Source organism: Amblyomma mixtum, chromosome 3, assembly GCF_055824585.1.
Source record: "Amblyomma mixtum isolate Tamu chromosome 3, ASM5582458v1, whole genome shotgun sequence".
Lineage (NCBI taxonomy): Eukaryota > Metazoa > Arthropoda > Arachnida > Ixodida > Ixodidae > Amblyomma > Amblyomma mixtum.
This window is the reverse complement of record NC_143014.1, coordinates 120,705,641-120,770,975: the sequence shown is the minus strand read 5'-3', so window position 1 is coordinate 120,770,975 and position 65,335 is coordinate 120,705,641. Positions and strand designations below refer to the sequence as shown.

Genomic DNA, 65,335 nt, shown 5'->3' with positions numbered 1-65,335 from the left:
TGGTTGTGGCGCTCAGCTGCTGGCCCGAAAGACGCGGGTTCGATCCCGGCCGCGGCGGACGCATTTCGATGGAGGCGAAATGCTAGAGGCCCATGTACTGTACAATGTCAGTGCACTTTGAAGAAACCCAGGTGACCGAAATTTCCGGAGCCCTTCACTACGGTGTCCCTCATAGCCTGAGTCGCTTCGGAACGTTAAACCCAGATATAAAAATATACATACATCATTGCGGTATAACCATAGAGGAATAAGATAGCACCCCATGTAGCACAGAAAATAGCTTTTATATATATATATATATATATATATATATATATATATATATATATATATATATATATATATATATATATATATATATATATATATAGCGCCTCGGTTCTGGCAGCCTTGATGCCATAGGAAGCATGCTTCCACCCTCGCCGTTCGATGACGGTGCACGTCACACCAGCGGTAACTCAGGACGTCCGCCGCTGATGAACGTGGGTGGCGCTGATGAACACTCTCAAGTTAGGTTAATTGTAAACATAAATACTCCAGAAAGCAGCAGATCTGACAGCCGTCGCCGTAGCTCAGTTGGTAGAGCACCGGACGCGTAAATCGGAGGTCGTGGGTTCGGTTCCCACCGGCGGCATGTGGTTGCTTTTTCTTCTGCTTTATTCAGTAATGTTCTTCCGGTATTCAGTGATATTCTTCATTGATCAACAGCACAAAGTAAATAAATATAAAAAATTCTCCCGTGTTCTTTGGTTTCTGTGGCTTTTGGCTTCCCTAATACCGCTATATATATATACATATATATATTGTTTATGATAGAGCTAAATGATGGATAGTCACTATTTGGGAAAACAAATGGGGTTATTTAACAGGTCTAATTTCACATATTTTTCAAATATCGTATGATGAAAGTCAACTTTGCTGGTTATGTTGTTTAACAATGCGGTATCTTATCTGGAAATTTAAGCTCCGTCGGCCGTAACTGGTCCTTCCGATGGGATAGTCGACCGCACAGTCAAGAGTAGCAGCACTATGGAAATCTTCATACCGCGTTACTTCATATACAAAATACGCTATACACGGCTTGGACGTTTGTAAACAAACATGGGTGATGTGATACTAGCCTCAAAGAGCTTCCGGTATCGATCACACGGTGTTTGAAAAGGTTCGCGCCAGTGCGGACTACGAGTGTCGCTCTGGTTTTGGTAACCCGGCGGCAAGGGAAACACTTCGCGCAGTGTTTGATAAGACACCGGTGCAGGTGACGCGCCAGCTTCCGTTCAAACAGGAAGCGTTCAGGGCCTAAATCGCACTCTTGCCAGAACAACAACAAAAAAAGGTCGTCAAAACCGTGTATAGGCAGTGCTATTTGTTTTCGGGTTATATTTTTTAGTCCGAAATTTTGAGGGTAAAATTAAGGCGCTATTTTTTAAGCTCAAATTTGGGTACAAAATTAGAGGAAAAAGTTCCTTAATGCGGACTTTTTCGGGTTACTCTCCCCACCAAAAATTATTGGTGTTTAGCGCACATTTTTGTGCAAGACATTAAGTGCGACAATTTTTTTTTCATAAACAATCTAGGGATGCCAGGTTGCACTAAGAAACTGGTACCAGATAAGGTGTTCCTTTCAGTTATGTAGACAGGTATGCATTGCTATCTCTACTTGAAGCCCTTCCGCGTCTGTTCTAGATCTGCCTACCTTCATATTCTGCAGAAACATTCACTGAATATCGCAGTGGCTATATTAAACGCATAACAGGCTTGAAGCAATTAAGGAGTCGCAAACGATGGTAGCGCTTGACGAAGTGATGCCCGTCTATACTGTGTTCTGGCCCCTTGCTTCCAAAACGCAATTTCGAAGTTATCGTCATATTAAGCCGATAGTTAACAAGCCATGTACAGGGTCGTCCAAAAGTTCCCAGGCCACAGGGTCGGCTTTAGAGCGCTATAGTTGGGCAGATACGACACCCCTGGAGCCAAAAATCTCTGTAGAGGATAGTAGAAGTACTATTCTCACCTCTGAGAACCTTGATGTCTTTGATGCTACCGTAAGTGGCAGTATACGCCGCTTGAAAGCAGACCCTGTGGCCTTGGAACTTTTGACGGACCCTGTACATATAAAGATATTATATAGATTTAAATATAATGTTATGGGCGCAAAACCTTTACTCATGGTCGGTTCACGCCATGCGTACCAGGCGTATCAATCCAGCTCCCGGTAGCGTCCAGCCGACCACACTTTCACCTCTTCCCTTCTACTCCTTCGTCTTCTCTCGTCCCTGACATGTGCCCCCTGCGCAGACGAAACCCGCCGGGCGAGTTATGTTGTGTCCCGAGAATGGCATGACTTCATACGAGCGACATGTGAGAGTTCAGTTTTCGCGGAACGCGACCAGTTGCGGTGAGGCGTGCAATCTGATACGTGATGTCACTAATTCTGGTCAGAACCACGTAGGGCCATCGTAGTAGGTTAGTAGCTTTTGATGCAAACCGCGGCGCCTGACTGGGCGCCAAAGCCAGACAACATTGCCCGGAGCGTAGACAATATGCGGGCGGTGGCTATCATAGCGGTCCTTGAAGCGCTCTTGTGATGCAGTGGCTCGCAGGCGTGCAATCAAACCGACGAGCTTCTTCAGCTAAAGACGGCATCTCGGCGATACAAAGGTTGTCACTGGTAGAAAATGGGAGGATGGTCTCCAGGGTGTAGCGCAGCGGGCGAGCGTAGAAGTTAGAATGAACTGTTTCCGGTTGTTTCATGAGTGACGGCATTGAAGGCGTATGTGATGAAGGACAGTATTGTGTCCCAGTTCTCATGGTCAGAGTCGACATGCATGGCAATCATGTTGGTGAGTGTTCTGTTTATACCTTCCGTCAAACCGTTTGTCTGTGGGTGACATGGCGTTGAGTGCCTGTAGGTAACCGCGCACAAACGTAGCAGCTCTTCAATGATATCGGCCGTGAAGTGGCGGCCGCGGCCACTGATTACCACTCGCGGTGGTCCATGCCGTAAGAGGACAGAGTTCAGAAGAAATAGCGACACTTGATGACCGGTTGCCGACGGTAGAGCAGCCGGTTCACAATAATGTGTGAGGTAGTCTGAACATACCACGATACAGCGATTGCCATTTGGAGATTTGGGAAAAGATCCAAGCAGATCAATCCCAACCTGCTCGAACGGACTGCTGGGAGGGGTCACATGGTGAAGTAGGCCAGGTGGAGCGGAGGTAGGGCGTTTGCGGCGCTGACACTGCGTGCAACTATAGTCACATAGCCATGGCGTTCGGTCGTGAAACGCGTTTTCGGCCAGTAAAACCGCTCTTGAGCTCAATGGAGCATGCCAGCCTATCGCAGGTGTCCGGAGGCGGGGTCGTCGTGCATGACGCGCAAAATGGCGGAGCACATACTCGTTGGAACAACGAGCAAGTATCGTGGGCCCACAGGGGAGTGTTTTTTTTTCCATAACAGACCATCGCGGATACATAAACGGCCCGTAACTCCCTGGTTGCGCGCAGTGGCAAAGAAGGGTTGTAGCGTCGGATATTCCCGCTGCTCAGTTTTAAACACCTCAACGTCAGAAAACTCTGGAACGATGGCTGAGATGTAATAGTAAACCTGTCACTGTCACACTTGACTGAGGGAAGCGGCATTCGCGAAAGACCATCGGCATCGGCTTGCCGCTCGCTCCTGTATACAACATTGAAATCATACTCCTGTAGACGGAGGGCCCAGCGCGCGAGGCGACCACATGGATCTCGAAGTTGACGAGCCAGCAGAGGGAGTGGTGATCAATCCCAGTGGTGAATGAGCAGCCATACAGGCACGATCGGATCCTCTGTGCGGCGATGATCACAGCAAGGTATTCTGCAGTCGGCTCTGGCTTGCTGAGCGAGCGGCTTGCGTATGCAATAACGTGCTCCCAATCATCGTGGTGTTGAAACAGAACAGAGCCGGTGCCAGCACCACTAGCATCAGTGCGAACTTGTGTTGGTGCGGAAGGCTCTAAATGCCGGAGGGCGGGATGTGAGGTCAAGAGAAACTTCAGCTGGCGGAAGGAGGCATCGCACTCGCGAGTCCGTTCAAACGAAGCTCCTTCATGAAGAAGGATAGGCAATGTCGGCAAAGCAGTGAATAAAACGCCGGAAATGGGAACATAGCCCCAAGAAACTGCGGACCCCTTTGACTGTCCATGGTGCTTGAAATAACTCCACATCCGCCGTTTTCTGAGGATCTGGCCTCACACCCTGTTCATCGACGAGATGGCCGAGCACCAACGCTTGACGCTCGCGAAGGCGGCACTTCTTCGAATTGAGGACCAGGTCGGCGTTATGCAAGCAGTCTAACACACGAGCTAAGCGGTCGTTATGCTCGTCGAACGTTTTACCAAAAATGACGACGTCATCGAGATAGTATAGACAAATGTCCCATTTCATGCCACGCAATACCATGTCCATAAATCTTTAAAAAGTCGCAGGTGCATTGCAAAGTCCAGTCGGCATCGCATTAAATTCAAAGAGACCATCCCGCGTTATAAACGAAGTTTTTTCTTTGTCTGCCGGATGCACTGGAATCTGCTAGTAACCTGATCTCAGATCTACGCAGGAAAGTAAGAATAGCCAGAGACAGTCAATGGCGTCATCAATGCGAGGCAAAATGTATGCATCCTTTTTGGTGACGGCGGTTAAATTTACGTAGTCCACACAAAATCGCCATGGGCAGTCTTTTTTGCGGACAAGGATTACGGGGCAGCCTAAGGGCTCGACGACTCCTGAATGACCTACTCCTAATGCGTCTCTTTCACTTGCTCGTGAATTACTTTGCGCTCCGATGGCGACACACGATAAGGCTTTTGAGTGATCGGGCGAGACGAACAGGTGTCGATAGTATGACGGGTGCGAGATGTGGGAATAGAGGGTGTTCCGATGGGCTGAGAGAAGTCGTAGACAGCCGAGTACTGCAGCAGAATGTCTACTAGCAAGCGGCGTTGAGTGGCGCGGAGCGTTTCGTTGATCATGCCAAAAATTTTGTGTTCAGCGCTGAACTCTTGGTCAGGCACAGCCGGGACAGCTGCGACCGACGCCACAGCTGGAGGAGCATCGGATTCACACACAGCGAATTTTAAGCCGCTCGGCAAAGCGACGGGTTGAGATGATGAATTAATTGTCTACAACCACGCACTGCCGTTAACAACGAATATCAGACAGTGTGGCACTATAACATTGCGCTTTAAGCAGGTCGAATGTACGGATTCCACTAGCGCTTCGAACTATTCCCGGCTGGCAGGTGCAACGAACACCGGGACGCGCATTGCAGTCCGCGATGGCACGACAGTATCTTGGGATTAACAAAACACCGTTGCTGGGTCACACGAAATTTCCATGAGGCTGGGCACAATCATGCGCTCGAAATAAACCTCGCCATACCACAGTCTACTGCTGCTCCGTACTGCTTCAGAAAGTGCATTCCTAAAATGACATCATAGGTAGAGCTAGTGATAACGACGAATTACGCTTGCAAAATGGCTCCACCCAATTCAACTTTCAGATTAAAAATTATCAGAGAACGCAACGGCTCTCCACTCACACCACAAAACGCTGAGGTTTTATCGCATTTAAACATAACTTTGCGTCCCAGCAAGCACTTAAACCTCCTACTGATCACAGAAACACTTGCACCTGTATCAACGAGAGCTAATGCAGACACGCCATTAACGACCACAAAAACTTTGTTCTTAAGCATTGAAACAGGAGGAGGGATATTGGAACAGAGCGGAAGTCCAGCGACCGCACCTCCATCGGTCGCGCTGGTTACTTTTCCGGACGAGGTGACAGGGACTAGCGACGAGGTGACGGAGACCACCGCGTGCGAAGCGCGGGAGGAGTAAGGAGTCACACTCCGATCCGATGCCGAAGAATTATTCCGCAGGGTGGTGTGCCGATCGAAATTATGTTGAAGGGAGTACGCAGTCAGTCGTGGTCGACGCGTTCTGGTAGGCCGTTCGGGCTGTGAAGGTTGACGGCCCGTATCGAGAAGGTCGACGGCGGGGGCAAAATCTCGAAAGGTGTCCAGGATTCTGGCAGCGAAAACAAACCAGATGCAGGCGTTCAAAGGTTCGCGCTTGGCAGTATTCTTCGTGCCGGGACCCATTGAGAAGGACCGTGGCTACTCATCGTGGACGGTGGGTGGCCGCTCGCAGTAGCGTTGGTCCCGGCGTGACCTCGGAACTTTGCGCGGTCAAGAATACTCGGGCGCTAAAAATGTGTAGCGCTTCACGATTTTGCGTGTCATCTTTGTGCAGGGGCCATACTAATCATCTCTGTATCATTCTGATTTTAGTATATGTACTTTGGAAGTACATGTACTAAAATATATAGTCATACGTATACAAATAATAAGGCATAGATAACAAGCGTTATAGGTTTGGTTTCTTAGGGTTTAACGTCCCGAAGCAACTTAGGCTATGAGGGACGCCGTAGTGAAGGGCTCCGGAATTATAAATTATTGAATTATTCAAGTATTAATTGAAAACAGCATTCTAAAAATAATCTCTCCTAGCCTTACGTTGGCACCTTGAAGTGGAAGAAATATATATTATTGTGCCATATAACATCATACTTACAATCCGCAGCCCAGATGAACAAGACAAGAATACGATCCATTGGTAACATCAGCCGAGCACATGGTAGCACCGAGAGACGTGCTGGTTGAGTTAGTTTCCAGATCGCTTCCCACTGCCGCAACAGCCGCACTGTTCGATGCAAAGTTTCGTACCGCACAGAGCCCCATTAGCTACTCAACTGGGTCGCAGTTATCCGAACCGAACCAGCCAGATGCGCATTTAAGCGCGATAGTTTGCATGTTGATCTGGATCTCGCTTTTAAAATGCGCTCGTCGTTGTCGAAATGGCGCACAGCGCGCATCCTCTAACGTTAGGCAAGCATTGCGTCTGTGACGCAGAGCAGGTGGGGAAAAAAATGGTGTAAAATTTTTGAACAGTTAAACCGAGGAAAACGTGCGGACCCAGTAGAGCCAGAGCTCGTTACAACGGACTCTCATGACTCCGAAAAAAAAACAACTTTTGTATACGGACCGTGCTTTATTCGAAACAAGGGGGACATAAAAATAGAAAAAGCCTTTTGCACTGCAACTCCAGGAAACTTTGTTATTTTGAGAAGAACTGAGCGGTGATGGAGTGCCTAGTTGTTTAAACAAACCTGCAATAACTTTGAACATAATTTCTAGTACGTAGTTGTATAATTTATGCAGAGAATTTGTCTCGCTGCTATAGGAATTCCTTGATTATATCTATGTGCTAACGAAGCCGTGAAGTGAAGCTCACTTTCACGAAAACGAGTCTGTTGCAACGCAACTTCTTGACGCTTCAGTTATCATTTAAAAAAAGAACTTGAGGCGATCAGTTGAACTGATAAGGAGGAAATGCGAGAGCATTTTTTTTTCACTCTACAATATATTCCAATTCTGATGTATTGTCTTTCACTTTGCCAACTATTCCAATTCAGATTTCTGATTAGTTGCGATTATATTTAAATTCTAATTATATTCCAGTTTTTACTCAATTCCAATTAAGCCCTATTCCAATTCCGACTCTTTTCTTATTGCATTTATATTCGTAATCGCTTTCTTTGTGATTGTTTGCTGAGTCATTCTTAGTCGAACCTCTCTCTTCTCTCCCCTACAAGTGAAGAGGGGCTTCGCAGAGACGCCGACGCCGCACAGCTTTCGCCTTCATGTCCCTCCTAATGCGGCATTAAAAACCTGAGTGATGAATAGAGACCGGATTTTAGGCGAATGCCTATTTTTTTCAACGCTTCGTAGGCACACCATTTTTGCATATGAGCACGAATTAGGTGTTTACAATATGTTTAATGCTCTTTTTATAGTGCCTATAAATGCCTATTTTGGGTGTCAGTGCCTATAAATGCCTATTTCCGAAGTCGGTGCCTAAAAATGCCCTATTTTACAGAAAAGGGGCCTGAAATACGCTGTGGTTTTGCTTTCAGATTCTGTTTGCTTTCGAATTCATTTGTGTTTTGAGTAGAACACACACATGGCAACATTAGATGACCTCGTCAGTTGCCTGTGGTGAACCCTGCACCTACGCCGGCTGCGTACACAATACCAACCACGTCAGCCAAAAATATCGAAGCAACCTTTCTCCTATTTTCTGCCATTTTATCGTGGCAGCTTGTGCGCTAACTTCACTTTTCTTTCGAGCACTATAAAAAAATGGAATGTGGGGGTGTAATGCTCACTACCAGCATTGGACTAATTGAGAATGTGCAGCAACGAATCGCTGCTCTTCCTCACGGAGAAGTTGCTGAGAAAATCCGCGCTAAGTTGCAGTCCGTCCTGAAGAAAAACGAGGGGTTATGAGACCTCAAGCAAATTTCAGGAGTACTTACCGGTGAACATTCTCTGATACCGAACAGTGTAAAGCCATCAAATGTTCCTAAGTACAAGCACGCTCCTGTAACAACCGTTGATGTTGAGCGTTCCTTTTCAGCATACAAGCTTGTTCTTACTGATAAGAGGCATAAATTTGAGCCCATCAACCTGGAGGTGGTGCTTGTCTGCTACTGCTTCCATAGCTTTAACAGTGATTTCTAGATGGATGATGTTTATTTTACCATCCTCGCGGATGTACGTAGGCCCGTGCAGAAATATAATTATTTTCGGCATATTCCGCATCAAGCAGCACTGTGTGTAACATTTTCTGGCATCTCGTTTTTATGGTTTCCACACCCTTCTAATGGCAAGCACCATTTTATAGTCGCGTGGCTCCAGACACGTGAAGCCACGAACTGTAAAACACTGTTTATACAAGTGACACCATATTTATTAATGTTGAAGCATCGAGTATGCCTGCAATAAATAAGTTCAATTCCTGTGTGAGCGAAGACTGAACTCAATTGTCAGATGCTTTGAATTGACAATGTTTCTATCAATTTCTAAATACATGGCCTCCTGTTAAGGTGTTCATTGTTTCTACTTTTGTACACGACAAGCGAATTGTTTGTTTCGAGGTATACCAAAGTGTATACCCTAGGTATAAAATGGTTGGTAACCGTCCATTTTGCTCTGCTGAAGCATGTGTATTGTACGAAAAGTTGCACGACAGCCCCCCCCCCCCCAAAAAAAAAAAAAAAAACGGTTTCTAATGTTCGCACCTTGTTTAAGGTCCCAAATCGTTCCTGCTGTGTGTTTGTTTTATTTTACGCCAGATATTGCGCGCTGAAGTTCGGAACAGTGTGCAATTTTGATACAGTTTATAGTGCCTATTTTCCCCCGTTAGGTGCCTAAAATGCAATTTTAGCCGCCTATTTATGGCGCCTAAAACGTGCTTTTTAGTGCCTAAAAATCCGGCCTCTAGTGATGAAGGTCGGATGGAAGACAGCGGGCCCCGGAAAGGCTGTGGTCGCGCGGCACGCACACTTCGACGCGCCCTAAACCAGCTACAATTGGATGTTGCAATCCACCGGCGCATCGGAGAGGGAGCAGGCGGCTTCCAAGTATCGATGGCGGAGTTCACACTTCTGCTGGGGTTCCACGCCTGACAGGGAAACGGGCTTCGCTGTGGCTACTTGCTTGGCAACGAGTTGTAACTAGAGATGTTGAATTTTGAACTTCGGAAAAAACGAAGGAAAGAAACAAGTTCTTTTTCTTTCTCTCTGGTAATACTGAAATCTTTAGAAACGTACTGAAAGAAGAATGTATGCATAATTTATTGCCAAGTACGCCCGGAGTTTGGAACGAAAATATATATTTACGAATTCTTTTCACGTGCTTTCAATAATCCCCGGTGCTTGCCTGCACTCACAGCTACGGTCTGTCAAGAAACGAGCATGCGGAGCAGCACGGCAAAGTGCGAGCAGTGCATGGGGTCATCTCGTCAATTTGAACAAGACGGCACTTTAACGATTTCATGCTATTGCAATCTCTCCTGGAGCCAATCTAATGCAGTTGTGTAATCCGGGAGTACGAGGTCGAAAGCTGACATTCATTAGGTGGTGGGAAGCCCGAGAAGAAATAAAAATAAAAAATGCCCTGTCCGCAACGCCCATGACACAACGGGCTGAAAAGAAATTTAAAAGAAATAATGGGGCACGAGGCAGCGATACAATTTCGCATAGCAGAAATAAAGCGAAAAAAGAAAGTAAATGGCGATATAGTAAAGCGTTAGCTGCCAAGGGAGAGCCAAGCTCGGGGGCGTGTACTGAATTCTTGCACTTACACCCGTGGTTTAGTTTTTACAAAACCAAAGTAATGTATGACTGTATTAATGATGACAATAATAAAAAGAAAATTCTGAGAAATATTGGCAATGTAAGGACTGTGCCTATCTGATCACAAAATAGTTATGTTGTCGCGATAAATTATCCTTATTTATGGGGTTTTTGTTGAATTCTATACAATAGCTGTTGAAGGAAAATGATCAGATCTAGCTGACAGCACCAAAGATAAAAAGGAAGCTGGCAAACAAGCCAATCAGTTTACTTTTATGGAAATGCCTATTGAAAAAATAGCACGATAGCCAGAACACCTTCGATGAGGCGCTGCTACAAACCATACAGGGTATTTCACGCAGCTTGAACCAAGGATTTAAACAAAAGCGGTAAACCGCAGCCCGCTGAACCCAACGACATATTGTTCGCCATCATGTGGCGCTCCTCAGCATATTTTTTAAATTGCGCTTAATTAGTTAATTAACTAAGATGAATTATGCAATTTTTCAAATATTCATTTTAGTGCCAGAACCATTACGTTAGGTTGTAGAGCAGGTTTATAAACAACCGATCCAGTTTATTGCAGCATCGTGTCTCCTACGGGGTCCTTTTGTCCGGCATTTAAAGAAAGCCCGCGAATTATGGAAAAGTACCACGTGACTACGCTCGTGCGCTTTCAAATTGCAGCGCTCTCAACGGCGCTTCGAGCAAACCGAGCGTGCCCGCTGACCGTGGCGAAGTGAACGGCCGCCGCGCCGCTGCGGAAAGTGCTGACGCACTATCAAGCCGCTGCTGAGAGTGCGTGATGATGATAATAGAGTTGGGCGGGTGGGAGGCGCTTGTGGAGGGTGTTGATGGGGTGGGGAGGTGGGTAGAGAATGGCGGTGCGCGGGTGGGCAACCAGGGTGGCTAAGTTTGTGGGATAGGGAGGTGGGTGGTGCTTCTGGAGGGGTGACGGCGTCCCGAGGCTTCAGACAGATGACGCGGGCATCTTCTTCAAGTGCCATTGGTACTGCTATCCAGTAAAACAGTGCTTTTCGGAAGTTCTTCGCTTTTTTTTCGATCCCTCCCATCACTAGTAGTAACACGCCGCGAACGACCGCTCTAAAAGTTGCTCTCGACAAAGTATTACCCAATATGTAGTCAGCTGTAGCCAATAGTCGATAATAACCGGGTGCGTTAAAGCCGAAACTTACTGGATTTAAAGTGTATGCGGAACACACAAAATTAACGAGACTGTCCTCTATATCTGGATGTATGTTCCATCCGGATTCATTGTAATGAGCGCTGACTGTGGTTATTTTCCTAGAAGAAAACACATTTACTTTTCGTTTTTGCTCTGCACCCTCCGTTATTAAGTGAAGGTGGAAAGTGACCCCGGTAAACGAAAGACTGTCTGTGCTCCCCCGAGGAAACGTGAAATTACCGTAAGGCATATGGGACAGGAGCATTGTTCTTTTTGAACGTTGCAGCGTCCACGAAAAAGCAAATAGTCATTTTTCATTCAGATTTTTTCTTTCCTAATCAACGGGTTACGCAGTATGATACGCTCTTACCTGTATATTATAGAATAAGCCTTGGTGATAGGTCGCGTTTTAAAACCCTACGATATTGTTTCACGGTGTGACTGCGCCTTAGGCAGTGTGTATGCTGCTAGGTAACGGTCGCCGCACTGGACACATGGGCTTGCTTCTCTGGTGCGTGAACAAATGCTTGAAAATGCACATTTTGTTACGTAGTTTATGCTCTTGATATATTGGCGCTTGGTATAAGAAGTACAAAACAAAAACGTCATTTACTTACAGTTACTAGCTGCCACTCTGACGCTAGAATACGTGCAAAGGCCTCGTCAGGAGACATATTAGCCATCAGCCTCTGCCCGCGGACGCCATGCAATGTTGTCCGATAAAACAAACTAAGTTAAAACTTACAACACTCTGGCAGACGCCACGCAAGAGTAATCGCGGTAAAACGCGCTGTATACCGTGATCAATATTGAACAGCCGTCGCAGATAGTGGTATCGAAGGAAGCTCCGTACACGATCACCGTAGCCACTGCTTTAGTGCTCCAAGGCAGAGGCGTGCACCGCACGCGCGTACCACATCGCAAGTCTCGCTTTTTCCGGGAAGGGGATTTTTGTCTCCCTTTGGTTCCCACCGCGCGGCGTGTCCTAGTTTCCTGTACCTGTACCTCGAGGTGCGGCCGGAGCCGTGTGAGCAGCTGCATCGGCGCTCCGTGAGGCGGAGCGATTATCGGCCAGCAGCGACGGCCGCCCACGAGGCGATCGTTAGCCCGGTCGCCGTCGCGTGGTCAACGAAGCGCGCTTGCTCCCCGTCACCTACGTGGCTGTGCATGTTTTAATAAGCACCGGTGGGAAGTTGAGCAAATGAGTGGGTGACGAAAACTTCTACGCGAAGTCGCTGGCTCCAATACGTGATCCAATGTCGTACGCCGACGGCATGTCAGGTCTGGCGACGACATAGCCTCGCTTGATGTACTACAGAGGGCAAAATGCTTGTCTAGAACACGTTCTTGGCTTGTTTCGGGCTGAACACGCGATATCTAGCTATAACATTTGGTTAAAAATGGTCTGGATGTAAGCATGGGCAGTTAAACTCATAGGATTTCATCGTCATTTTCTGCCTTCCTGATCGCAGCGGCTTTGGGAGCTGCGGAACACACAGCTGGGCAGTTCTAGACATGTGTTTTCCCCTCTGTACGTGCACACGAACATATGGATTTCAGTGCTATCGCGACGAGATGCTGCAGACGATCAACGAGGGTATAGTCATACGTAAGCGCTCCGGGTGTAGCCATCGCGAAGACGTCGCGATATTGAGGTTCGGGAGAATGGCCAGTTTTTTTTTAAGACGCCTGGAGTGTGTGTATTCTAAAGAAAAAAAAAGAGGGAAGGGGGTAGGGGCTTTCAAAAATTATTGGTATTTACTAGGTACCAAACCAAGACAAAGAAATGTATTTCAGAGAGTCTAAACTGAAGTATATAACTTCAACCCTGTCGCCTGCACTGCGTGGTGCGTCATATGTGCTGATGCTGAAATGTTTTTTTTTTTCCATTGTTATTAGCAACAACTCTGTGGGCGTTTGGCCTGGCGTTGACCTGCGTTTGGTCCTCTACGATGCAGTATTTGCTGCGTCTGTTTTGGCAGCCAGTCATCCTTAACTTGCAAATGTACAGGAACTACAACCTCGGTTCTCAAATTTGTGTCCTTTTCTGTTTTCACTATTTTACCGACAAGGTGAACGAGGTTTCGAGCTTAGCTCTCACAGATTTTCATAGAGCCCCGAATCATCTGTCACCAATCACGCAGATAAGTTCTCCAGCGTCTCAGAGTAATTCACCGGAACGTTAACCTGTCTTCAGGTATCAACGAAACCCACCACACCTTGGTATCAAACTGCTGACGCTGCACGCCTACCGGTGGAGGAGCGCTGGCGTACAACGTGCGGTGCCTGTCGCGACAAAAGATTACAGGAAACCGCTAAGAGAAGGACCCCGACAATGATGGCGGTGAATGTGCGTTGCGTGACCACGATGAATGTAAATCCGCCGTAGTGGGATCGGCTTGAATTAGCCGATCACCAATGCGGCGAAAGCAAGCGGCGCGAAACATGATACGACCGACGAGAAGTACAGTGCCGGGACCTGTCTTTTCCGTGTGTTGCGCCGTGTTTCGCGCTTTTAGCCTTCAGCGAGCTTAGGCGGCAGTCACCGTCCTCGGCTCGATATCTTTCAGTGCTCGTTGTCTTTGTTTCGCGGAAAACTGGAAAAGGTGTCAGCCAGTAGCTCGTTGCTTCATTGTTTTTCCTTTATTCTCGTATTATTTTTCATGTTTTGGTATTGTTATGCCAGATGCACTCCTGATTTTGCACGTTTCTTGGGTCATGTTTATCGCTAAACTTCTGTGGTCGTTTTGCATGACCTCCCCGTGAAGTTCTCTTGTGAAACTCGCTACGTTTATTTACTTTTTTTCTGCCGTCGAACCACTTAATGGGCTCCGCAAGGTCCTCGCTTACCGCCGTTATTTGTTTTGCATCTTTGGTTTCCTGATTTTCCTATCGCTTCCGTGTTCCAGATCTCAGATCGCAATTTTACTATACGCCAGAATGAATAAAACCCCTTCTACTATGGTTATGATTATTCCATGCACTCCGTACCCTTTGCAGCAGTGATTATTGGTTCATGCTTAAACTTCTGAACGCGTTCAACTTGCGCCCTAAGAAACATGTACAGTCTTTGTCAAAAGTAACCAGGCTGCATGGTTTTGCTTCTAAGTCGTTTATGTAAACTATTATGGCAGCCGTCAAGCTCTAAATCTCTGTATGATAAAGAGAACCCCTGTCCTCACCTTCAAAGAACTTTTCGACCTTAGGGGAAGCTGTAAAGGCTCTACTATACAAATGAGAAGCAAACCATGCAGCCTGGTTACTTTTGACAAAGACTACGTATTTCATCATTCGCGCCCATCCTGTTATCGCAGTTTATTTCACCTTGCATAAAGCATTCGACTGTATGAAGATTCTAGGTAAAGCATGCTAATTAGTTTTGCGCTAGCATTTAAAATGGTGGCGTAATCGCCAATTAAAACCTGGACGATGTTCGGGCTTCTCCTCATTACGTTTAAGAAGTGCGGAGAAACTCATGACGACGTCACTGTTGCCGAAATTTCAGATGTGCGGTGCTTTCGCCCACATGCTGCCGTGCGTCGTGCGATGACGCCAAACAATGCATTGTGGACTTCACCTTCTGTGGCGCTGGTTTTCTTTCTTGAAGCACTCATTTCTTCGCTGGAAGCATAGCACCACCGTACGGGACGCCATCATTGTAGCCCCTGCCCGTCGCGGTGCATTACAGCGAAGCCTGAACAGCAATGTGGCTTTATTCGGCCATAACTTCATCATTTAAAATGCTAGCACAAAAATACTTTGCATGTTTTATCTTTAAGCTTCACACATTCGACTGCTTTAAACTCGTCTAATTCTAAAACTTATTCAGTTACCCTTGAAGTATCTTGTAGAGTTTACCTTATTTTCCAGTTGCCGGTACATATCGGTGTTGGCCGTAGCTCGGGCTTCCTCATTCATCGACTCAGGATGGAAGTAGTGTATACCAGCAGCTTCATTTGCTGCATGTGTAGTGCTTCGTTGTGCGTGTGTTTCATTGAAAGGTGTTGAACATTTACTGTACGTAGAGCAAAATGTTATACAAAAATAGAGCTTTTTATTCCCTTCGAAAATTCTGCAAAATATAGAATTATGGAATCTTTTGCTGCATAACCCAATTTATACCCGAATTTGAGCTAAAAAAACATCGCCTGATTTTTACCCCGCAAATATAGAAAAAAAAAAATAGAACTCGAGAACGAAAGGCCCTGCTTATATGCTGCTCTATGAGACCCGCCCGTCTGTTCTAAGGTCAGTGACTGCCTGGACAAGCGCCTGATTGCCACAGAACTACTTAAGCCGTGGAATGACCGACAATTCAACGGTGTGGAGAGGCCGGCAACTTTTTTTGCCAACACTTCCAACCTAGGTCAAATAAAATATTTTTATTGTCATTGTTATTGCCATCATTTTCTCGTTGTTGGTGGTGCTGCTGCTGTCGTTGGTTGCGATAATTGTTGAATGCGCTTACACGTTGCACCAATGTTTTCTCGACGCGTGCTGACGTTATCTGTCTACATTAATGCATTACGAGGCCGACTTAGCACGAGAATTGGCACTTCTCAGCTACACAGCTCTAGAGAGCTTTAAATTTTTCCGGTAAAGTAAAAGCTTTTAGCGCGAAACGACTAAGAAAGGACAGGGACAGAACACAGACACAAAGGAGCGCTAAAGGAGCGAAAAAGCGCTCCTTTGTGTCTGTGTTCTGTCCCCGTTCTTTCTTAGTCGTTTTGCGCTAAACGCTTTTACTTTACCTTTAAATTTTTCGGCCAAGCCCAGGCGAGAACCGTGCCAGATTCCGTGCCTATGCGGTCGAGAGTAAAGGACAAATGAAAAACAAAAAGTTCAGAACCAACAACAAAACAGAAAAGCAACATCAGAGCATGCAGTGAAGAACAGTTTCATTCGATGAAAGTATCATTTTTTTGACGACTGGCTCATGTTGTAGAAGCAGTTAAAAAAAAAAAACCTACGTTTCTCATCAAAGGAGGTGATTCGTTGCCACCCCTGCAGAATTCTGCCATGGATGCCACAATACTGCTGGCTACACCGACAGGAAGCAGAGACAGACACAGTCAGGTTGTACGAATGCATGTTGGTTTTACTTTGTTCCAAACTAAAAAAAGAGAAAATAAAGTAGAAGATACAGAACATATCGCACTTTGCGATCCTCAGAACATCATACAAATAAATACACAACGTAGAACACAATCACTAGGTCCGTGCACCTAAACAAGACTAGCCTTTTTTTTCTGTTTCAAGGTCGCAACAAGATGCATAGAGAGAAGAACTGATAATGAAAGTAGGTCTGCTTGAAAAGCAGCTTCATGAGTAACTATTCCGTATTTAGCAGTTGTGGAAGGAGCAATTCACTATTATCATGCAGTCGTTTGCAATATACCGCGGTATGAAAGAATACAAAGAACCTGAGATGAAGAAGCGACATTTTCTCCGGGTCTAATACACCCGCGAATAGTTCGTTGCCAGCAGCCTACACTTCGCTGCGCTAAAAGTTCAAGGATAGAAAATACAAATTTTGTACGACTCATGAGTAAAGTAAACAAATGTGTTTTTTTTTTGTGACGTGGGGAGCCTGATAACCTTTTGTTCTTAATGTGTGTTGTTGAAATAGCTCACTGTGGCTTAGGTTGGCCTGGTCTCTGAATTTGTACATAACTCAACAGAGATACTATGATTACTAAAAACGAGAAAGCCGTGCTAACCGTACAACTACCGGAAGAGCATTGACTTGGGCATTACTATATTTATTGTATTGTCTCCGGTTTACATTCCATTGTCTGGTACTTATTTTTATTTTTGCTTTGACCGTTCTATGCTGTAGTTTATTTTTCAATCATTGTTTGGTAAAACAACGCGAATTTAGTTATTCATTATAATTCTGATTTAGTAGTTTCTTCTTAGCGTGTGCCATCAACTCGGAAAAGCGAATTTCATTGGTTTTTTACTGTTCGAAATAATCTCGCAGACAATGTGAAATTACCATTTGGGAGTATGTGACTTTAAATAAAAAAAATGATTTGTAACAGTGATTTTTCCCCAGTTTCACTTTAAAAAATAAACGTTTACAATAGCCCCTAACAATGTAGCCACCCCCGCAGGCCTTTGCGTTGGGCCTTCGGGCTTTTTGCGGTATCTCTTCTGATGCTTTTCCTGTAGAGTTTACATACACTTGACAGTTCCAAGCATTCCTGGGTAAGCGGGCTGGGCACCCGGCTCCCATTTTTGCTGTCTTGGTCGCTGTTTTTAGCAAAAGCAGTGCGCTTAAAATAATGTTTCATTACCTTCTCATAAATAAAAAGACAATACAGACACGGTTCAGTAACTAAAAGGAACATGTAGGAAGGGCAGTCCCTATGGAGAAGGCGCTTTTTAGCTATTATATATACTAAGTTTATTGTACCTAAAGCGCGAATTCTAGTCATACTTAGTAACTAGAGGAGCCATTGAAAAGCTGCTATATTTAGTGAAAAAGGCACTGCATACTTCGTAAAATTAAGATTGGCTGGGTGGAATAAAATTAGGAAAGACAAAAGTAACGATCGTAACAAGACAAACGCAAAAAAAAAAACAGGCAAATCGTTAGATTCGCTCGTTTTCTACGCGACCGGCAATCCAAGCAACACATGTTTTTTTTTTTTTTTTCAGAACAGAAGAGAGAATAATAATTGCAAAAAAAAAAAAATCTACTCAATTTCTCTTGCCCTGTTCTCATATGCGCGCACATTAAAATTGCTAGCCGCTCACGTCAACACTCACCCCCCCCCCCCATATAGGTACTCGACTTTCGTCACTCTGGAATACACTCATCTTTGGTGAACGCACCCCCTTTGCACCGTACCCGAAGGCCGAACAACGTCTCTCCGTCATGCGAAGGCCAACGCTAGGAAGAAAGCGCCGCGAGTGAGATTCACTCTCCTCTTTCATTTCGACAACCACGGACACGTTTTCATGCGCACACACGTACAACACACACACACAAGAAAAAAAGAAGGCGTCGGCGGAGCACCCTCGGGTTAGACCCGGGCAGCGTTGCTTACAGCTACGCGCCATGCGCGTTCATGTAGGCACTTGCTTGTTGGGCTCCGACGTCAGTCTCAAAGCGCGGGCCTCATGCCCACGATCAAAAACAAGGCACTTGTGGATTATATATAGAAATCAGTCAGTAAAGAAACAAGGCACTTGAAGTGATTGCTCTCCAACGGGAAGAGCTATTCGAAAACACGGCCGTTCACACGCGCTGTACAAATAAACAATGAAAGGCGCACGCCTTCCTTTGGTCTGAGATGTTTTGGCCGTAAATATATGTCCACGTCGCGTATTACTGGCTTCAAAGGATCCAGCACAATTTTTATTTCTCGTCCGCCACTCTGCTACAGCGGACGGGTTTGCCGTGTGTCGGCGTGTAAGGCACTTGCGGTGATGCTGATCTGAAATAAATCAGGTGGACACTGCGCAGAGTATGTAACGACGTTCCCACAAACACTTGTGCAGAAAGGGCTGAAATTGGAACCCATCTTTCTGAAACTCGCTAGGCTGGCACGACGGACCCAAAGACAAAAACAACACTATTATCTAAACATGCAAAGGGCGTGGGATGCGATGTTGTCACCTTGTCGTAGGTGTCGCGGCATGAACATTCCGACTGCAAGAACTCGCCTTATGCCGCTAGGACCGTTAGCCGCACAAACATGCAGCGCACCTAAGCACCTAAGTATTTATAGCCCCAGTGTCGGACGAGGCATTCAGGCAAGGGAGCTTCGCTTGCTGAGAAGTTCTCGCGTACCCTGCTGACACTTTTCGACACCATGGGCGGTGTCCGTACGGAAGCAGACTCACCCTGCAGTCAGTTACGTCTCAAGGAGTTTTTCGCAACTGACCGATCTTATGTTGAAAATAAAATAAAGGATGCCAGCGACGTCACATAAATATTGCACATGCCGGCCTAACATATTAGTGGCTTGCCAAATAGGGGTTCGATCAGATGAGCCTCCTTTTCGCTTGGCTGGCCAACAAAATCTAGGCCACATTCAAGCAGATGCGCGACTAAAGCGCCTGCAGAAAGAACTGTCCCCACGTGACCGAAGCTACGCGCCCTAAACACAGAGGTAAATGGAGAGAACAAGGGTCAGCTTGGGTCTTCCGCAACAGTGAAAAAAGGTCGTCACGTCTAAAAATAGCTCACATCTGGTTCGATGAAACTGATGTAGATAAGGCACACAGTGAATGAATGTTCAAATGGATTTGCTGCTAAGCTGCAGGAATGCTCGTAATAACATGTGCGATGAGACCTAGAGAGAGAGAGATAGAGAGGAGTTGTGAATTGCACTGCTTTGCTTTAGTGCAAGCATGCATAAAGTTATTATCCAGTTTATGTACAACCGTGAACTGTGTGATGTTAGAGCCGCATGAAACTTGATATTTGGGCTTACAGCCAAGAGTCAGCTGTTCGACGCAGTTTTATATCGGGATGCCAAAGGCGCCAACGCATGGTAGCAATAAATTTTAGTGCCCTATCTGTGCTGTGGGTCGCATAGTTCTTTGCTGATCTTTACGCCGAGTGCAATGGCCTGAATCGCCCCCTCCCTCACCCTCACTTCTCGTCACAAATAGAATATATAACTACACAAATTTAATTGAATTCGTAGCATCGCTGCTTCTACCCCCGTTCCTATATACCTTGAAGTGACGTACATGCAATGATGATTTATTTCAGCACCCAGCTGCGTATTATAAGTCAGAAATATTGACATGTTTCTGTGGCGGCCACATGCTGATAAGATATACGAAGAAAAAAGTGGCCTATGATGCAACGGCTTCCAACGCCGCTATCCTCTAGACGCTCGAGTTTGTGAAATACAGACGGTGACGGTCGCTATGTAATGACTCACCACATTTCAGCCTGATAAGTTTACAGAGAAGTCAGTAGCACATTTTATATTTTATGTTAACTCTGCCTGCGCTTTACAGAGCCTGAAATTTGCTTTAGCACTGTTGAATTGATGCAACCATAGGTAACCATTAGTCTTTCTTATGGTTGGCAACTATTTTGCCAAGGATCTCAAAACGAAATTCGCGCTGCAGAGTAAAAGGTAAACATTTTTTTTCTCGTAAAGAAAGCATTATAACTCAGGTAAAAAAAAAAGGAAATAGTAGAGAATATAGGCTAGGGTTCTACCTTCTACCGACTGATATTACTATAGAACGCTGCTTGCTGTTCGCTGAAGCTGCTGCAATATTTTTTGCAGTGGACCGAACTACATTCGGTTCGAAAAAAACTAACGCAACATTAAGAAGCCATGTCGCTTGAATGTGTAGATATATAAGAGAAGATAGGGAGCGTTCAACGTATCGCTTACTTTAGAAACAATAAGAAAAGCAATTGTTTGATGTAAAAGAAGATTATTAAGTGTGACGGCAAGCTGCCAGAATTTAAGATCTAACTACATAGGTATTATATAAGCACCCTCCATGAGCCCAGGCAAGTCGAGATGTTACTTTACGTACCTCGTTGAAATAAAAGAGGCCGAAAATCATGCTGGCATGCTGGGCCCATGGCGCAGACTAGCGCTACACTCTTTCTGTCAGCTGAGAAACTCGGCCTCATTTGCATAGTGGATCGTGCAAAAGCACACATTGCAATTCATAGTCAAAAATGGAACGGAATAGGATCTGTCGCTGTCAGCGAATGCATTCGTAATAAAGTACGCTGCCAAAAGACGCTTTCTGGGAGGGCTATTGCGTCCCTATAGTTCTGGGAGATGACTACACAGAGCCCCTTATGCTCTTTCCGTTGTGCTCGTGGGCACTCAATGTGATCTCTCACTTCTATGGCATGCGCATAAAAATGGACGGACGTTGATAAGGGGTGAAGGCCTTCGCCGGCCTAATGAGGTGTCGTCACTGCTGGAGTGGCTACAGAGAGAACCGGTGTCAAGAAAACGCACAGGGCTCTGGTCCGGCAAAAAAAAAAAAAGAGAACAGTCTGCGCTCTTGCCAGGCGTAGTGCGGACTGGCTGCCAAGAAGGGCGGGGCAGCTTCACTGGGAGCTCTTGCCAGAGGTGGCGCGCGCCGTCACCGGGGCCCGCTCAGGCGTCGTGTTCGGCGGTCGGGGCCGCGGCTCGCACTCTCATGCAGGATGACTCCTCGTGCTTGTAGAGGTAGCTCTTGAGCGCGAACGCCTTGCCGCATCGGCGGCACACGAACGGCTTGGTGGGCGAGTGGGTCTGGACGTGGGCGCGCAGGTTGGACTTGTCGGCGAACGCCTTGGAGCACTGGGAGCACTTGAACGGCTTCTCACCGGTGTGCGTGCGGATGTGGCCCTGCAGCAGCCAGGGCCGAGAGAAGCACTTGCCGCAGAAGGGACACTGGCAGCCCTGGCCATGCGTCCGCACGTGCATCGAGAAGGCCGGCATGGACACGTACACCTTGGAGCAGTGCGGGCACTGGCGCGCCTTCTTGTCTGTCACGCTGCGGTGCGTCTGTCGGTGCCGCGCCAGGTTGCTCGAGGTGCTGTACCGCTTCCCGCACTCGGGGCACGCGTAGTACGGCTCGCCGCCAGCGGTGCTCGGGAGCCGCGACGCGCCGCCCGGCTCCTGCGACCACAAATGAATGCTGGCGTCAACGCGCGCACCTGGCCATCTTGTCGCATGCAGACGACACTGACCAAACTAGCAAATGATTAAGTGTTTATGTGTAACGTGCATAGCTTATGGAACACATCGACACGTGTCAAATTAACGCCAGTTTAGGATGTGTACGCATGGAAGGCTATTTATCCATGCAGGAAGGCGTCTTACCTGAAGCGTTCGGACCTGCTGCAGCACGGCGGCGAGTATGCTGGCCGAAGCAGCGGCTGCTGCAGGCGACAGTTGCGGCTGTGCATCGTGCACTGTCAGGCTGAGCGGCTCTTCGGACACCGTGGGTGTGGCGGTGCGCGAGAGACTGGCGGGAGACCGGGGGCTCGCTGGTTTCCAGGCGGACCAGCAGCCGTGCGTCGTCGCCTCCGGTCCCCGCGACGATGGGTCCGCTTCATGTTCGGCCGGCGCCTCGGCAGTGCTCACCCGCCGCTCGGGGCTGTTCTCTGCGAACGCGAGCCGAGGTGACTAGTTAGTGGCAGGGCTCGTCATGATCCACTAAATGTTTTGTCGTCACTTCGCGACACCTTCGAGAAGACAACGGTCGTGAAGCAGTGAGGCTTCCTAGGTTTTTTGTTCCCTACTGTTGCTGTTCAACACATCTTTTGGTACGCTGCTCCCTTAAGGGCCAAACAAAGGATCGACGCTTCTAGGTCATCCTTGCTCTATACGTACAGTCGCTGATTCTCAGAACTGGGCGGGGATTATCGGACTGTCAGCAATGTGACGCAAACATTTTACGGCGTGTGACTGAGCTTATGATGGGAACTACCAATCGCTACACAGAAGCGTTAGAGAGCCCTGAAACCTGTCATCTACGTGAGAAAAAGGAAATTTCTCGCCAAGTGTTCAGGTCTTCTTCATTTCCGAAGGAGCTTTTGTTGTTTGTTTACTGCGTCAGGTGTGACTGTTGGCTGCAGGAGGAGGAGGAGGAGGAATAAGAGAAAAGGCAGGGAGATTAACCGAAGAATAATCGGTTTGCTACCCTACACGGAGGAAGGGGTTGAGAGGATAAAAAAAAAAGAAAGAGAAAGGAGAGTAACAGAAAATTGAAGTCACATGGAAAGTCAGCGTTCGTTAAAGTCACAGCCTATCACGCAGGCCAGAAGTTCGCAAGAAGCGGAGCAGAAGCGGAGCGCAAGCGGAAGCGGAGCCTTTTGGAGGCCTTCAACGCCGACGATCGTACATAGCTTAAGTTCGCTGAGATATGGGCGTAATGAGTGTGGCAAGACATCGCAGCACCTCCACGATGGATGAGAGTCCCTTTTACTAAAAAAATACACAACACGGAGCATCCCACTTGTGCGCTGCCTGCCAGATAGAGCAGACGTCGCACTTTTCAACGATTCTCTCTCTTTTTTTTTCTGATTCGTTCTTTTTGCCGTCCATTATGGTTGCTGTCGCATGTGACATCCGGTTAATAAGGGATGTCAGCGACGCTTCCTAACAGTTAGCAAGGGGTGTCAGTCAGCAGCTCCGGTACCGAGTGCGAGGCTGCCCAATGGCAACGTGCCAAAAGCATGAAGAGGCAAAAGAATCGCTGCAGAACAGGGGCCCAGAACCGCGCCGTACTTCAATGCACATTGTTCACTCGCGGCAGCTTTCTATCCCACCTTTCCTCGGCGGCCAACACATATTTACTCGACCTTTTCAACTTGTTATTCTTTAATATTGAGCGCTACCACCGACGCTCGCCGGTACACTATAGAAGTCCACATCTGAACCGACTGTATCAGCAGCCCGCTTCGGAAAAGCGTCATGCTCTGGACGAAGCGCGACTCTGTATATGCCCAAACTGGTCGCTCGGCATGTGGCGCAGAATAAGTCCTGGCGAGACGTGACCCAGATTACGGCCTCTTGAGCCACTCGGGCCCACACGAGGCCCCCGCCCGCACGCCAGCTCGCTAGAGGCAGGCGCGCGCAGGTGCCGATAAAAGGGGAGCCACCACTTGGCCTTGGAGCTGCTGCCCCGCGGCCCCGAGAAAAGGGTCCGAGTGAAGCGGAATGCTCCCCGATTATCCTCCAAAAGAAGGCCGCTGCTCGCGAACAAACGCGGCCGACGACGAGACGCAGGCGCCGCTACAACCGGGGTCCGCCAGGAGCGCCAGTGCGAGACCTCCCGCAGCCCCGCGACTACGCGCGCAGGCCCCTTCGGAGAGACCTCCTCGCCCGCCGCTCCCCTTTGTTTTCCTCCAGGTCTGAACCACCGCGCCGCTGCGTCGTCGTCGCCGCCGCCGCGTTTGTGTGTTTCGATTTCTTCGCGGGGTTTGCCTCGGCGTGCGACAAGTCGGGATGTCGTCTTCTGCTCGATTTAGCACAGCGCGGCGTTGTCTGCCGCCGCACGACGGCGCTGGCCTGGCGACGCGCCAGAGACCACCGGGCTGAACGTGAAATACCGCCGCTGAGTAAACCCGGGCCGGGACCACAGCTCAGCGGGAGGCGCAGCCTCCTGTTCCTCTCGGCGCCTGTCCGGTGTCTCTCCGCTCGATGCGCTACCCCCCTTATTTTTATTCCTTTGCTCACTGGTTTTCTTGCTCTGTTTGTCCCTGTGGCTAATTCCGGACATCGTTCTAACTGCCAAAGTACCTGTTGGTTTATGTCCGTGAAAGAATGCGCGGGGGCGTTTCAAATCACGCCTGTGCTGCGCTGTGACGAGGCGCTCTTTCATTCTCTTGCAGCGCTGGCGGCAAAAGCCTAAATACAAGCGGTAGAGCGAATAACTGCGCCACAACAAAGAAAAACAGAAACTTCTGGACCCGGAGCGTTTTTGGGATCATTCAGTTTTCGTTTCGCATGATGGCGCGTGCCGGATATTTCTGCGTGCGTTGTACATTTTCCGACGGGAAGGCAATTGTCGCTTGCTTTTATTTGGAGCTGCTATGAGTACATCCAGCAGAATGCAAGACGGGAGCTCAAAGCATGCCTTTTAGAGTTCAAGCTGCATCATGGCTGTTAATTTTTTTTTTTGTCATAATCTCTGTCCGTGTGCGCTTCATCACTGTACAAAACACGCTCAGAATTCTTTGGCGTAATTTTGTCGGCGAGAACAAGAACAGAAAAAGACGCTAGGTTGTATTTACGACCGAGAGAGAGACGGGTGGAAGAAGAAAAGCGGGATGGATAACCAGGAGACGATTTCCGTGGCCATATCACGTATTGGCGCCACATGAACAAAAGCATTTCACTACATTTTGGAAGAAGATTATTTACCGTTTTCAGCTGTCGTTAGGAACGAGAACCCACTAGAGCGCTGCTACTACAAAGCACCGTATTATAAAGTATAAAGTATGCACCAGAGGCCCGGCAAGGCTGCCTTCCTATACGCGTCATCTTGTGGTCGCCATGACATGCATCAATATGTCGTTCGCCCCTGCGAGTCTCCCGCGGCGCAAAAGCGGGGCGAACAGCTGAACATCGGGTCGAAGCGACCCTCCGTATTCGACGAGAAGAGACGATATTTTCCATTTCTGAGCGATCCGTGAGCGATTATTGCGCGGGATGAACTTTGACGCGCGTTGCTCGTTTCGTTACGAGGTGGCACATTCAAATTATGGCACCATAAGATAGTGCGGTATACCGACGTCCTCGGAATGGCTACAGAAAGGTGGCGCTAGTGAGTAGTTGGGAGAATGGGAGGCGAAAAGCGTTTTTTTTCTCCTAACGCTCCCTCTCTCAAGCGGAGCAGCTCTTGGCGAGGTGAAAGCTCCCAGCCCCTTAGCAGTGCGTGTGCAATCTGTTGAACTGTGCTGTAATTCAAGCACTTCCTTCCCGTAACAGCCTCCATCCAAGGGGCCCTGTACGCCCGCGCGTCCCGTATCCCCTCGCGGTCTCGTCTTTCGGAAGAGCTTCCGGTAGCGGGGCATTCAACATGTGGCCACTTCCGGCCCTTGCGACGACGACACTGTTTTCTTTCTTCTCGCTCGCGCCGACCTGCCTGGCAGAAGCACCCCAGTGACGCGGCGCCCGAGGCCACCTCCCCGCCCGCCCGCAAGGTTAATTTTGACTCGGTGTTTGAGAGCCGCGATCCCAGGCCGGCGCAGGACCGCGCTCCTGGCACGCGGATTTCCCGTCGGTTGCATCTTGCGCGCAAGTGTGCGTCGCCGCTGTGGAAGGGCAGGCGCAGGAATCGGCGGTAACTTTTATTTTTTTGCCTTTTCACTGGAACTATTCTTTTTTAAATATTTTTGTCCAGTTTTGATTCCCCGCCTTGAGGTGCACTGACACAGGATGTGACGTCACGGAAGCGCGACACCGCCGACGCAAATCCACACGCAAAATAAACTGACATCGAGAGACGGAAGTAGTGGCCTCCAGTCAGTTGGGGATCTCCTTCCTGGACTCAATATAAGTGCGCAAGGCCGCATGTAAGGGTCGTTATGCTCTCTGCGCCCCCGTACGTTGCACACCTTCTTTTTCGTTAGCTTTCTTCTTTTTTTTCTATAGTAATTACTTGAAGATTAAAAAAAAAACGAGCCAGTTCAAGGTATTTATGTTGTTTCGTTTCATTTTTTTTTCGCTCTGCTCTATCATTAGAAATGGAAACAGGAAACGCAAAGAAAAAAAATCAGACAGCAGCGTCCGCCAGAGAAAAAAAAAATCGCACGAGAACGATGCTCGCAGCAGTAGAAAAGATTTTTTTTTTATTAAGCCGTGTGGATGAATTCGATGCACGTAACACAAACTGCTTCGGCAGCAGCCTCGTGCGCATCCAGATTCGAAGACAAGCGGAAAGCGCGAAGCTGCCCTGCTCACTAAGGCAGAAAATCGGCATTCAACGACATGCATGCCAATGCTCCACTTCAATTGTCTTCGCTCAGTGCAGTGCCTAGATTCCGAGGTAAATCTTTCTTGTCTTTATCAGGAGGTAATCTTCCAAGTTTTTTAATGAGGGTCTAATTTTTTTACCGAAGTATGAAGGCCTAATCTTTCTAAAATCACTGTAAGCGCCTCATGAAGAGCGCAGATTTCAGCACGAGCTGAATTTTGAACATCGTACTTCTGTTAAAGCGCTTTGTCCGATCAGGGCAAGGCAAACAAAAGAGAAATGGAAGAAAAAATGCGGGAACATAAAGCGGGTATGCACACGAGACGGCCACTGATTCGCTGGGTGCAGCTGGTTACTTACTGCGCGCACACTCGCCGTTATCCATTTTTCGTCCCCGTGTGCTCTCGTTTTTCACGCTGCTGTGAATACATGAAGTTCAGAGCGAACGGTCCTTGGAGAACCGGCGTTCTCGTCTCTTAGTTTACCTTCAAGCTAGAGGAGGGGATAGAGCACACTTGGTCACCGAGCGGTGCCGACCTCCGAAGCGACTATTAATCGCGCTGCAGCCCGAGGAGTAGACTTGTGCGCAAACACCTGCATGTCTTTACGGTGGAAATTAAGACTGGAGAATTAAAATCAAGAAAAAGAAAACGCGGCTGACGCTTCGAGTGCTGGGAATTTCACAAAAGTTGTCGAGTGACCCCACAATGTTCTTTCTTTCTTTCTTTCTTTCTTTCTTTCTTTCTTTCTTTCTTTCTTTCTTTCTTCCTTTCTTTCTTTCTTTCTTTCTTTCTTTCTTTCTTTCTTTCTTTCTTTCTTTCTTTCTTTCTTTCTTTCTTTCTTTCTTTCTTTCTTTCTTTCTTTCTTTCTTTCTTTCTTTTATAGTATGTGGGCAGAGAAGTCGCCGAAATTATGCGCTCAAAACGCGACATGCTTTTACGACTTTTGACGACGCGTGGTCACCCGATACTTCTAGAGGGTGTACGGTGACTCCTGGAATCTGTCAAATGAGCTTCTACGCGGAGCCGTTGTGGTGTCCTAATCGTTAAAGAAATCTTAACCAAGAGAGAAAAACTTAAAAAAAAAATCACGGCTTCCTTGAGCAATGGTGCGTTGGCGTTCGAAGCGTACTGGTTTGACGGCGTGCCGCAGCTTGTGCTGCTGATCATTTTTGCCTGTAACCAAATCTCCGGGTCGCGAGTGAGCATCGCGAGGGGAGCGCTCAGTTTTATGGCCTTTGGGGGACGTCAGAGTTGTGTAAACAGTCCACTTTACGTGCGCAGGCCACTGACTGCTTTACACGGGTCTGCAAAAAATAAGGGAGAACAGGGACGATAGTTGCTATTCTCTGCTGTGGTGTTGTCCCGTATCTTCGTCGTCTCGTCTTATACTTCCCTTACTGCAAGGAGATGCCTCGAAAACTGTTCGCTGCGCCTTAAACTTTAAAATTGCGGTGCGCAAAGTTTTGGGCAGATATAACTGCTTCGCGTGCGACCTTTTGGCAAGCTGGTGACCCATGAAGGCCTGTGAGCCACGCGCGTAGCACGGCGGCTAGCGAAGCGGTGCCTAATACCCTGCGCCTCTTCGGCCAACGGAAGCGAGTGACCAGACGTGGTTGCAGCGCACGCACAAGAGGGACGTGCACGAACAAAGCGTGTATCAGCCTGTGCCGCTAAATGCATCTCTCAGTATCCCAACACAGCCGAAGGCGAACCTGGTTCCACCCCCTCGCGGGGTACCCGAGGACTGGACGCCCGCCATCTGTCCGCAAGTGCGGTCTGTAGTACACGCGGCCCACCGTGGAGCGAGGAAACGAAACGCGGCCTATGCGCAAGGATGGAATACAGGCCGCAGCTCACACAAGCCGCCCGCTTGTTTATTTGCGCCGAGGTGGTCGCGTACGGTGCTTCCCGCGGGTGTCAACGAATGGTTTCCAGCCGTGCACTTTATGCGTGTCGGGCCGCCCGCCCAGCGCGGCTGTCGTCCCCGTCGTTATTCGCGCGTTTTTACACGGCCGCGGTGCCGTTTGGCTCGGGCAGTGCTCGTTTACGCGAAGTCGTGCTTCCATCCCATCGCCAAAGCTGCTTCTCCGTTTCCGCGCGTTCTTTGTGCCAGGACTGCTGCGTTCAGGTGGTGAGCAGTTCCTGCGCCGTCTGGCTAGAACCGTTGGCCGTGTCGACAGACGTTGGTTGTATTGCGGAAACGCACGTGCGAAGATTAACTGCACGCAGAAGGACAAAAGAGACGCATCGTATATGCTAGTCTTTATTCTTTTTGGTTTCTTTGCGACGTAAACAGCTGGCAGGTTCTACATAAACAAGGCGTTCTAACACGGTCGTATGATCTTCGAAAGCTCTGCAGCAAGTAAAGAGTGTAGCTCCAACGATCCCTTGATAATCCGCACTTCGATTTCTAGATTGTACATGGTCTGCCTACGATCATCCGATTGCACCCTTGCTCCATAACCTGAATTTGCTAAGCGTTAATGATATACATAGATACCAGCTTTGTAAATGTTTGATTCGTGGCAAACTACAGCACAATAATTATCTTATTAACCTTGCTGAGTTGGAAATCAAAGAGCCATCGGGTTATAATACGCGAAATCCCTTATACTGGAAAGTACAACATTATCGAACTAATTATGCAACACAATCTCTAAAATATCTGATACCAACTCTTCTCAACAATTTCCTTCAAGAAAATATTGACATTCTTAACATTCACCTCAAACATTTAAAACAATTTTTTTCCTTCATGATATTTCACGGCACTAATTTTGTAATGTCCTTTTTTAGTTTTATATCTTAAGCAATGTGCAGCTGTACCATACTTTTGTGTCCTTATCGCTATTTTCAATGCTCAGCGAATAAGAATCTAACCGTTTTTTCCTTTGTTGTCAAATGATGTGCTAGACATTTTTTATGTGCCTTCATTGCTTTACGTCATAATATGCTGTGCTACTCATGCTCCTTCCATACCCATAATTTCTTCATTGTGTATATTGTCGACTTGGGCGTAACACTGCATTTTGTGTTTGCTCCTAACCGAAATTTGTTTTTCTTTTGCACAGATACTTGAATCTATTGTACATTTGTAACTATTGTTTTCATTATTCCTTTTCATTTTCATTATTGTTTTCATTATTGTTTTCATTAAAACAGTGTTCATGCGTATAACCCAGAAAAAGAAGCCTCTTTTGTTTAACTATACTGCTAAAAAAAATGTTCTCTCTCAAGTGAATACATACAAATACCTCGGTCTGCGGATCTGCAATAACCTCTCCTGGACAGAGCACGTTGACAACGTTGCAGCTAATTCCCTACGCAAACTATTTTTCCTCCGACGTGCTCTGAAGCTCGGCCCCCCACAGTGTGCGTTCACTTTCATATAACACTATTATTCACCTTATGTTAGAATATGCCGTCATAATCTGGGATCTTTTCACTAAATCTAACATTGCTAAATTAGACAGAGTTCGAAAGAAAGCAGCACGGTTTATTTACAATTCATATAACCGCACATCTATCACTGCACTTCTTAATCAAAGTGGTTTGCTTCCAGTCTCTCACAGAAATCGCATCTGTCGTCTAAAATACTTTTTTCAGTTAATCAAAGGTCAGTACAATATTGACACACCCAATATTATATCGTTCTCCTCAGGGTACAACACAAGACAACGCCATGATTTTACAGTAACACCATTAAATGCACGAATTAACACCTTTAAGTACTCCTTTTTCCCCAGAACGATTACAGACTGGAATAATCTAACTAATGATGCAGTAACCCAAACTTCACTAAAAAGGTTTGAAAGCCACCTTTAACTTTTTTATAATGTCGTACCGCTACATTTCTGTGTTTCGTTTGTACTTTTTGCAATTGTGTTCTTGATCTTAAATTGTTGATCAATTGTTTTTGAATTGTTTGCTTGTACCTGAGACCGTTTTGTTGTTTCCAGAATTTATGTATTTCTCTATTGTGTGCCCACCCTGCGAAGGTCTTGTAAAAGATCGCAGTATCAATAAATAAAATAAATAAATAAATAAATTCCTTATTACTTGGTTCTGATCGGTGTTCGGTCTGTGTTCACTGCTGTTTTGCCTTTGAGGGGATAGGGCCTTAGTCAAGCTGCGTACGCAGCTTTTTGCCTTATCTCCTCCATTATATTAGATGGAAAGACGAATAAACTTCAAAACTATTCGAAAAAAGAAAAGATAACGGCACCTATGCAAGCGAAAACGCTAGCGCTTCCTGCCGCCACGGCGCAGAACCCTGTTTCTAGGCGTTGCGGCGGCTCGAGTGGCCAGAGCGAAGAGATTCCAACAAGTTGGAGATTTTTCGTTGAGACGCGCCGCTCAATCGCTCAGTTCGCTTGCATGCGAACCAACCTTATTTCGAAATAAATCTATCGCAGACGAAGAGGGGAGGGAGATGGGAGGGGATGGATCGAATTTCATTTTCATGGAACTTAAAGTAACCATTTTTGTTGACTGCTTTTCTACTACGCTGACATTAAATCTTCAGCCTTGATGGCTGTGAGATAGATATTGAGCTTTTTGACGCTACTGCCTCCGGAGTCAGCCATCCAGAATCGAGTCTTGGGACCATTCAGTGAACATTACATTGAGGAGGCATTCCTTATAGAAAGGAGAGCAACCAGCCAAAATGTTTCCGCACTAAGTCTCTTTTTCCACCCCTCTCCTTAGACTTGCGTGATCATTGACAAGCTAACACGGAGAGCCAAAGCCGCAGGGGACAGCCAGTGCAGACGACGCCATCACCGAAACTACTGCCAGGGGCCGGGAGAGCTTTAAAGACACCTCCGTTCGACGATTTGATTTTAAAGGTGTACAGACACAACAATTCGAACGCAAACAAACGATATGACTTGTATCATGGGGGTAAGATATCTTCTAACAAGTTTCAATCCCGTGCAGATGTTCAATGGAGCGTAATTTAATATGATTTTGAACGTTGTCCGAGGAGTCGCTCGGAATTTACACTCGCATCGAGTGACGTCAGGGTGCACTTGTCCCAGGTATTTTGACGTCATCGAACCTAGCGGTTGTTCACAGGAGCAACCAGTACTTGCCTGCGAGGCCGACGTCGTTAGGAATGTAATCCAGCTTGGCCGGTCGAGCGTGACGTCAAGGTACACATCAGCGCTGGCACCGTCCGAGACAGCAGTGAAAGTACGAAGTCGTTTGTAATGAACTATTCACGTGGCACAATGATGTTTTGAGATCATAATTATGATTACTAGGTCGATAGCCCTGTTTCAAGGGGAAAAAAAAATCGGACACACAAAAATTTTGTGTCTGTACCCTGTTGAGGTAGTAATATTATGACCCACAGTATACAGGGTCTGTTCTGAAAGTAGTAGGACTGGTTTTTTCCTGGGCGAACGGGCGGACGAGAGGTGGTCTGCGCGTGCAGGATTGTTGAAGGGGGATATTGGGAATGCTGGGGAAAATCGGCAGTCGGCTCTCGGCCGTTGAAGAGAGGAGGTCGCTTGTACTGTGAACCCCTGTCGAAACGTCTCGTCACGCAGAATCGTCGAGCGTTTACTGGATCAGCGATACGCGATCAAATTTTGAGTAAATCTTGGTAAAACGGGCAAAGAGACTCTCAACATGATTAAGGAGGCCTACGGTGACGCTTCCATGGGTAGATCAGGTGTTTTTGAGTGGCACAAGCTTTTCCGAGAAGGTAAGGAAAGAGTGGAGGAAGACGACCGCTTCAGACGCCCTTCGACCAGCAAGACCCACGAAAATCTGTAGCGAGGGAAACATTATACTGAACAGTGATCGTGGAATGAGTATCAGAATGATTGCTCATGACTTGAGCATTCCTCAAACCCAAGTTTTTGGGATCGTGACTGAAAACTTATCCATGAGGAAAGCGTGCGCGAAGTTGGTGCCGGGAGTGTTGTCAGAGGAGGAAAAGGCCAACCGGTAGGATCTTCTTCATCATCTGAATGAGGACCCCGATTTTTTGTCCAGCACAAGGCGGCAACGCTGCCTCAGGCCCCCCTACAGCCTCTACTTGGCCCCGCCAGACTTTTTTCTATTCCCGAGAATAAAATCGACGCTCGAGGGGAAACATCACGGACCGGTAGAGGCGGTTCAACAGGCCGTGACGAGGGAGCTAAACAGCATTCCGGTCCAGGCGGTCCTGGAGGCGTACGAAAACTGCAAAACTCATTAGCAGCAGCGTGTAGGTACGGAAGGGTGCTACCTTGAAAAATTTTAATCGTTTGTACTATTCTCTTGTATAAATTTAGTTTAAAAAAACGAGTCCTACTACTTTCAGAACAGACCATATATATTAACCCACTGTAGTGGCTCAGTGACGATGATCCGGTGCTTACTGGGAGGACACAGGTTAATATATGGCTCGGCGACCGCATTTAGAACAAAGAACAAAGCGAAATGAAAAACTACTCGTGTACTAGGATTTCGGACGACATTAAACCATCCCAGATCTTAAACATTAACCAGAAGCCCTCCATTAGGAGACAAAGATAACTCGAGGGAGTAGAAATATGGCAAAATAAATTTCAGTAGTTATACTCCGACGTTTTTCTTTTACGCTGAGAGCCGTTATTGGGACTCCATCCCGAGTGGTCATGTGACTGAAGTCCGTTGTAGTAGTCGTAGAAAACCGCAGCCCAAGACAAGCAATGACAACAGCCAAGTCAAGCCAAGAGAGAGATGAAGAGAAAGAAAAACAGTCGAAAGAAAATGAAAAACAGAAATAAGAGAAGAAAAAAGAAGTGAAGAAGAAGACAGAAGTCAAACTAAGAGAGAAAGGAAGGAAGAAGAAAGAAGAAGCGATGGAGAAGACAGAAGCCAGGCCAAGAGAGGAAAGAATAAGAAGAGAAAGAAGAGGAGGCAAAGATAGAAAATAAGAATAAGATAAAGAAGAGAACAAGAAGGGGAATAAAATGGAGGGACGTCACGGCTCTCGTCGAAATGTTTTAAGTATGCAGTAGCTTAGTTTAGCCAGTCTATTCCTTTTTTGTAACGAACCCTACTGCCAGTAACTTGTGTCGCCCTGAAGACTAATATAAACTGCCATAGTTGGTGGCGTTCCTTTTTTAAATTTTATATCACTATAAATGGAGTAAATTGCTTGTGTATCGCTCTTTTTCGGGTACTTTGCAGTGACCAGAAAGTGTAGCTACCGTCGGTGTGCTAAGCTAAGTAAAGTGCCAGCCGACGGCTGCTGCTGAACAGCGAAACTGAAGCAAACCCCGAGATCCGAAAATTGAAACTGCCAGGTCCCTACTTCCTGGCAACCTGATTGGAGCAGCAGCTACGGGCTGCGCAGTATAGCTGCCAGCAAACGCCAAGTAGTTCTGCCAGCAGCTATAAGCACCACAGCTGTGAAGCGTAATGATGAAGATTTGTGTTCCAGAGAAGCGCGACGACTGACTCGCACCTGCATATCGGCACTTGTGAACTGTATATGCAGCTCCTGCTTAATCAAACAAATAATTATGATAAATGTACGTCGGTCGTGCGCTATAATTTACAGCATGTGAGTTCGTCTTCATTCACAGCACATTAGAAATCTCTCGGCAGTATTTTGAAGACCAGCTCGACTTTCTACGAGTGAAAATACTCGCACAAAATTTGATGACTCGGCCCCTTAGTGGTTTAAGTTTCTCGCGTATTCCTCTCTGAAGTCACGCTTCATCTGAACGATGCGCAGCCACTGCGTATCCATATGGCAGATGCGCGTTGCAAAGCTCACATGCGCAGCGCAAGAAGGTAGCCAGCCTAAGCAGACAAAACCTTCGAGCAGGCGCGGCCTATATCCTTGGTATGTGCACTGCGGTTCTCGCTACGGTTGCAATGCCACCCTCCAGGGGAGTTCGCAGCTCGAGCTAAATCGGTGCGCGTTGCGTGATGACACGAAACCTTGCAGATCCCTCGCAAGCGCAGAAATAACGTATTTGTTAGAAAACTGGTAAGCTTTCTGCATGAAGCATGGCTCAAGGTCTGCTTGTACAATATTCGTGAAAAGAACAGAGGGTACGCGTCTGCATCAAGACATTTATTTTGGCGGCGAATAAAGCACTGGAGCCGCGGTAGTGCTTCATGCAGCTTATTTCTAAAGCTACAGATAAGACTTCTGAGAGATATACTCAAGAAAAAGTGACTACGTTTCACTCATTGCTGGGGCCACTGGTCTTCCTATAAGAAGAGAGAAAAAATAATAAAATCCCCAGAAAGACTTGCAAACGTTGCTGAAAGAGGGTAAGTAATCCGATAGGCCCGTCGATCAAGTTCTCATGAACCTCATCTTGCCTTTCTCGTCATTTGCATACACCTATATTTCTGCAGGTACATAGCTAAGCGTTCTCCGCTGCTGTAAGGGGCGTATTAAATTATATTGTTGTACTGCTAAAAGCACGACACCTACTGATGCGTTTTCTGTAGGTGGGCGTTCGTGTTGCAGAACAGTGCCCCCTCTCTTTGCCGTGGGGTTCTCGGCACCATTGCGACGGCCCCCATCACTGCAGCTTTGTACTTATTTCTTTCCCTCTATACTCATGCACTGCTCGCTTTTTTTTCTGCTCTATCTGTACGATGTGGGTATGCGCAACGACACATCTTGTTCGTTTCACTTTTGCTGCATTTGTTCGGGTTCACTTGGAAGCTCTCTTTAAGAAAGTGTTAAGATAAGCTCTCCAATAATTTGACAAAGTCCGCATTTGCTGCCTTCATTCTCCGCCTATAGAATGTGACTTAGATCACATAAGCTGCAGAAATTCCACGCACATTATATCGGTGGACGTTAATACCTCAGGAAGGTATGCAGCAGACAACAACACCTCACGTATTTTGAAGACAGCGCAAAAAGAAACAAGGACGCACAAGGCACGTAAAAGCAACAGGACCGGAGCGTTTATGTGCTTACTGGTTCCTTGTTTCCTTTGCACCGTCTCTTAAAATACATTACTGTAAACCAACTAGTACAAGCCAAAGTTTGACTTGATCAGCACGTCGTCTATCAACCTGCGATTTTGTGAACCCCACCGTCGGAAGCGGAGACAAGCGCCTTGATTTTTCTACTGACTCACAAATCAGCTCCGTTTCGGCGTCATTTTAACGCGCAAATAAATTCGAACAAAGCGTCACATTCCAGTTCGGACAAAACACACGAAGTCAGGTTTCAAACGACATGTGAGTAGAGGATCGAATTCCTACGAGAAAAAAGAAGCGAAGGCCTGCCGTCATGTTCCAGCGCGCAGTCCATAGACGCGGCCGTGGAACGGAAATGCAGAGCCGGGCGCAGCGCGCTGTGTTCTTCGAACGTGTTGGCGGCTGCCAGTGCCCCGTTAACTCACCTGTCAGGTAGCGCATGAGAGCTATGCGGTAAAGTGCCATTGCCGTTGTCGTCCGAGATGCGCGCTTTGCGCAGCGATGCGGGGATTACCTAAGGACACGCCAACGATTTGGGGGAACTGGCGAGAGCGCAGTCTGGTCGCGAATTTGAAGCGAACGCCACGGGCCGGAATGACCGGCGCGCATTCCAACTGCGGCACATTTGTCACGAAGGAGCCATTGTTTCCTCAGCTGAGCGGCCAAAACAAATAGAAAAGGGAGAGAGGGAGAGAGCAGGGTACGAACGGGTATCATAAATGGACTTTCGAGCAGCGACACTCGGTCTGAAGAAATCCGAGCGCCAGTGGTACTTGTTTTAGAGCTTTCCGCGCGCCAGGTAGAACGAAATTGATGCGAGGAAAGAGCGAGAATAAACGCAATGAGCTGGCACTTCGGAGTCCTGACAGAGCGAACCCCGAACGCTGTCAGTTCCTCGAGCGTCGTTGACGTCACGTCATAAATCAAAGTGGTAAAGGTAGGCTCAGCCAGTCATGCGCTTTAGAGCGAAATTAAAACGAAAAAAAAAGAAGGGGAAAGATAAAGCAAACTTCATCCTAAGATGCTCGTGACAGGGTAGCGACGTCTTCATCCAGATTTATCGCGCGAAGAGGAAAGCGAAGAATTTGGGGAAATCACGGCGTCGCATCACCTGCATGGCCCGATATAATAAATTGTCTTCAGTGTTGTTTCACAGGCCGATTTCTTCAACGACATATGACTGAGACAGAGCTAAACGAAGCGCTGCACGATCGGAAGCGCTTGCGTGCTTGGGAGGACATTTTTCCAAAGCGCAAAATCTGGCAGCTGACGGCACGTCTTTTTCACGCTTTGGAGAAACGTTCGCCCTGCCTGTCGCGGACTGACACCTTGGTTGCCTCCTGAGAGGGCAAGAGCGTTCCAAGTCGGGAGATGAAACGGAAATGCAGCTCACCTCTGCCGCCAGCGGGCCGGTGCTGTTCGCTGTCGTCGTGGTCGACGGTCGAGTTGTAGCGCTTGTTGGTGATGAGGAACGCCCGAGGCATGGTGGCCGCTGCGCGTCACGTCGGGCCCCCCTGGACGGCGTCTTCGAGGCACGACGTGGACGGCGGCGTCTCGCTGCTCGCCAGGAGGGTTCGTCTGCCCCGCGGCGTGGGCTGCAACGGAATGACGTTTCGGGATGCCCGAGAGCTCCTCGGGAGGCTCCTCCTACGCCTCCTTTTCTACAGGCCGGGGGAGGAGATAGCGGCGGACGGGGGGGGGGGGGGGGGGTGCTGCCGGAGGAAATCACGTAGCAAAAACAAGAGCAGCGCGCGTAACACTGATCGTCAAAAGAAGACACGCGGAGGGGAAAGAGAAAGTCGCACCAGTGAAGGGAGGATCGTGTGACGTATCCGTCGGCTCTCATCCTCTCCACCTCCTCCCAACCTCCGTACACCGCCACCACCACTCCCACCCTCACGGAGGCCTTGCTAGCGTGTTGCTTTCTCTCTTCTTTTTTCTTCTTTCTTTCCCCTCCTCCGCTGGTACTAGGTTGTGGTTTTTGGCCCAGCGTGGCGCGCTCCGACCGGTAGCAGCTAGAAGAGGAGGGGGCCGCCGCCGCTGCACTGTTTTTCTTTTAGCAGCGAGTTGCCCGCGGCAGCCGTTGTCACCTTACTCTTCCCAAGCGTCGTTGCACTCGAGCATATTTTTCCCTTCCTTTACTTCTGCCTTCATTTATCGTACCCGGCAACTTTTGGGCTACGCTTCTTTACTTTCTTGCTAAACCCACATTTAAAGGAGAGGGACAGGAGGCATCACCGCACTAAGAAATGGCCGCCTGAGCTTCATTTCTGTTGCGCTTACACAGAGCTGCTGTTTATCTACGACTTTATCAATACTCTCCTCACGTAATGCTCCTTTGCAAGGTATTGTTTGGTTATAGTGGGAACAACCTTGCACAATGGGGTATCTCTAGGATCTGAGGCATTAAGTGCGTAGTTTGTTTTCTGTTCTAAGCGGAAAGAAAATTTTTGACGAAGAGAAAATCGCGACGGAGGAGGCAAATCAAGTGAGAAGTATGGAATCACGCAATCGAGATGGCACGAGTCTTACTTTTCGTGCGAATGCTTACGCCGACATGCTGGCACATTGTTCTCAATAAATTTTAGACGTTATTATTTCACTTCTAAATTTTTCATGGCAAGCAACAATATTAGTGCTTATCGCTGCCGTCAGGAATTTATGATCTGACTGTTTTTTGCGAGTGCTTTTTCTCACTGTCATGCAGATGCGTTTTCAATTGTTTTTTAAACTTTTTTAAATTTAAATTTTTAATTCTCCTTTAGGATTATTTTACTCCAAGAGTGTTCGCATTTCCAATGACCCTAATAGATAAATAATGGCTGTCTGAATTTGTTAGAGTACGCTTTCTCTGCCGAGGAAATTTGCCGACAGACCCTGCCGGGCAAAAAGGAGAAGCCGCGAACGTCCAGCCGACTCCGACTGAGGCCATGTGTTTGAAGTAACGTAGGGCCAGAAAATGAAAGGAAAAGAGAGCTTCGAAGCCTTAGCGGAACCGGTACAGCGGCAGGCCAGCTCATACTTCGCAAAGCGACGCGCGCATCCTGCAAGAGCTCTTTGAATAAAGACTTCGTGACCACGAGCAGCTCTATTGTAATCAATAATTCAAGACAGTCCAGTCGTCCTTCAGACATCTCACACCTCTCGAGCCATTTCGCTTCTTAAACGTTTCATGTTCTACAGCAACGCCATGCAAACGTTTCTCCGCTTGAAGTATGAACACTATCCGTGCGTGAACGTCCTCATATATGCTACAGCAAGCGTCAGACATGCTCCGCACTGACCCACCGCCAGACAGCACCAGATGTTCCTCTTTGAAAAAGAAGAGAAGGAGAGCAACGTGAGAGTCGTTGGCGCATGTGGGGACGCAACAAGTGTCTGAGCACTGCGTGGGGCCGGAAGCCACATGCGCGGTATCCTGTGTCGCCATGCGCACGCCCGCCAGTTCGCGTCGCGTTGCTTTCCTTCCCACATGTCGCTACGCGAACAGGCGCTTCGAATCCTGCGCGTGAAGCAAGAAAAATAAAATGAACAACCTGCCTTTCATGCCCGCCTTTGTTCTTCGTTGCTAAGAGAGACACGTTTAGCATATCCCTACGCACTCCGCTCTTGGATCGAAAAGAAAAGGAAGTTAGAAGTGAATGCTCGGAAGAGAGGAAATGAACAAAAAGTATAAATCTTGAAACAAGCGGAAAACCGGCAGGTCCTGCCGCTTCGAAGCAGAGACGCTACTTTTTTAGCCAACTGCCTCTCGCCGTTCTTGCTCTTGCTCTGCACGCTCTGTTTTCGTTTCCTCAGACGAGATCCCCCACATGTGCGTGTTCTAATGTGCTCTTCACACGTGCGCCCGCTCCTCTGCTTTCGATTCGGCCGCGAGGTCGTTGTTTCACTCGGCGGTTGTTTGCCTGTGTTTGCCTGTTTTAGCGCCCCCCACCCAGCTACGTGCACGAGTTGGCCGTTGCGCGAAGTGTGTGTCCCAGTGAGCGCCGAGGTGACATCCAGCTATGCGACCGCTGTCAGTGAATGCCGCAGTCTACGCTGGCCCAGAAGAGCTTTGTACAGATCCTTGGGCCCTTCACAGTTGGGGTTAATGTGGATACTTTCTCCCAGGCGATACTAATGGTAAAAAAACACCACTTCCTTCATTTTATGAACCTTTGGCTGACCGAACGACTGACCGATAGACTAGATCGACTGGCTGACTTTATTTGACATGACTTGACGAGATGTCTGATTTGGCAGACTTCGCTAACCGACCGGCCCACTGATAACAAATGACTGACTGACTGACTGACTGACTTCACTCACTTCACTCGACTCACTTGAATGACTGACCGACCTGACACAGCTTACTTACTCATTTGTCTGGCAAACTTGACTGACTAGCTGACCGAATGACTTGGCTCACTTGACTGACTGACTGACTTGATCTCATGACTGCCTCACGTGACTGACAACCTGAATGAGTGACTTGACCGACCGACCGACCGACCGACCGACCGACCGACCGACCGACCGACCGACCGACCGACCGACCGACCGACCGACCCACCGACCGACCGACCGACCGACCGACCGACCGACCGACCGACCGACCGACCGACCGACCGACCGACCGACCGACCGACCGACCGGCCGACCGACCGACCGACCGACCGACCGACCGACCGACCGACCGACCGACCGACCGACCGACTGACTGACTGACTGACTTGGATGAGCGACTGTCTCGGCATACCGACCGACCGACCGACCGACCGACCAACCGACAGGCCAACTGACTGACTGACTGAGCTGTTTAATTCGCTCCCGTTTCTTCGACCAATTCCTTCCTTCCTTCGAACTATTCTTGTTTCAGCGTTTCTTACTGAGCATTTCGTTTCATTTTGAGGACGGTGTTCTGGGATTGGATAGCCTAATGTTTATGTTCCAATTCCAGCTTTTTAATATTTTTGCCCTTCCACTGCCTTAACCGACACCACGCTTACGCTATCTCCAGGATATGTCATTTTGTTTGGTAGGAAGTTTGTGCACTGCTCAGGAAGTTAAATTCACAAAGCAACATAAAGGGAATTACAAGGTAGACACAACCACGCCTATTCGGGACGATAAGAGGAATATGCAGTCGAAATAAAAGATTAGGGATATTAGCCCCGGCCCGTTATAACTGGTGACGTATATGATGGCTTTAAACTCAATATTATGCATCACCCGTCCATTCTTTTACGTTTTTCCTGGAAACTTCTCCTCATGCTGGTATAGTGACGCCATGCCTAGACCGTTTTTATGTTGTCATAGGGCTATCTAACATCGACATAGAGTCTTGCGGTTAGTCGCTACACATAACCTGGGTCAGAACCATAGGATTTCGGATCTCAGCGCCTGTTACTCTTCATTCGGTGATCCGCTCATTAAGGAATTGCTTCTTGTGTTCACTGTGCTTCCGGGCTGGAGCACGCGACATGCACCCACTTGTAAAGGCAAAAAAATAATTGCATATCAACAATATACAAAGAAGCTAGCCAGGGTGCTCTCCTCGATACTAACAGCAGTCAACCGCATTGTGATTTATATAGTTCCCTCCAATATAAAAGGGGACAACCAGTTTGCACAAAAAGAGGAATTTTTTGTTATTTTTCGACTAAATTGAAAATATCTTGTATGTTATGCATTAAGAGGAAAACTATTAGAAAACAGGAAAAGTGCCCTCGTCGCACGTAATACTGGAGTAATCATTCCCTGCGTGCTCAAACTGTGTTTCCTTCCACACTGGAGGGGCCTGGGCTTTGATGCATGCATTGCGCATTCGTATTGCCAGTTTGTGCACATTTTAATAAAAGTGAAACTGAAGGCGCCTTTTTTTTTTGTGCCCTCTTCCACAAACTGTAGTATAAGTAAAAAAACTTATGAAGGCCGCGACGTTCTTGACTTCGCACTGCAAGTCACGAGTACATGCAGCCAGTGCATCAATAATATTAGCAGGAAAAGATTTAGTAAGGCAGCATGTAGCACATTCTGAACTGATGTTCTAATTGGGCTGAGGAGTTCCACGTATAGAGTACTGTTCTGTATGCATACTCCAAAAATTGGTCTTAAAAAATGGGATCACCTCCATTTGTTACCTGCACCCATTAAGAGCGCGCCGTACACCTGTGCATCACGTGAGTGCGCTACGAGCCAAAACACAAAAATGCGCAGCCCTTCAACTAAGTAAATGAAAAAAGAAGAGCGCAGAAATGACATGCGCAATGAAAGAGCAAAGTTCCCCGAAAATCGTAACAAAGAAAGCTCACTGACTTCACCCACCAAGCAGACTAAAAGTCTGCGCAAGTTGCGACGGGTACGGAGCCTATCAATGTTATCCTATTTTGCGACGCGAATGTGTGCATACACGTACCAGTATTCGCTACTGTGTCTGCTGCTCGGGTATGCCGAATTATTCTGTAAAGTGCGTCAACACGTAACATACTACTTGAGTTGCAGCACTGGTACAGCGCGATTGACGCCCGACTGTACATACTGTTCCATGGTAGTACCCATATCGCCTTGCGCTGTAAATGAAGTACTATACACAATTCATCATCTGTGAAATAACATTTCGTGCCAGTGGCCTGTTTCTCTAGAAAAGTGGACAGCTGACGAACTTTTTCAAAGTCGTCAAGCCTCTGTTGAAAAACAGAGTCGTGTGAACATGGTGACAACTTTACATACTCAGCTTTCTGTGATGATGGATTCTACTTGCTGGGACATGCTCTAATAAAAAGGAAATAAAAACAGAAATCTAATTTACGAGCTTGAGCTTGTAGTACACATTTTTTTCTCAGCATATTATGAAGCCATAACGCTGAGCTCTATAGGCTTTCGTAAAGGACTAGTAGAGGCGTGTGATTTAGGTAACAATTCAGTTATGGTTCTGATTACAACACAGGCTCCTTCAAAAATATATTTAGTTGAGATGACGGGAAAAGTATTTATTTGAGGTTAGTAACAGAAAAGCTTCTAAAAGAACAGAAATCATGAAAAGAAATGCATTACTTCTTGATAATACCGCACTCTTGAGAAGCAGCAGCGTTTCAGTGACGTAAGAAATGGACGGTAAATAGCATTAACAGTAGTTGTTTTAATAGCCTAATTAGGTCCTGTAGGAGAGAAATGAGGGAAACGATAAATGAGATAAAAAAACAACAAATGTCGGTCATAATTGTTAACCGTGTAATATGAAACAACAGTGGCACATGTTGATGTGGTACATATTGGACATAAGGTAGCACTTATCAGTACCTGTTCTCTACGCTTATTCACCGCATGGTTTATAACTCGATCAACAGCACAGGCGTAGTTCTTGGCGCAGAGTATTAAAGGAGAAGAAGGAAACAAATTTCCCTAATAACGACGGGGACGAATGTTAAAAGCCCAAAGAAAAGATTACTTTTAAAAAGCGCAAATGCCGTTTGAAAGCCGCAGCAGCAGTGCGTCCTGAAGCAAGCGCTGCACCTTCACTGCTTTTCCCGGCTGGCTCTGACTGCTCGAAAGTTCCGGACTGACCGCGCACAAATCACTAACAAGCAAACAGGGAGCTTTCCTGTGCCTCAAATCGCCGTCCAGGAATAGAATATGACCTGAAAAGTTGCTCGTTACGTCGTCATCTCGATAGCAGTCGAAGCAACGGTGTAACGCAACCGCAAGCAGAACAGCGAATAGTAAGCAGGCAAACTAGGGATAAGCACAGATCGTGTAGTTACCTGAATTCAGGCAGCTGCGGCCGTGGACGCAGCCGCATGGGGCGGACGCATGCTTCCGTTAGGCCTAGCTCTCATCGGGAGGCCGGAGGGACACGACGACACGCATGCCGTGGCTGGCGAACGAAGCAGCGTTCTTGCGGCACGGGCAGCGGGCACAACCTGGTGCCGCATGTAACCCGGCGGGGGTCCCGTAGGAATGGGGCGCCGCAGGTCCCGTGACGCTCTGCAGACGCCGCACAGACGCGACCAACCACCTCGGCCGCGCTGGAAATAGCCGGCCAACAGGTGGAGAAGGCTGGCAACCACCTTGTCCCGCGGGCCCTGGTCCTCGCCCCCGGCGTGCATCGCCACCGAGGCTCTTTTGGGCGTCGGCCAGAGCGCATGCCCGGCCGGCTGCCAGCAAGCGCCGCTGCTTCCGCCTGGGCCCGGCGCCCGCGTCTCGGACTCCCCACCATTTACGCTCATGCGGCCGCGCTCAACGCTTCCGAGAGACGGCTCGGCAAGGTGCGCCTCGCGCATCCAGCGCAAGACGCGAAGAGGCGCCCATGTGCCGCCTCACGCAGCGTAGAAGGACCGAACGTCAGGACAGAGGTCGGCTACGTCAGGTTAGCGGCGCCGCGCCAGCTGGAAATTCTTATCCAACCATTCCGGTGCGTATCTTCACGGAGATGGCTAGAACGTCCTGTACGTCCTGCAGTTACGTCCGAAAAGTTCCGCAACGGCCTTCGTCTGCTGGAGCGGCTGTCGGCAGTAGAGAAGCAATGAGAGCGATCGCGGACCATACTAGCATCTCCATACATTCACGTGGCCAGTCTGGGGGTGGTGCAGTGTATTCTGGGCCGATGGGTTCGGCGCGCCTGCGCTCCCGTTCGAAATAGAGTCCGCTCCATGTCGACGCCGGTGAGGTGTAGGTGTGCTGGAAGGAGCCAAACTAGTTCGCGGACAAGCGCCGTTGGACTGTAGGCAGTGTTGCTTTGGCAAGTGTGACGTCGCCGTGTTGCGTGATATATGTCTGAGTAAAAACCGAGCCACTGCAGAAACCGTCACTTTTTTTTTTCGACTGCTAGTGGAAAGACTGCGCAGTAGAACTGACATATTTCTGATCACTGGCACTGGAACTATTATGCGTCTCTGCTTAAAGTTTCACAGCTTTCTCGCGCAGAAGTGGTATGAAAGTATGATTCGCCTTCAAAGTGTACCGTCTAAACGCTCTGATCTAGCATCGATTGCGGCTGCACAGTGCGAACCACTGCCCATTCATATGGCTCCTTACGGACCCTTCTTTGTCACCTGTGAGCAGAGTTTCATCAAGAAAGACCTTCTTGCTGCCTGGAGTTCGGCATACTCTAAAGGTTACATCTATGGTGACCAATCCGAAGAAACCAAAACGCGGAATAGTTAACAAGGGATACTAAGGGTTTGCACGCGTTCATTATTTCGTTCGTTATTACGTTATCGAAGCCATTTCGCAAGAGAGCGAACTACTACACTTCACTGGGAACGTTCTCTTCTTGAAAAGTAATTTTAGAATGGTCTGTTAAGTGTACGAACTCATGAATCGACATTGAGGCATCCAAAAAGAAAACCATTCGGAAGAAATCCCAGAGAGAACCGTTCAAGAGATATATCGATCCATATACTGGTGGTTAATATTTATTTATTTATTTATTTATTTATTTATACAGAATACCCCTAAAGGCCCTCGAGAGGGTATTACATAGGGGGGGGGGGGCACAGGCAATTGAACAGAATAAAAAAAACCACAAATATAAAACGAACAACAAAAGCACAAATAAGACACACTGGATGAAATAAGTAAGCAAAAGAATCAATCAAAAGCACAAATAAGACACTTTGCATGACATATAAGTAAGCAAAAGAATCAAAAGAATGGCAGCGCGGCAAAGAACGAAGATTACTGCATTATTAAAATTATATAAACAGAACACTAATAAAATGAATCTTTTTAGTAACAAACCCTGCAAAAAAGGAAGCCATGAACAAATAAAATAACAATGTATGCGAAGAGTTAAGCAGTAGTTATTGAAGATATAAGTTTAAAATATTTATCAGGATCAGTGGTGGTTGCGATATGTGAAGGCAGAGTGTTCCAGTCCGATATTGTGCGTGGTAAGAATGAATGCGCATAGATAAATGTCCTGCACATGAAACGTCTAACTTTAAAGGGATGATCGCGGCGGTCAAAAATCGAAGTAGGCAAAGAAAAAAAGTCGTTATGAAGTGATGGATGATGATAAAGTTTATGAAAAGTGACAGTCGTGCAATTTTACGGCGGAGACATAAATCCTGGAGACCTGCGCGTTTCTTTAAGGCTGTGACGCTGGTGTTACATGAATAATCGGAGTAAATAAAACGAACGGCGCGGTTCTGCAATGATTCAATGTTATTTATTAGGTAAGATTGGTAAGGGTCCCAAATAGCCGAGGCATATTCAATTTTAGGTCGAATTAGAGTGGTATAGGCATGAGCACGGAGGTGAGGAGGAGCATGCTTTAGGTTATGTTTTAAGAGACCTAATGACCGATTAGGAGATGCAAGCATAAGGTTAATATGGTGGTTCCATGCTAAGTCTGAATGAAGGTGAAGTCCTAAGTACTTATACGTGGTGACTAGCTCGAGTGAGCTATTATTTAAGGAGTATGCTGTTTGAATTCGAGACATTCGGTTAGTAAAAGACATCAATTTAGTTTTTGAATGATTAAGTTGCATAAGCCAGGTTGAGCACCATGCTGTTACTGAATCCAGGTCAGATTGAAGGGATTGGCAATCGGTGTTAGAATAAATTTTGCGATAAATTACACAATCATCAGCAAAAAGTCTGATATGGGAAGAAATGGAATCCGGTAAATCGTTGATAAATATTAGGAAAAGTAAGGGGCCAAGCACACTTCCTTGTGGGACGCCAGAGTGTACTTGGCTGAAAGACGAATTGTGGTTATTGACAGTTGTAAATTGAGACCTGGAAAACAGAAAATCTTTAACCCATGCAATGACAAGAGGGTTAATATTAAGCAGTGCTAGCTTCATTAATAACCGGTTGTGAGGTACTCTGTCGAAAGCTTTAGAAAAATCAAGAAATATGGAGTCTACTTGAATGCCAGCATCAATCGATGAATGTATGTCTTGAATGAATCCGGCAAGTTGCGTTTCGCAAGAGTAGCCTTTACGGAACCCATGTTGATATTTAAAGATAATGTTATGTTCTTCAAGATAGTTAATTACCTGCGAGTGAATTACGTGTTCAAGAAGTTTGCAAACAGTGCTAGTTAATGAAATGGGTCGGTAATTTAGTGGTGAGGAACGATCGCCAGACTTGAAAATTGGCACAACTTTAGCTAGGCGCCAGTCCAGCGGAATCACGCCTGATGATAGAGATTGTGAAAAAATAGCCGACAAGATGCGATGAATACCATCAGCTGAATTTTTGAGTATTTTGTTATTAAAACCAAGGTGATCTGATGCTGATGTTGTTTTAAGCTTCCCTAGTAAGGATAAGATACCGGTCTCACTGATAAATATTTCGGACATTGATGTATTAGAAGTGCTGACAGAAACAGGAGGTAGAGGGAGATCTTCACGGGTAAAAACGGATGTGAATGCGTTATTGAAAAGTTCGGCGCATTCGGCCACTGGAACACTGCTACCTTCCGCGTTAGTAAGAGTAATGTCAGGATGATTAGCGGGGTTTATTATCTGCCAGAACTTCCGTGGATTGTTTGTTAGCATTGCCGGTAGATCGTGTGTGAAGAAGTGCCTACGTGCAGATATCAACTCAGACTGATATTCCTTATCACATAATTTGTACCGTTGCCAAGATTCGGAGTGTCTGTTCTTGTCGGCTTGTCTGTAAAGGCGCTTTTTCTTGTTATTAAGGCGACGTAGATGCCTATTAAACCAAGGTGCTGTGTTAGTGCAGGGGATACTGATGACGGGTATGAATCTGTCAATGAGAGTAGCAAGTTTCACGCTGAACAGGTTCCAGTTCGTTTCCACGGAGCGTGACGAAAAATCGTGAAGAAAATGATCAGCAAAGACTGACAACTGAGCGTTTATTTCGCCGAAGTTTGCTCGGTTGTAGCACCTTATTTGTTTAGTACGAGTTACCTTTCTATGGGGCACAAAATTCAGGTTACCCGTGATTATGGAATGGTCGGAAAGGCCTTCTAAGAGCGCAATGTTGGAGCAAAGGTAAGGATCACTTGTCAAGATAAGATCGAGAATATTGGCTGTAGTGGCGGAACGACGCGTAGGTTCAGAAATAAGTTGTTGCAAAGAGAAATCGAGACAGGACTGGAGGAAAGCCTGAGCTTCGGGATCATTGGCAGGGGCTGTTAAAGACGACCAGTTAATAGCCGGAAAGTTAAAGTCACCAAGTAAAAGTAAGCTTGAATTCGGAAAACGACAAGTAAGATCGCTTAGTAAATTAGAAAACTGACTTGCGAATGAAGAATTCATGTCCGGAGGGCGGTAAATGACGCCAATGATGGCGACCGTGGGACCACAACTCAACCGAACCCATACCGATTCTATGTACGACGTGACCTCGATAGGCACAGCAGTGAGCACTTTACTGACAGCCAGAAGGACACCGCCACCTCTACGGCCCGTGCGGTCACAACGAAATATGTTGAATTCGGAGTCACAGGCGAAAATGACATCATCAGGAACCATGTCATTTAACCAAGTCTCGGTAAGCGCGATGACCGAGGAGCAACATGAATCAATTAAAGAAGAAAGAGCTACGTTTTTAGAAAGAACACTCCTTATGTTAGTGTACAGAAAACTGACATCGTAATTGGAGCAACGCTGCGCGTTTGGCCGCCCGGGTGGTTTGCCAGCCACTTTACGAGAACTGGAAGGGATGCGTCAGGCAAGGGACACGCGCACTGCGCTACTGGTTTGATCATCCCAGAAATACGAGACACCATTGATAAGCAGTTTATCAAAAGACAAACCTAGACATACCTAGACTGCTCGAGGCGCGTTCAATAAAACGCGTTTCTTTGAGTGGCAGAAGGACAGAGCTGTTTGATCAGACCAGTTGCGAAGCTTCCTAACGCACCTAGGTATTAGAATCCGGAATTTTCATTCATCCAAAACTCGGAGGTCAACTGACTGTCGGGCCACTTTCAGCATTCTAAATGAACAGTTCAGAGTTGCTCAAAAGATGGTTCAGGTGGAGAAAGAAAAGTTGCAGGGCGCCATGGGTAGCTTACTGTCCCGTTAATAGGTGGCGGCTCCGTCTGCTCAACTCCAGAAACTGGCCGTGGGTCAGGTCCATATTTTGGTATGGAGTTTCATAACTACAATAATAGAAAAACTTTGATGGAACGCGAGTCGAACGAAGGCGTAGGAATCGACAACGAGAGACACGCAAGACAGAGGAAGAGAGACAAATGGGGCGAAGACTCGTTGCACATCGTCGTCAGACTTCTTTCTTGTCTGCTCCTTCTGGCCACAGGGTCGCAGCGCCGCCTTGCGTCCTTTAATGCGCGTCGATTCCGAAGCCCGCAATTCGAAGCCGCTCCGAACACTACGAAGCGGGTATCAAACGATGACTACCAAATGCTTTACAGCTCCACACTGAGCTTACTGACGGTCAGTGTTTGAAGTCTGGCTCCATCGAAGGGGGTGTCTAGCGATTCGAGTACAGGTAGAGAGGGGAGTAAACAGGGAGAGTGGTAAAGCGGCTGACGGCCTTTTTTGCACATCGTTTAATACAAAGGAGAGAAATCATTTTTAAACGTCACTGTTTGCTCACTTTACCTGTATGTCACAGACCTGAAACAAGCGATCGCCACGCTCTGCCAGTGTGCTCGTTATTGTCGTGTAGCCTTGTAGTTGAGTGGCCAGCTCTCGACTGACTCGTGGTGTCAGGACATGGGTTTCCCTTTTCCCTACAGCCTTTGTGTAGTGCTGCTGACTTCTTATTTTCCTCTGCTTCAAGTTTTTGTAAACATGTCAATGATTATTTTAAAAAATCACGTTGAAATTTTCGAAACGATAGAGAAGAAATATCTCGATGACCAGCGAAAAGAATAATAAAAAACGGTTAAAAAATGGTTACCTGCTTCTGATTCATGCAGTCTCTACATTCTATCGCGTGGGGTCTCAGATCCCTTGTCAACACGTTAAGGGGAGGGTGGCTGAGCCCTTCGAGACCCCCCCTGACTTTAAGCCTTGCTGACGGTCGTGGAGTTAGCATACTTCGTGTTGTGTGGAGGTCAGCGTTGCGTCTTAACTCCATATGGTACAGCACTGTACTGTAACGCCGTCGCTTTCGCTGTTTCACACAGTCTTGGATGTATGGGTCACTTTTGGAGGCGAGGGTGTAACTGGGGGGGGGGGGGGGGGCAGTCCTTTTTGAACCATGTAACTCTTGGACTTTTTTGGTCCAAAACATGGGGTTCAGCATGGTTTTCATACGTAAAACTTATCGCTTGCGAGGAAGTGCGACCGCCCGCTCACCCCCTCATATAAATTGGCCCCTGTATCAAACGCTACTTAAGCCTTGTTTGGGCTGCCTTTGGGCATTGTCGAAAACCAGCCGGGTATTTTTTAACAGTTTACAGGATGACAAGAAATAAAAATCTAAATTAAATGCTAAAAGCAGATAATAAATTGAGAACAGTGCACCTGTCTGGAGATAAATGAAGAAAGCAGTGTGGTCAAGGGAACGAACATGAGTTAATGATATTTGTTGACATTCTACCCGACATCAAGAACAACGAATGGGCATGTAATGCGAAGGTAAGATATATTTCAAAGGGACGGTGCACGCAGCAAGTGGCGTCAGAAGGTCAGGCGAGCGGACGAGTTAAGGAAGCTTGAGTGAATATGGTTGCTGCAGGTGGCATAGGACAGGCTTTACTGAAGGTGTCTGGGAGAGGACTTTGTCCTGCAGTGCACGTACCTACGCTCATGATGATGAGGATGATGGTGATAGGCTGGCAGATCCGCAATGCAAATGACAGCATTTACTTACTTTTTAACTTACTTATTTATTTTATTACTTATTCTCGTACTGCAGCCTCGCAAAATGCTACGACAGAAGATTAAAATGCGCAAACAAATCGTAATATGCACGTGTGGGGGATGTTTGCAATGCTCAAAGCCTTCACTGATGGAGCTACCTCGCTGTTTTCTTTTGCACCGGCCGCGATGGCTAAGTGATCATTTGAAATGGCTCCCTCCTGTTGAACACGATGTTGCGGGTTTGAATGCGACGCAGAGGCCACATCTCTACAAGGAGGCTAAATGCAAAAACATCCGCGTACTGAGGGTTCACTGCACGCATATAAGGAACCTCGGCTGATCGAAATTGATCACCAGCCCTTCCACAGGGTGCCCTTCGGCTTTGACATGTTAAACACATTAATAAATCTTGTATTACTAGCTCATAGTTCATCCTTGATAGCTTCAGCGCAATCATGTAAACCGACCAGAAGAGGCAGAGAAGACGCCAGCTCATTATCGCCGTGCATAGCAAAGCTAACCGGCAGCCGGGAACCGCGTCTCTGGCTTTAAACGTTCAGCCTGACTTGATACACCGGCTATTTCGAGAGTACCTCGGCTAGTACTGATATATGGGAAAGATAAAGTGAGCGGAATGCAGTAAAGCTGATTACGGCGGTATGAAGACCGCTCGATCAGGAACGACAACAGAACGAAGAAACACCGGGAAATTGCGAGGCAAATGAAAATATTGCGCCTAGACAAAGGAGCAGGACGGCAGCGAACGCAAGCCCGTTCATTTTCATTTTATGGGGGCGCTGAAAGGGGGGGGGCAGAAGGGCGTCCGTGCCCATGGTTACACCTCGTCCAGATGTGCAACGACAGAAATTGTGTCACACACGCAAATGTGAACGACACGTCTAGCAAGAGAGCGCCTCCTCCCCTCCTCCTCCCCTCAAAGAACTAAGAAAAGTACGCCCATCTAAACGTTCTGCGCGCGCCCTCGCTGCGGTCCCTCTGCGATGTCGCGTGTCTGGGGGCGAACGGCTTCGTGTCCCCGAGCCGCCGGGCGCGGCCGGTGCCCGTGGCTCCACGCTGCTCATCGAACGGGCACGCGAGGCTCGCCAGCGGGACGGGGCGCCAGACATCCCCTCCCCGGCATGAACAATGGCTGCAGCGCCAGGGCTGTTTACCGGCGGCCTGGCGCAGGAAAAGCCGCAGATGCCATCCGAGCCCCGCGCGGGCTACCATCACATAAGCTGCGCATCGGCACGTGGCTGCACGTGCTCGTGTGCAGTGACGGCGAAAGGCAAATATTTAATGCAACCCGCTCTGTGTGCTGCACTCTCGCACTCGCACACTTGTGTTTTAACGAGGCAGAACAGGAGGACGGAAGATGAGCCGGGCTCGTAACAGCCCTCGCCGTTGATCGGCGCCCAGTGTCGGCTGGCTTCTGCGACACTTCCGTGCACGTGGTGCGCTCGGTGTTTGAGCTGCCTTTGTTCAACCTAGATCGAATCAGTATGGGTGCGCGCTCGAAGCCTATCGGCTCCAGCCAGTCGCGGCACCTCGCGGCTATTGAACGTGCATAATCGCAGCGCGGGCGGGGTCATTAGCCGCGTCGAGATAACAGCTATCAGTGCAAAGGAGCGCAAATCGCGGCGTCACCCGAGCAGCTACCGGGGTTCGAAAGTGCCTCGGCACTGTTGGAAGGCGCTGACAAAGGCAGCCCGTGATCAGGGAGGAGGGGAAGGGATGCGGCAGTGCTGCTTTTTCTGGTCCGTTTTTCTTGCTCCTTACAACAGCGCTCATTGCGGAGGTCCTTCTTCCTTCGGCACGGTGGTTTGTTTACGCAATAAATCCGGCCGGAACAACACAAGCGCGACAGCCGCCCGGCCGGTGGTGCTGCGCGCGCATCGCAGGGCCCGCTGTCGTCCCCCCGAGTCCCTCTCCCCTACCCCCGCGCCGCTATAAACATGGCGACGGCAATGGTGGTTCGGGAACGTGGCGGCCATGTGTGCAGGCGTTCATGGAAGCCAGGCGGCGTTGATCGGGAATGAACTGCTCGTTGCGCCTCCGTTGTTATGATGGCGTGGCTGGTGTTTGGCCCGCTTGTCCGTGCGCTGTCCCTCGCGTAAACCGGCGCGGGACGCCAGAGACACACGCCGCGGGACCCGCCTCCTGCGGTCTTGCAGAGCCCAGGCGCTAACTGGCTGCGTGTGCTTTCGTCACGAGGGTGTTGGGGCACCAGACGGTGTCTATTCTTTCCTTTTTTTTTCTTCTTGAAACCGATGTGTAAACGGATTCTTGAGCGACCCCTCTTGGCAGCTGGGCGGCAACTTTGCAGCGACCACGAACTCATGCAGTGGATTTTTCCCTCTTGTGTTGGCACCCATGGTTGATGCTCTGTCTACTTCAGGTGCTGGACTGCAGGGGCGTGATATGCAGGATGACACGCTGGAGGTCACAATAACCGTCGCAGAAGCTTTTATAGAGGCTATGTTTGATCCAGTATGGGGCCTTGTAAGTTTGCCTTCGAAGCGGGGCCTTGGATCTGAACATGGCGGTTTCGCTTACTCTTCTCAAACGCTGCTCGGGCGCACTTCGAAACTTTAACCTCCTTGCAAGAAGTGGCGTCTGGATTTAGAACTGAGATGAGCGCTTTGTGACCGCGCTGTTCTGTTGCCTCTAATTTTTTTTTGTTGTTCAGTGCTTGTAAAAGTGTTTAATTGACCACTCAGTGCTCGTGCCGGAAATTATTGAGCCATTGAGACTTGTGCTGAAAGTGAAGCATTAGGCAAAAAGTACTTTTTGCATACCGCGGAAGCACACTTAAAATGAACTGTGGATAAGAGACAAGAACGGTACGAGTGTATAACGCCTGCTGACAAATTATAAGATATTGTCATGGACTAGAACACAACGAAGCGGGCAGTGGCGCGAACAGGAGAACTCGCGCTAGGCCCGCAGCCATTAAATCATGCCATTACCACCCATCATGACGTTCTGTTTTCACTGGCTTGCCGTCACGTAATATTTGGTGTGTGGTGTTGGGTATCTTCATCATCCTGGTCATCAAGCTTCGGCGTCCTGCGTCTGTTGAGGTCATCGGCCCCGTGTTCCTGGTCCGCAACGCCCGGCTGTGCCCCACAGCCAACCAGACCAGAAGGACCGACCTTACCGCTCACCCCATCTCCGTCCCCCACCTTGACAAGCAGACACGGCGAACTGACGACTCAGCAGCGACCAGACCTTATAACCCAACCGATCCGAGCAGCCGCTCACACATCATCACACAGCCCTCCTTTCTATGGCGTTCGGGGAGTCCATGGGCCTCGGCCGTCAGCTCCATGTGACCTGCGTCCCGGAAACTTCGTGGGCCAGTGCTCACCTTATCATCCTCTCATCTACTGTGGCGGCAAGGCCTTCATCTTCTTCCCTTCTCCGGTCAACCACTCATTCACGCCCATCGTAATGTCCTGCTTCACATGGTCAGCGCCCTTCACGGTAGTTCACGATCGGGCCGATCACTCGGTGGACCCGGGTCATGTCACGGAATAGAAGACACGAAGCGGGCAATGGCTCTGGCAGGAGAGCTCAAGCCGTAGGCTCGCAACCATTATGTCACGATCATCCGTCATGGCGTTCTGCTTTTATCGGCTTGCCGTCAGGTAATCATATTAAAGGGAAACAACAAACTAAGAAAGACGGAACACTACCAATGCTATTTCTGCGCGGAAAGGGGCTGCGTTGCCGAGAAAATAGCAAATGAAAGTCCCGAAACCCATACACATTCAGGCCACCTGCGAAAAATGAGCACAGTTACGTCATTTCCATAACGCATTTGCAATGGAGCCCTCCGACCAATCAAAGGCGCCACTTCCAAAGACCAGAAACGCGGCCGGAAGCCAAAAAAAAAAATGAAATTTAGCAGGTCAATGATCACGGCGCCGGCGGGCAAAGGGCGGCCGTTTAAGTCGTCTAGTTGGCGGTTGTGTAGCTGGCAGCCGAGCTAGTTGGTGATTGTGTGAATGGAGTTCCAAGCATTTTTCTAGAAAAAAATATGCTCACCTGAGCGTTCTGAAGTTTCTGCGAAGAAGCAGAAGTTGGTCGGAGTTCTAATAGAAACTGGGCACAATGAGAAATCTTAATTAGAATATTTCACTTGCGTTGTTCTTTCATCTGAGTTAATTAATGAAGGCATGCAGGAATTTTCCACATTACCTTGGTTCAGTAAAAAAAAAAGTTAAAGCTAAAATAATTTGAAATTGTTAAACAGAGTGCTTTTTTAGGAAAATTAGTTCTAAAGTTCGCAAAAAGTGACTTTTTACTGAGGTTTAGACCTAAATTAAGGACCAAGTCCCTTCAGATAAAAATACGTGAGATGTCTCATTATACACCTCAACTTCGTTGCTGGTAATCTAGAAATTTTAATTCGAGTGAATTTTGTTTCAGGCGAGAAAAAATTTCGAAGTCCAGAACCAGCCTCACCGGTAGGTACTGCCGAACTGTGTCGCAGGGATTGAATTTAGTCTATTTAAATGCCATATACTGCGCATTCCTCGAATAAAAAGTTTTCTTTTAATAGGAGATCCAATACAGCCTATACAAAAAAAAAAATGTGTAGTGAAGCAGTAAAAGGAAAAAGTGAAAATCAAGCTTAATGGCTCCCCCCTCCCCCCATTTTTTTTTAGTGATTTCATATGCGTATTGCTTTGCTGCATTCCGCCGACAGCAAAAATACATTCAGAACGGTCTCCAGAGTTCTTGATTCTGAACTTCTTCAAGAATTACAAAAATGGCTTTGTAATAAAATTCTACGATACAAATATTCAGTTATGCCCTGAAAACACGCCACCTTTACATCTACCAGTTAACGGTTTTTCGCTGGCAAGGGTGAAGGAAATCAGCGACTCCTCTCGTGTGCTTTGATCATTCACCATGCTTCTCTCCTCAGCTCAGACACGTGAAAAGACCAAAGCCTTCGGCGTTGTGTCCCATATATCGAGAGGATTCAGCCGTCCTACCGCCTTGTTGGAGCTTTATGCAATCAATTGCCTCGAACAACTTGGGGCAGCGCTGACTTGGTGTTTTGAGTGTGCAACGCATATGAGTGCTTCGTGTTCACGTGCCCGCGAACATAATTAATCCGGAGCTGTCTGGCAGGCTCACTGCTGTGAAAGCCTCTCCAGTGTTTATTAACGAGCCTCGAAAAACTTTAGAATGAGTTCCGTGCTCCACAGCCTTTAAATTGTAGACGTCCACGTGCACGCCGCAACTATAGAGTACGTTTCTGCTGTTTGGAACGAGGCGCGTCAGCTTTGTAGTGACTTGAGTGAACGAGTTCAGGCAAAGCTCTCTCATGTATTGCAAGAAATTTTTTATCAGATGATGATTAACCCATGCTTCAGCCTCCGCTACTCACTATCTTACTTTCTCTTAAGCGGTGATATTCATTATTTTTTCTGTGCAAGTTTTTGTGCTCAAGAGAATGCTTTTTGGCTTCGGGTGTCACAGGAAGTAACAAGGGACAACAGACCTTTTTACATTGTAGCCTCTCATAGCAGATACTTGAGTCTGCAGGTGAGGCGATGTTCATCGTGCAATTTTTAAAGATGATACCCATCGTTTTCTGCATCATAGTATGCCAAATCTTCATCTGTCAGTTATTGGCTTTTGCTGCTTATTTCGCATGACCATTTGGTGTCATTTTTTTGTTTTTTGCATAACTTGAGCTGTTATTGCGGAGTACACAGGTCTTTGCTTCATCGTCTATTTTTTGTTGTCAATACGTTCTTTTGTCTCGTGCTCTCACCCATCAGGTGCGTTTCTCGTGTTATACTTACGCTGATGGTCATCATTTTTCTAACCCACCCCTCTTTCTTGGCTTCGACTGCCCTTCGCTTGCTTTTTGCTTGTATATGCCACAATTAATTGATTCAGCTTGCCTTGTTCCTATTTTTACCCATGCTACATACCTCAGATTGTTCATAGCATGCTAGATCATGCGTGACGCTTCTTTTTTCTCTTGTTATTATTATTGCTACAATACCAGAACCTTTCGTAATATCCAGGAAGAACCTGCAGCCTAAGACGGACAAAAGATGACACCATTGTTATGCATTACCAAGACAAAAAAAAAAAAAGAAAGCGACTTGGTGTGAAAAGTAATGTGTAGCATAGCTTAGTCACGCCAGCATTTATTTTAATATACATGTATCTAAGAAAAAAATGATCATCTACAAGCGCAGCAGCCTTAATGGGAGCATGCGAAGTTCTGCAGCCGAAGCAAAAAATGACGGTCAATTTGCGTAGCCAGGCTAAATGCGAATTAGGTGCGCTAACAGCGTGTCACCATTGTTTTGCATTGTTTATCTCGGTTTTGCATTTTTTTTACCATGGTTATCCCTTGTTAGTCACGATGTTGCTATGTGATTAAAGTGGTATATCATGTGTGCTCTGTGTATAGTGTGTCTGCATCGCACGGATGAAGCAGGGCAGTAAAATGACACAATGCTTATTACAGTCGTTCTATGTATTCGTATCAGTCACGGCTCCGGTCCTGCAGAAAATGCGGCGTCGTCAGCGTTGTGAGTTGAAAGGCAGGTGGCTCACGTGCCACACAGGTCACATGACCTTGTGACGTCATCACAATCTGCCCACCGTGTCAAGTGGCCAACAAGGCCTGTCAACTGCGCAGAAACCCCATTCTCGGGTGTAACTCTATAGAGGCAATTACACATGCCAAACTTTATAGTAAATATATACACACCTGGGCAGGTGGGCGGTTGCCACCTGCCACAAGGACCAGAAGGACAAACGGCTTTTTCCGTGAATGTGGGCTTGAGAGCTAGCGCACTAATGATAAAAAAAATAGTGCAGAGAGAGAGAGAGAGAGACGTAATACTGAAAAAGGCAAGGAAGTTAACTAAGCAATGCGCCGTTTGCTGGCCTACATGCGGGATGAAAGGAGCGAATGAAAGAGATAAAGGTTATGTGCACATTATACAAGCGACAAAAACGGCATAAAAAAATAAATGGGGTATTCACTTAAAGCAAGATGAGTTTAAGCGTCTAATTTCAAGGGTGGTATGTTGTGGGGTCACGTGTGAGTAAAGGGGCCATCTTCGCTTGAAAGAAATTCCTGAGAACTTTTCTCCCGCTTGTAATAACTATTTTCGCTATTTATGAACGGATAGTAACCAAATTCGGTAAAGTTAAGCAACTTTTGATGCATATTTCAGAACATCTTTTAATTTTAAGCTGGCTTTTATAGTTGCTGACTAATTACAATTAACACTCTCGTTAGGTCGTCCCGCGTAATTAAATAATTAAGAAAACGTGCACAAGTTGTTGATGTCAGCAAGTTCACAAGCGCACGTTCTGGGCTATAAAGCTATTAGTTCTTTTTTTTTTAGATGTCGGACACTCATGAAAATAAAAGTTAAACGTTAGCATGCATTTTGCATAAAAACACTTCTTACAAAAATAAATCATACGGCTTACATTCGTTACGCAATGACGAAGGGATGAGTGAGAGCAACTGAAGGAAAAGTGAAAGCTGAGAAAAATCAACCTTCTATTTTGTCACAGTTGTGGAAAAAACAGTCTCAAATGTTCAGCAGCCTCCCGGGCGGCGCGTCTCACAGAAGGTCGGCGCGATAGCGTGGCGTCGACGGCCACCTTATGCGCCGGAACTAACAAGCGATGCAGAGGCAACGAAGCAAAAAGAAGCCGTCTGAGATGCAATCATGCCCCTGTTGCGAACCGCGCACGCTGAAGACGCCAAACACGACGTCGAAGCAAACGTATATAAGGAGTTTTTGCTCGAAACGAGTCAAATACACCTTAACAGGAACCGAGAAAAAAAAAGAAAGTTTCTTACCCGCATAAACCGAAGCGCTGTCCGAGCTGTTATATGATATGCTTTGCAGGTAAGTTAGAGCTGCTCTACATTAGCATGCACTAAAAATTATACGATTTATTTGGTCAATATCATCATGTAAGCTTTGGATTTGGCTCTCTTCGGTACGACACTCTAGACCTGATCTAGTTTTCTTCTAAAATCTTTAATTCTAGAGTATTGATTGAAGCTCTGCTTATGAAAATATTACCAACGATAATTATGCTGTGAATTGAGCTGAAAAACAATTAGAGCATTCATTGTGTGTAGTCATGGACACTGCGGTGCTTCCCCAGCCCAAGCAAGTAAAAGTGAATAGCAGGCTTCTGTTACAAGCGTAGAAATGTAAACTAGCTAGAATGTACTCTGATATAAAATTTATTCTACTTCACTCTAGCATTATAAATTCGTTAGCAGCGCGATAGTAGACGCAGACAGTACACAAAAGGACAGGTCAACCACTAGACCTGTCGTTTTCTATGTGTGTCTGTCATTTCCCTAGTACTGATGAATTTAGGAGGCCACTAACACTAATCCAACAAAGCACTTTAAAGTTCAGTGTAGCATAGGCGTATTTTTTTCTTTCTTGGGCGACGTGGCTAATGATACCTTCATTATTGCTGTGTTCTCGATTCAGATCATCCACCGAGCTCTTCAATCTTGCGCAACCGATAGTAAAGTAGCGCCCAGTGATTTCCGTACACACCCCCTTAATTTTTCTGAAGGCACACCCTTTATTCGTTACGAATTTTTTTTTATGCGTTCGCATTAGAAAGGTCTGTGCGAGCGGAAATGGCGAGCGGCCTCCGTCAGCACCCAGTGGCAGGAGGCCCACCGTGCTACGAACGAACTTAGTATACAACATCTACGAAATTAGTATACTACCGAAGTAAGACTTGATGTTGGGCTAGTCGGTTCATGGTTAGAGCGAAACAAAACTGCGCGAAGAAGACGGGACAAAAGAAAGGCACGAATACACACACAAATAAAGTCAGTTGGAAGTCTGCGCTTTGTGTGTGTGTATTCGCGCCTTTCTTTTGTCCCGTCTTCTTCGCGCAGTTTTGTTTCGCTCTAGTATACTACCTCGCTCATAACGAATCTTAGTATGCAAGCTCACATACAGAGACCTCTCGTGTGTTGGGCTCGGTTATAACGAACTTTAATATGCCACCTCGCATAAATTTGCCTTGGATATAAAACGAACTTTCGTGCCTTACCACGGATATAACAAACTGTTGTGTCCCCATATTGCTTTTGTGTGTGTGCGCCCCCTCCTAACGACAGTTCGCATCCTCCTCCTAACGACCACTCAATCCTCCTCCTAACGACCACTCGCATTCCCTCCTAACGACCGCTTGCCCTTCGTCGCACGCTGTCGCCAGAGGCCCCCCCACGGTGCGCCCCCGCACCCTCCTCCTGTTCTGGGAAGCCACTCCCTCCCGTGGACGCTTCTCAGCTCCCTCCTTTCTTCGGGCGGCCAGTTCGGCTCCTGCCTCGGTCGACGCTGGTCGCACCCTCATCGGCTTTAAATAAACGAAGTCTAAAAGTACCGTGTGCGTCTTTCGCTGCATTCAACACAGCGACCGGACACGACAGTGGCGACGAGAAAGTGGATTCGACCCGCGCTACGCAACGCTATTGACAAGCCATGGCTACGCGAGGGTTTCCCAATCAGATACCAGAGTTCAACGGCTCATCGTGGTCATCGTGGGTTGGACGCCTTCAGTTCTACTTTGAAGCTAACAACATCACAGACCCAGCCTTGAAGAGGGCCAACCTGCTGACGCTGTGCGGGGAGCAGACCTACGATACTGTCTGCGCCCTTATTCAGCCAAGCACACCAGCGGCAGTGTCTTACGACGACATCGTAAAAGCGCTGCAAAAGCACTACGACCCAAGGCCATCCGAGGTCTACAGCCGGGCTCGCTTCCAACGACGAGATCAACTGGGAGGAGAAACTGTGAGCGCCTACGTAGCCGCGCTCAAGAAGCTCGCTGCCGACTGCAATTTTGGAACGCTGTCGACAACAGCTACCGGGCAGGAGGGAGACGCAGCTTCTTCTGCTAACACCACCATGCTTCCCTTGGACGTGATGTTACGCGACAGATTTGTGTGCGGACTGAGTGACGAGTCACTGCAGCAGCGCCTGTTCGCTGAGAAGGACCTCACATTCAGCAAAGCTTACGACATCGCCGTTCGAGCGGAGAGCGCCGGTCACCAGCAGAAAGGGATTCGCCGGAACACCGAGCCGGTACACCAGACAAGCAACCAGGTGCGCAAGCCTTCTGTTGTTGTAAAATCGGTCAAAAAGGCACAACGCTGCTGGCGGTGTGACGACCAACACAACCCCCAGGGATGTCGATTCCAGTCAGCCACGTGTAATTTTTGCCACAAGCGAGGGCATATCGAAAGAGCATGCATTACGAAACGGAGACTTGCCAAGATAAAGTCACCTTCCCAGCCTAATCACAGCGTCAACGCCTCAGAGAATACGCCGCTATCTGATCTCCATGGAGCAACATCAGCAACACCATCTGTGTTGTACGACCTGAACACCATGAATCTCGGCACGCGACCGAAGATTTTTACAGAAGTAAGCGTACATCACCAGCTGATTAAGTTCGAGGTGGACTCCGGCGCAGCCTGTACTCTGATCAGTGAGGACACGTTCCGAACTTCATGGCCATCTGACGCACCCGCCCTGCAACAAGACGACACGCACCTGCGAACGTGGTCAGGACAGAATCTGCCACTATTGGGCTCTGCCAACGTGCAGGTTAACTACAACGGCCAGACCCATACGCTACCTCTGCTTGTTGTGAAGGGCACAGGATCAAGCCTTCTAGGGAGAAATTGGTTTTCTCCACTAGGCGTGATGATATGCGGCATACACCAGACGCCGAGCCAGAACATGGTTGAGCAACGGCAAGAGAAATACGAAAGAGTATTCTCGGAAGAGATTCCAGGAAACGAAGGGCCCCCGGTCACACTGGAGTTGTTGGACAACGCGCAACCCAAATTTCTGAAGGCCAGGCCGGTGCCGTTTGCTCTCCGAGATTCAGTTGAAAAAGAGTTGGACAAACTGGAGCAGCAAGGTGTCATCGAGCCGACGCAGCATTCCATCAAACTCTCAGCGTACGACTACGCTCTGGTCTACCGCAATGGGAGTAAACATCAAAACGCCGATGCGCTAAGCCGTCTGCCACTAGACGCAACTGTTGACGAACCATTTCCACCAGGAGACGTTCTGATGTTCGAAGCACTGCCAGAACCTCCGCTTACAGCAGGCACAGTTGCAGCATCTACGCAGAAGTGCGCAGCTCTCCGGCTAGTTTACACAGCTGTTCAACAAGGCAACGTGCATAAACTCAAAGGGGACAACTTCGACGCTTACCGCAGGCGAGCTACAGAGTTGAGCACCCATCGCGGCTGCATCATATTTGGGTCCCGAGTTGTGATGCCGAGAGAACTACGCGCACAAGCTATGTCTCTCATCCACGCCGGACATCGGGGCATCGTTGCAATGAAAAAGTGTGCCAGAAGCTACATGTGGTGGCCTGGCATTGACAACGACATCGAAACAGTGGTGCGAGAATGCAAGCCTTGCCAGAGCAGCCGGAGCGCCCCGCCGAAAGCTCCTGTCCCAGAATGGGAAAAGCCAGACACACCATGGCACACACTGCACATTGATTTTGCAGGACCAATTGAGGGCTGCACTTTCCTTGTGGTCGTAGATGCCTACACAAAGTGGCTTGAGATAAGGCAAATGGGACAGACGACTTCGGCAGCAGTCATTGACAACCTCCGATCACTATTTGCAACGTTCGGCCTGCCGCGCAAGGTAGTGTCGGACAACGGAACACCGTTTGTGTCTGCGGAGATCCTCAAGTTTTATCGCGACAACGGGATCTCATCAGTTACATCGGCCCCCTACCACCCAGCGACAAACGGACAAGCCGAGCGCTACGTAGCCGAGCTAAAACGCGCCCTTGAAAGAGATCAGACAGGCTCGCTGCAGCGCCGCCTTGCGCGCTTTCTCTTCAAGCAGCACACGACGGTTCAGAGCACAACAGGCGAGACCCCCTCGAAAATGATGTTCGAGCGTGAAATGCTAACCCAGCTCACAGCCATCCTCCCCGAGCCAAAGGCAGAGACGTTCCGGGAAGAAAAAGCAATTCCGCGCTGCGGCACGCTTAATGAGGGGCAGCGCGTCCTCGCCCGACAGTTTCTGAAAAAGCCACGCTGGGAGGAAGCTACAATTGTCAGACGCATAGGCCTGCGCTCTTGGCTCGTCAACATACATGGCACAGTAGCACGCCGACATCTCAACCAGCTGCGTAGATTTACGACGCCGTCTGAGAGCTGTCCGCCAGCGGAGAGAACACGTGCACCATTTTCCCACATAGCCTGGCACCTCTTCCCGGAAGAAGAGACTTCGCCCAGGACAGACCTAGGAGACACAGCGAACAACAGCCAGCCTACAAGTGTTTCTCCCCCGAGCGCACAAAGCCAGCGCGCCTCCACGCGTGAGCGCCGACCCCCTGCACGATACCAGGCAACTTTCTAAGGGGGAAGGAAGTGTTGTGTCCCCATATTGCTTTTGTGTGTGTGCGCCCCCTCCTAACGACAGTTCGCATCCTCCTCCTAACGACCACTCAATCCTCCTCCTAACGACCACTCGCATTCCCTCCTAACGACCGCTTGCCCTTCGTCGCACGCTGTCGCCAGAGGCCCCCCCACGGTGCGCCCCCGCACCCTCCTCCTGTTCTGGGAAGCCACTCCCTCCCGTGGACGCTTCTCAGCTCCCTCCTTTCTTCGGGCGGCCAGTTCGGCTCCTGCCTCGGTCGACGCTGGTCGCACCCTCATCGGCTTTAAATAAACGAAGTCTAAAAGTACCGTGTGCGTCTTTCGCTGCATTCAACACAGCGACCGGACACGACACAAACCTACGTATGCCACCTCCGATATAACGAACTTTCGTGCCTGCACCTCGAATATAACGAACGTTTGGCTTAACACATTCAAACGATCCACCGAGGATCGCTTAAAGGCCGACCACATGGAGCGAGCTTGCACGACGAACTTCGTGCGGCCAGCACCAGCGGACGCCAGCTTGCCTTCGCCGTGCTGCACCATATGCGGCGAAATACAGGCGGCCATCGCCAGGCCGCCACCGCTGATATCAGTGCTGCTACAAACGGCGTGACTCTATACTCTGAGTAAAATGCTGAAACAAAACAGCTTTGCATTATTTATTCAATGGCGGCAATGAGGGCAGACTACTGGCTAGGGTTAAAGCTGGTTTGGCAATTTTTTTAAAAATCAGAACGTAAACTGGAGGACGCGGAGAAATCGCCCATGCTGCCCAACCTGTGCAGTGATGATATACTATGTGATCGGGTCTAGCCGCGGCCTATTGCTGGGCGACGTTTTTTTTTGTGTGTGATCTAGAAAAATATTGGCCGCATCTGAACGGCTGCGATCAATTTATCATTGCACGCGATTAGCGCAGCTTCTGTCGCCACGTTCGCTCTAGCTGGCTGGCCGAGTCAAATGCGGAGGGCGCAAGTCAGGCGCGGTCGCGTCCCGATTGGTCCGCGATGACCATCCGCATTGGCTGCTTCAGGAGAGCGGCTGGCCGCCCGGCGAACCTATCTAGTCCGTCTTGGTGGGTGGCAAACTGCCATCCACCATGGGAAACTACCATCCGCCGGTCCTACGCGACACATCAACGACACAAATAAGATATATAAGAGTACTACCGTTTCTCCTCTGCCCTCAAGCTCCCCTACAAATTTAGCCTCTTCACCCCCCCCCCCCCCCCCCCCACCTCCCTACATCATTTGAATTCTTGGGGAAAGCCCTGGTAGCGCTGGAGAAGCTTTTTTGTCAGTCAAGTTGACAAAAAAGGCTGTGACTAGTGGATTCGGGTCATTTTGATCCGTACATCAGCAGGATCTGACTCACTTCTCATTTGAAATAAGATTTGTTTGCAGGTTTTGTAGGCGTTACGGGGCCCCTTTCCTTATCATAGTTTTTCCGAAAGAAAGGCGTATGGATGTACTTGCCATTGCAGTATAATTTGACTTAGTTTCGCTTTCTGTATTTGACTCATTTCGAAAGAAAAAAGAAACTCAAATTTCCAGAGACCGTAGCAGACGACACCAGCGCATTTCGCCGCAACTTGACGCGCACATATCAAGCACGCTGCCGACGCGTAAGCGCCTCAGCCGATGGAGGCGCTCTTTGGCCATCACATAACTCAATAAAACTTGGTACCTTCTTGAAAAAGAATGTAGCGCTATAAGACCACAGGGCGAAAGGACGACACAAAAAAATGAACGCTTTTTCTTCTTTGCGTTCTTCTGTGTTGTGTCGTCCTTTAATCTTGTGGTCTTATAGCGCTACCTTCACTTCCAAGCGCATGACTCAAGCCACCGATTGGAGAGCTACTTCAGCTTTTTTTTTGTCGTCTCATGTACTTTTATTTTTGCTCAGAGAAATGAGGCATTGCTGCCATCGGAAGTTCTTATCTCTTCCCTTAACGGCGAAACCAGGATGGCGGTGCTCCGTTGTGGGAAAGTGAACCCGCGATACGCCGGGACCATCACTGTCGCGACTCATTCGTAATATCTGACTACCACCTATCAAACAAATGTCGTTTTGTAAACTTCTGCATATTTCGCTAAAATGTTTAGTCCCGTGATAGATGAAGAGCTGAGGATCGCGAACAAAAATTAGGTGAAAAATTTTTAAACTCTCTCAAATGTGCCATTTTATTTGCCACTTCCCCCCTTAAGGGCGTTACTTTAATAGGTCGCATGAACGATTGGCAGTTAATTGGTCCCGTGGCCCATGTAGTCCATATGGGTCATGTAATAACTAGCCGCAGATGCGCCGTTGGTGACATGACGATGACGACTTATCACGCTAACGGC

At 47.8% G+C, this 65,335-nt stretch overlaps 1 protein-coding gene and 1 non-coding gene across 2 annotated transcripts; both read right to left on the bottom strand.

Moving 5' to 3' along the window:
• Positions 1 to 6,247: 6,247 nt before the first annotated feature.
• On the bottom strand, positions 6,248 to 6,350 carry LOC149351631 (U6 spliceosomal RNA). Its single transcript, XR_016291999.1, has one exon. It is a non-coding gene; the product is annotated as a U6 spliceosomal RNA (small nuclear RNA).
• A 10,145-nt stretch (positions 6,351 to 16,495) lies between these two features.
• Positions 16,496 to 43,810, bottom strand: LOC149351630 (uncharacterized). Its single transcript, XM_089580949.1, has 4 exons — positions 43,520 to 43,810; positions 37,171 to 37,372; positions 22,239 to 22,522; positions 16,496 to 22,034 (listed from the first exon to the last, which is right to left on the bottom strand). The coding sequence occupies exons 2-4, from the start codon at positions 37,259 to 37,261 to the stop codon at positions 21,528 to 21,530; spliced, it is 882 nt and encodes a 293-aa protein (XP_089437075.1). The 5' UTR covers positions 37,262 to 37,372; positions 43,520 to 43,810; the 3' UTR covers positions 16,496 to 21,527.
• Positions 43,811 to 65,335: the final 21,525 nt, after the last annotated feature.

Coding starts and splice junctions, on each gene's coding strand:
- LOC149351630 (XM_089580949.1), bottom strand. CDS start 37,261: ATGCCTCGGGCGTTCCTCATCACCAACAAGCGCTACAACTCGACCGTC. Junction 22,523..37,170: donor CCGGCCCGCTGGCGGCAGAG/GTGAGCTGCATT, acceptor TCGCGTTCGCAG/AGAACAGCCCCGAGCGGCGG. Junction 22,035..22,238: donor AGCAGGTCCGAACGCTTCAG/GTAAGACGCCTT, acceptor TTGTGGTCGCAG/GAGCCGGGCGGCGCGTCGCG.